This window comes from Callithrix jacchus, chromosome 3 (assembly GCF_049354715.1).
Source record: "Callithrix jacchus isolate 240 chromosome 3, calJac240_pri, whole genome shotgun sequence".
NCBI lineage: Eukaryota > Metazoa > Chordata > Mammalia > Primates > Cebidae > Callithrix > Callithrix jacchus.
In genome coordinates, this window is record NC_133504.1 from 97,317,092 (window position 1) to 97,389,180 (window position 72,089).

Sequence of the window (72,089 nt, forward strand, 5' to 3'; positions counted from 1 at the left end):
TTCTCTGATAGGGAATGGGTCTCACGAGATCTGATGGTTTTAAAAAAGGGAGTTTCTCCGCCTAAGCTCTCTCTTTGCCTGTCGCCATCCAGGTAAGATGGTGGCTCATGCCTGTAATTCCAGCACTTTGGGAAGCTGAAGCAGGTGGGTGGTTTCAGGTCAGGAGTTCGAGACCAGCCTGACCAAAATGGAGAAATCCTATCTCTACTAAAAATACAAAATTAGCCAGGCATGGTGGTGCATGCCTGTCATCTCAGCTAATCGTGAGGCTGAGGCAGGAGAATCACTTGAACTTGAGAGGTGGAGGTTGCGGTGAGTCAAGATGGCACCATGGCACTCCAACCTGGGCAACAGGAGTGAAAACTCTGTCTCAAAAAAAAAAAAAATGGAACTTCCTCCTCTTTGCCTTCTGCCATCTTTGTGAAGCTTCCCCAGCCACATGGAACTATGAGTTCTCCATTAAACCTCTTTCCTTTGTAAATCGCCCAGTCTCCAGTATGTGTTTATCAGCAGCGTGAAAACGGACCAATACAATCCCTCATTAGGCTGGTGGCCAGAGGAGAATCTGATACAGAAAAATGATTATGTTGACATATAAGGGACCCAAACCAGATGTGGAATGAGAAATAAGGGATTAAGATTATGTTTCTCCTTTTGATTTGTTTTAAAAATAGCTTTGATTTAGGATACAAAATTTCAAAAGCAATTAATATTTATTACATATATATCTGTTCTGTTGCTTCCAAACTATGTGAGTTCGGGTGCATTGACTCACTTCTCTGTGCCTGCATCACTGCTCTCCTCTATGGAGGGAGTATGAAGTATTTGTTCTTACTGGAGACAATAATAGTACAAATCTTATAGGGTTGTGAAAATTAAATGAGACAGACACATAAAGCACTTAGAACAGTGCCTGGCATATAGTAAACATAGAATAAATATCATTACAGATATTAAATAGAAGGCTATTCTGTATATTATTACATATGGACAGACCCTCTTTGAGCACCATGAAGTAAGTTGCATCATGAGTAAGAAAAAAAAGTTTGATGAAGATGAAGTTTATGGGAGAGTAGTTAAAGCAGCATCATAAAAATACAGAATAAGATATGTAACTAAAATTTCCTCAAATAGTGAACTGTTATTCTGAAAGAATGTCAAAGATTCTTTGGAAAATCAGGACCAGTAAACAAGGTCATGTTGTGTCCAGCGTGTATTAGACAGAGACTGAACATTATCCAAGAATGATGAAATATCATTTGGACATATTAAAGCCCATCCCATCCTGTACAACAGTGTCTGTTACCAGTTTAAGAGTGTCATGTTAACAGCCAAGTGGCAGGAAATTAAACATTTGAATTTTCCACACAATCAAATGCAGAAAAGAAATGTACATTAAAATAAATTCTGTGGTTAGTTTAGCATGATGTTTCGACCAGAATTTATCTAGAAGGATTCCCTACTATGGTTATCAGTGAATGATTCAGGTATGGGACATCTGGCACTTTGGGAGGTCAAGGCAGAAGAATTATTTGAGCCCTGGAGTTCAAAACCAGCCTGGGCAACATAGTAAAACCAGCCTGGGCAACATAGTGAAACCTGTCTCTACAAAATATAAAAGTCAGCCAGGTGTGGTGATGTGCGCCTGTAGTCCCAGCTACTTGGGAGGCTGAGATGGGAAAATTGCTTGGGCCTCAGAGGTCTACGTTGCAGTGAGCCATGATTGCACCATTGTACTCCAGTCTGGCTGACAGAGCAAGACTCTATCAAAAAAATTAAAAAGAGAATGAAAGAGAGAAAGAGAAAGAAAGAGAGAGGGAGGGAAGGAAGGGGGGGATGGAGGGAGGGAGGAGAAAGAAAGAAAGAAAGAAAGAAAGTAAGTAAGAAAGAAAGAAAGAAAGAGAGACAATGAAAGGAAGGAAGGGAAATAAAGAAGAAAGAGAGGGAAAGAAAAAAGAAAGAAAGAAAGAAAGAGAAAGAAAGAAAGAAAGGGAAAGAAAGAGAAAAAGAAAAAGAGAGAAGGAGGGAGGGAGGGTGGGAAAAAAGAGAGCGAGAAATGGAGGAAGGAAGGAAAGAATGAAAAAGAAAGAAGAAAGAAAGAAAGAAAATGGGGCTTTCTTTTTGGTCTGGGGAAACAGTTCTTGCTTCCAAGTTGATGATCAGCCTAAGTGCTATCAAAGACTGGAGATGTACTGTTTTCAGTGGAAAAACAGTACAGCTTTACTACTACACCTGGCCCAGGATAAATAAAGGACATTTCATGATTCCTAGATTTTCTTTCCAAACAAACAATAGAAAGTTATATTGAATGAGTTATAAGAAAAATTAAAGAAAATGCAAGTTCCGCAAGATTCCTTGAGCTGTATAACGAAATGATTTAGAAGGTGTGGGGGAAACTAAAGTACATACGCTGGGCATCCAACCTAACACTTCAATCACTCAGTCATTGGGTCCACCAGCCCACCAACCCACAGCTGAGTAACCTTAGACAAGCAGTCTCGCCACTCGAAGACTCAGGGCTTTTGTTTTTGTTTTTTGGTTTTTAATTTGTAAAATAATAATAATGGTCTCTACTCAGGATAGTTTGAAGTATGAAATAATGCATGTCAAGTGTTTAGAAAATGGCATGCCATGTAAATTAGAGCTCCACAGGATTAGCCTTCAGCATCGTAGTTATTATTTTTCAGACTTATTGTTTTCAACTATACTGGACTCTAGGCCCTAATGGTTTAGGTAGACAGCATGAACTAAACTTACCCTCATGGAACCTGTCTACTGTCAGTCTCCCAGTCACAGAGGCTATGTCAATCTCTAAACAAGGATGCTCATTGCCCACTATCTGCCCCAGCCCTGTGTGGACCCCTGCATGGACTATCTCCCCCTGCCCTGTGTGGACCTCTGCATGGACTATCTCCCCAAGCCCTATGTGGACCTCTGCATGGACTATCTCCCCAAGCCCTGTGTGGACCTCTGCGTGGACTACCTCCCCAAGCCCTGTGTGGACCCCTGCGTGGACTATAACCCCAGTCCTGTGTGGACCCTTGAGTGGACTATCTCCCCTAGCCCTGTGCGGACCTCTGCGTGGACTATCTCCCCCATCCCTGTGCGGACCTCTGTGTGTACTATCTCCCCCAGCCCTGTGCAGACGTCTGTGTGGACTATCTCCCCCTGCCCTGTGTGGACCCCTGTGTGGTTTCTCTCCCCTAGCCCTGCGTGGACCCCTGCATGGACTATCTCCCCTAGCCCTGTGTGGACCTCTGTGTGGACTACCTCCCCCAGCCCTATGTGGTCCTCTGTGTGGTCTCTCTTCCCTTGCCGTGTGTGGACCCCTGAGTGGACTATCTCCCCCTGCCCTGTGTGGACTCTCTCCCCCTGCCCCGTGTGGACCCCTGTGTGAACTATCTCCCCCTGCCCCGTGTGGACACCTGCATGGACTATCTCCCCCAGTCCTTTGTGAACCCCTGTGTGGTCTATCCCCCCAGCCCTGTGTGGACCCCTGTATGGACTATCTCCCCCAGCCCTGTGTGGACCCCTGTATGGACTATCTCCCCCAGCCCTGTATGGACCCCTGTGTGGACTATCTCCCCCAGCCCTGTGTGGACCCCTGTGTGGACTATCTCCCCCAGCCCTGTGTGGACCCCTGTGTGGACTATCTCCCCCAGCCCTGTGTGGACCCTACTTCTCCAGAGACTCTGACCTGACTTGGTCACAGCCAGGAGACACATGAGCACATTCTGTCAAGCACCCTGCCTGATCTTTCTTGTACCTTTTATCTCACCTATAAGGAAGCTGGAAATTAGTGGAAGTTTAGAAGATCAAAAGAGAGAGGACATCCAAGAAAGGAAATCCAAATCTAGGTTCCAGCAGAAAGTATCTGTGAGTATTCCAAATACAGAGAGACAAGCAAGGAAGTGTCACTGAAGCTATGATCACCCAAGCATCCACCGAAAACCCAGTGAGGAAAGAAATAAGGAGATAATTGAGGAGAGTCCTTTAGAAAAATGTTTCGTGAAATCTCAGAATTATTAATTGCATGCTACTACATTGTGGAACGTTCCAATAAAGCAAAATGCTACCAGATATGTGTGTATTGCAGTGTGCCTTTGTTAACTGAGGACTGATAAAATCTGAAACCATGAGCCATGATAAAAATAGAAAACATGGTTTTGCAAATGGATTTTTATCGAGAAAATAAATTGGCCACAGGATGGCAGTAAACAGTAAGAGATAAGGATAGCCATGTATCTTATTAATCCTTAAGAGTGCTTTAAGGTATACAAAAACTTCAAGTATTCGAACATAACCTGTATACCATTCTTCAGACTGGATACAGGAAAAAAAAAACAAACATCTTGGAGTTTTAAATACTGGAGTTATTAGACTAAAATTGGTTTCCTCAGGAAAAAAATGATGCCCAACTGATTATGACATCTAAGATGTCACCCTATAACTCTATCTTCAAGTTTGAACCAATATTTTACAGATAAATTCTAGAATTACTAGGTTATATTTTAAAGAGAATTAAAAAGCATAAGATGAGCTTTTCATCTGTTTCTCTGAGTTCTCAAGTCCTGATGCTCTTCCTCTGCTTTCATCTCTTTTCCAATTGAATTCATTAATCATCTCAAAAACATTTCAAAGTTTCTGTGCTCATTTTGAGAATGATCCTTGGGCCTTAAATTCTTGGTTGAAGTATCTACTTGGTAAATTCATTACAGTTGTACATGTAAATAAAACTCACTAATGTACATAAAATTGTAACTCTTCTAAAGTCATCACTCAGGGTTGATGGGCTTAATAGCCAGTGACAGAGCTTTAACACAAGCAAAAACTTACCAAAGGAACACCAAGGATAGCACTGATCAAGGGAGCCATGTGTTATAGGACAAGGGTTGGAGGGAGCTTATTTGTTCATTCATTCATTCTACATAAACTTGTTAGTGTATACAAGGTTACAAGGTGCCAGGCAGTAAAATACATGCTGGAAATAGTCAGATGAAGGAGTGTTTGCCCTCTAGGTGCTTACAGACTAGCTGGGATGACACAAAGGTAAATAGCAAAATACTGAGACTACGGCTAAGGTAAGAGACAAGTATGCAGTAATCACAAGAATGGGAACTCTATGAGGGTAGGAATTGGGGTCTATTTTGTACATCACTCCCCCAATGCAGGGATAGCTACATAATTTGTGAGGCTTGGTATAAAATGAAAATGTGAGAACCCTTGATAAAAAATTAAGATGTTCAAGAGAGCAATAGCAGAGCATTAAACCAAGTGTGGGAGTCCTCTGAGCACAGAGCCCCGTGAAGGCAGCCCTGCCTCCATGCTTAGAGCAGTACATGGCATACAGTAGGCTGTAGAAAAATACTTGTGAAAAAGGAAAAAAAAAAAAAAAAAGAAAGGGAGGGGGGCAGGGTGTGGAGAACAGGCAGAGAGAAGGCAATGAAAAGTCTTGGAAATAGTGCCCAAGCTGGACTTGAGAAGTCAACAAAGATTCCCTGAGATCTCCTGGTTGAGACGGAAAGTGGAGCAAGAATTCCCCAGGAAGCAGCAGAGCAGGAAGAAAATGCTTTACTCAGAAGTAAGCGCAAGTGCAAAGTCCCAGACAAAGACAGAGAACTGGCTCATGAAAGAACTACTGAGCAGAGTGGATCATGACATCAGTTTGGTAAGTGTAAACTCACATTTAAAAGAAAGAAAAGAAAAAATATGAGAATTCCTCTTTCATTCTTCCATAAAACCTTTATCTGATATACATATAATGAGATAATATACATATAATCAGAGATATGTATCTGAGATACATTTAATAGGATGGTATACATATAATCAGATACATGTGTAAATGCATACTGAATCACAGTGTAAAATGCTGAAAATTACTTACTGGGTTGAGGTAAAAAACAAAGGCATGAAAGGTTGTGGGCTGGAGCAGGGGAGGAGTGTGACGGGAGCAGCAGTAGGAAGAAAAGGGCAAGGGAGCTGGGCAGGTGGGGGAGCAATGACAATCAAACAGGAGCCTAGGAAAGCAGTAGGGATTAGTTCAAGAGGGGCCTGGTAAACCTTATAATCCCCACATGTATCACTTTTTTCTTAAATAAAGAGGCCTGGGACACAGTAGATAGACACATTAAAAAAAAAGTTTAGAAGTCATTCTGACAGCAGAAGAAGTCACTAAACATTTTTAAACAGGAGAATAACATAATCAGATTGCACTCTTAAAAAAGATTAGCTGCCTTTGGAATGAATTCCCCACTCAGCAGCCAATCTTATCACTCCCAGGTTAAAATCCTAATTACATTCTAACAGTTTTTTAGAATAAAGACCCAAATCTTTATCTTTAAGATAAAGATAAAGGTCCTTTAAGATCTGAGACTGAGAGCAGAACTCACTTGAGCTATTCCCACCCAATCCCATCCATCGCCCAAATGCTAGTTCTTCGGGGCACCCCTCAGCCTCTCCGTCTTATACTAGGAATATTCTTGTCCCACTGCTTTTCTGCTTCCCCATTGCTTGGCGGCTTCTCTCTCAACCCTCAAGCCTCAGATTAAAGACCCTCAGGGCTTCTCTGGGAGCCTTTTTCTGAGCTCCGAGACTTTCCTTTCCCTTGTAATAAGATCCTCAAGCCCTATCACACTCGTCATTTACATGATTACTCATTTCATGTCTCTGTTCTCATTTGGACAAAACCCCTGCAAAGGCTGAGATGGTGTCTGTGAGGCTCATTGCAGCATTTAACATGGTGTGCAGTCCATAGCAGCATTCAATAGATGCATTCAGTCAGTGGATTCAAACAAAAGGAGAACATACCTCCTGGCAGCACAGGTTCCAGTTAAAAATAATTTTAACAATGCAAAGATGAACCGGAATAGGGACTGAGATGAATAGGCTCCTCCAAGAGCTACCTGACATATAAAAGACAGGATGCTAATTATATTTTTTATGCTGAGCTAATTGCAGCTTACCTGGAGGCCAGGTGTCTTCTGAGGCAGGTTTCTTCCTACAGACAGCACTACCACAGAATTCCATATTGCTAATACAATGGGAGAATTGGGAGAACTTATGAATCTTGAGTTTACTGAAGACCACACATCTCCCTTTTTATCCTGGTAAGTCTCCCAGACAAAGCAAGAGAGAAATCAAATGCTAATTTTCCTATTCTATAAAATAATGCCAGCTTAGACTTTGGATTGAAACTGGGTGCTTCTTACTTGACAGAGTATTTTAAATATTTTATTTCTCAAAATGAGAATGGATGATAGCTCCCAATTTAATGTCTGTTCTTGAGAGATTTCCATGTGCTTAATTTAACTGGCCCATAATTAGAAAAATCAGCATATCAGCAGCTCATATTGATGAAAATATCCAAAGACCTGACCCTAAGGAATACTTTTTGTTTAGACAAAGTCTCACTCTATTGCTCAGGAGTGCAGTGGCACCATCACAGCTCACTGCTGCCTCAGCATTCACAGGCACACGCCAACATGCCTAATTTTTGTATTGTTTGTAGAGATGGGGTTTTGCCATGTTGCCCAAAATGGTATCTAACTCCTGAACTCAAGTGATCTGCTTGCCTCAGCCTCCCAAAGTGTTCAGATTACTGGTGTGAGCCGCTGTGCTAGGCCTCCTGTCTGTCTTTGAGCACAGTAGAGCATGTGATGGGAATGGTTCATTTACATATTTAGTTTACTTCTGTTTTTTCTCATCAGCCTGTTACGACTGGAGCAGTATTGTATTGTGCCAACAACATTATTAACAGAAATACAAAAAAAAAAGGCAAAGAAATTGAGAGGTAGTTGTCAGAAGATGATGCCGCGGATCCCAAACATGTTCATAATAATTTTTAACATTAACATCAAAATGAAAACATAATGTTTTTAAATTGTATACGTAAGTTATGATTTCTCAGAGGTCTTGAGATCGCACTCAAGAAACACATCTTCAAAACATTGCATGGTGACTACCTTCACTAACATTCAAATAACTCCTCTATTTCGACCTCCTCTGTTATCACTTCTTCAGCGGTAAAAGTAACCAGACCTTATCCAGTTGTGATATCCAGCTTTTAGGACAAACATTTATCCTAAAAATGTTTCCAAAACCTTCTAAACTTACACATGCGCTCTCACTCTCTGAAATCAAAGCATTTATTGACCTTAACACTTTGCAATTTATCACTGAAAACTTTTGTATGTATTGTATTTCCAACTGTTATTATTTAATGCTTGTATTTCTACTCAGCTCCTCATAAATTTGTGCTTGATCTCCACCAGATTTTGGTTCAATACTACTCCCAAAGACCATCATCTTGTCCTGTATTTCATTTTTGTCCCGACACTATCTAGAGACAAAATACCCATGCTGATTGACAGGAAAGTTTATCTTGGATCATTTTGTGTTATTTTACCTCACCCCCATAGTCCTCCTCAAATCTTCAGTATGGATTGCTCTAAAATTCCTCTTCATACCTGCTGATAATACTTAGCCATTTACATGTGTCAATGTGGATTTCTGAGAAGCAGATGCCAAACAAGACTAGAGGTGCAAGAGATTTATTGATGGAAATGCCGGGGAAGGAAAAGATGCAGGAGAAGCCAGGGAAGCCTTTGGACCCTTAACAGTGCCTCTTCTCTAGAGAATAAGGTCTGGGGACAGATTATTCAACCTTTTTCCACACTGATATATACTTACATGATAAATTCCGTGCCTCAACTTGACTTTGCTGCATTGTTCAAGCTGAGTCACAATGTGTTCCCAATTGAGGTAGTACTCAACAACTGAGGAAAACTCAAACATTCCATTCAAGTCAGCCTCAAGTACAAGTGGAATTTCTTTGGCACATTTATACATATGTGTGTGTGTGTGTGTGTGTGTGCGCGTGCACGTGTGTGTGTGTGTGCTAGAAATATAAATAGTAAGAGGTGTTTGGGGTTTGTTTTTGCTTTTTTTCTTTTTAGAGACAGGGTCTTGATCTGTGAACTAGGCTGGAGTGCAGTGGTGCTATCATAGCTCACTGTAGCCTTGAACTCCTGGCTCAAGCAGTCCTCCTGCCTTGGCCTCCCAAGTAGCTGGGACTACAGGCATGCACCACCACACCGCTAATTTATTTACATTTTTTAAAGATGGGGTCTCACTATGTTGCTCAGGTTAGTCACAGACTCCTGGCCTCAAGCAATCCTCCCGCTTTAGCCTCCCAAAAAGCTGGGATTACATGTGTGAGCCACCATTCCCTGTCAATAGTAAGTTTTTTAGTGAATGCTTGAAGGAAAATATGTTGAACATGCATATTTTATTTATTCCCTTTGGTGTGTTTATCTTCTGATAATATTCCAAGAGGAAAAAGGGATAGGAACAATAGAACGGAAGAGGCATAGGAAAGTCTTAATGTTCTGACAGCTCTCCTAGAGATAAAGGTAAATGCAGGCAGAGCATGAAGCAAATGCTCTGAATTGCGCAGTTACTGAGGCTACTCTGGGTTGTTGGTTTTTTTACCTACAAGGGTCTGGAGGGTTAGTAAATGAGTGAGAAAGGCCTAAAGGACTCTATCTGAAGTCAGGGTGGGAGGGGTGGAGGCTGTGACAAATTAGAGAATGTGGCTCACCTAAATAGGACAGCTGCTATTCAGCTCCAGTCCTGTGAGAATTTCGTTTTGCCACATCCCCTATTGTTTAAAGGTAATAGAGTAATGTAGGTTTTTATGTGAAGTCTCCTTATGATTAAATGTTGGTTCAAAAACTCTTCAGGACATACACAGCTACCAACCAGTTTTATTTCACAGGCCACTAAATTTCAGCTTCTCCCCTACTGCGAAGGCTTTCCAGAGATGCTTGCATTGTAAAGGCTCATAAGACTTTAAAGGAAAAAACTCTGGCAGATTGGATTTCACACTAAATAAAAGGGAAGATATTGGACATGTCCTCTGAGATTTTGCCCCCTAAATCTCAAAATATACACTTTCACCCATTCTAACTAGATTTAAGACTAATCTTGGAAAACATAGTCTAAATAAACACTTTGATTTTTCTGCAAGATTCACATTCATCTTCCATTATAGTTATATTTTGTCACCCTCAAAAAGAGTACACAGTCATTATTTTTGATAAGTACTTCAATTTTATTTAAGAAGTAAAACTGTTGACTTAAAGGAGCTTTTCCTCAGTCTGTAAGAATGACAAGCCTCCCTGGTTTGCCCTGGACCTCACATTTGGCTCGTCATGAACTGTATGTGCTGTCTGTCACCACCTGTAATTTAAAAGGTACCATATAAAGGAAAAAGTAATTATGTGTTCAAGGCCTGATTCTATTGCTTAAATGCTCGAATGCCTCAAAATTCCACTGGGAAACACAGGCACAGAAGTGCTAGAGCATCTCATCTTTTCTGTTGAAAAGTTAAAATAGGGCATCTTATCACCATGGTTACAGCGTTCTGTGGGTAGTCTTGATCCCTTACTACCCAAAAAGATCAGTTAAGCGACCAATAGGGAATCTGAACTGCAGCTCCACTGACAAGCTGAAAACAGCAGAGAAGCTCACAGGCAACTTGAGGCATCTTGGAGCTGACATATCCTTTCCAATAACAGATCTACACAAGGAGAAAACATGTAAAATATGTTTTCCAATACTCATAAAAATCAATGTGAATTTGAACTTATTTTAAAAGTTAATTCAAAGATACAACTGTTCAATATAAATATGTATAGAAAGCTGATTTCCATTAATATTCGATAAATATATTTAAGAATAATTAAATGAAAGCCAAGAGAAGTAAAATGTACGGTCTTCCTTTAAAATATATAAGTTTAGATGAATGTCACCATTCTGTTAATCTCTACCTTTTACATGATAGACATTGTACTACAAGTTTCCTGTGATAAAACAAAATAGAAGCAATGTGCCTATATTCAAATCATTCATAAGCTAATATGAAATTTATAAAAGCATTCAGGCATAATAGCTCACATTTGAAGACCCAGCACGTTGGGAGGCCAAGGCAGGAGGATTGCTTGAGCCCAAGCGTTTGAGACTGCAGTGAGCTATGAATATACCACTGAGCTCCAGGCTGGACAACAAAGTAAGACTGCATCTCTAAAATAAATAAATAAATAAAGCCATTTATAAATGAAAATGTAACTAGCCAGAATAGTAAGTGCTTTACAAAGTTACGTATAAATTGTCATGGTACCTCAAAGAAAAAAGACAATTGCTTGAGCTTGGGGGATTCCAAGGAGGCTTTAGAAAGGAAGGCCATTTGGGGTGGTTCTTGATGGTGAGCAGGCAGAGGAAAAGACCTGTGTAAAGAACCCACAATGAAAGGGCATCACCTGCAGGCAGTGCAGCGGGAGCTCCAGGAACCCACACTGCAGGGGCAGAAGATAAGGCAGGGGAGGTTATTTGGAGCCAGATTAGGCAAAGCCTTTTATCCTGGATTTAATGTTGTAGGCAATAAGGAGTCAGTGGGATTTTAGGCAGAAAGCAAGATGATCAGATTTAATCTCAAAGGTTTCCCCAACTAACATAAGGAAAAAGAATTAGAAAAAGTAGAGACTCATATCAGGAGTGAAATGAACATACTGCTCTGATGATCCAGCCTCCCTGTTGTTCAAAGCACTCTTTTTATATTACATATATATTCATAAGAAAATTTTCTGAAAATACAGATTAACTTTCTAGTTATCTTGTTATTTCTAGTTATTTAATGAATAGGAAAAGTATCTCATGTGATAACTTTGTATAGTTTTTCATGAGAAAATTGGCTTCATTAATCACTTTTTCAGAATTCTGACACTCAAAGACGTCTGTTTGACTCTCAAGTATTTTGCAATTCAAGACCTTGAAAATATGCCCCATGCATACAGCAACAAAGAGATTGGAGGTTATTTTTAAAAAGTCTGAAAGAAAAAAAAAACAGAACTCCCTTAAAAATAAATTAATTCTTGTATCTAAAATGTATTCTTAGGAAGAGAAATGTAAAAAAGAGAAATAATGCTACAAATAAAAAGGGGGAAATAAAAACAACAAAAGGGAATCCAAGAAGAGTTTAAAACTGTGTTGCACAGTGCACACAGGAAGTGCTTCTTACCTTCCTCCTCTATCATCATGACAAGCCATGAAACCTAGACAATATCTAATCACAGCTACATTCACCACAGATCATCAATAGACACAACCCCTGCAGCTCGTCAGTCAGGGGAGCCCAGAGGAACAAACGGTCCTTAAGAATGACAGGAATAGGACTTCATTCATAACCTTGCTGATTGTGCAGGAGAAGATTACTGAATTTGATTTGGAAAAAACGGCACAGTTATCAACATCTCCAGGTGATATGCTAAACATCCACATATGTTATCTACGCTAGCAATATAACACTCAGTTTCCCCATTTTACAGAAGAGGCAACAACCCTAGAGAAGATAAGTAAGTTCCTAAAGTCACACAGCTGGTAAATAGTCCAAATAGTATTGGATCCATAACTTCTTGACTCCAAAACTTGTGCTTTTTAATCAAGGATAGCTACATAAAGAGAAATGCCAAGTGCCACCTGAGTAAGACAAGCAGTGAATTCCATAGATCTTGGAGAAGGGAGCCCCCTTTCTGGAACAAGGGCCAAGAAAGTCTTCAAGTGGAGAGTGACATTTGATCTGGGTCTTGTGTACTGGATAAGTCAAAAGGATGAAGGAAGCTCATCCCAGGTTTGAATTTAATAGCAAGCATGAAGAGATATAAATGGATATGATATAAATTTATACATACCCATTTGATAAATGTATTATGCACCTATTATATGTAACATATTATGGTAGGGATATAATGACTTATAAAAAAAAAAGAAGGCAATGTGAGGAAAACAGCATTTATTAAAAAATTGTCCTAAGTACCCCTACCTTACAACGGTTACCAGATTGACCAATATGACTCTTCCAAGGGGTCGTTAGAAAGAAAAATAAGAAAGGCTGTCAACATAATTTGGATCAAAAGTTATAGAGTAACAATTTTGTAATTGTGATTACTAACTTATTGTTATGTCATACGCAATATGAAATTTATTTTGAAGTAGCTTACAAAAATACAATGGTAAACACAAAATATAAATATATAAGGAATTGAGGTAAAGAAATATAAATAAGATGTCCCAGCACTTTGGGAGGCCAAGATAGGATGATCACTTAAGGCCAGGTGTTTGTGACCAGACTAGGCAACACTACAAGATCCTATCTCTATAAAACATCTTTTGTTTTAATTGGCAGGTGTCATGGTGCCTGCCTGTAGTCCTATCTACTCCGTAGGCTGAGGTAGGAGGATCACTTGAGCCTAGGAGTCTGAGGTTACAATGAGGTATGGACACACCACTGCCCTTTAGAGTGGGAGACTGAGTGAGACTCTGTCCCTAAAGAGATAATAATAATAAGATGGACTGGGCATGGTGGTTCATGCCTGTAATCCTACCACTTTGGGAGGCTGAGGCAGGCAAATCACCTGAGTTCAGGAGTTCAAGGCCAGCCTGGCCAACATGGTGAAATCCCATTTCTACTAAAAATATAAAAATTAGCCAGGCATGGTGGCATGTGCCTGTAATCCCAGCTACTCAGAAAGCTGAGGCAAGAGAATCTTTTGAACCTGAAAGGCAGACGTTGCAGCGAGCCGAGATGGTGCCACTGCACTTGAGCCTGGGTAACAAAGTGAGACTGTGTCTCAAATAAATAAATAAATAAAAAGATGAAGTTGGAGTAAGGTCAGTTAAAAAGTCAAATACTGGCTGGAAAGAACTATAAATTTGGCTCTATGCTTCCTAGCAGTCATTACCCTGCTCTCCCCAAAACTAATCAGTTAAATTATTTGATAAGACAAAAACAATCAATGAAGAAAATAATAATTTATTGTAGTAGTAATAACAATAATAATAGCTAACTTTATTGGGTCTCATATGCAACTACTGGGGGCTTGATTAATTTATGTATATTTTGTTATTTGATGACCACAATAACCCTATAATGTAGATTCTACTATGGTCTTCATTTTACAGAGAAGAAAATTGGGAGTTACAGAAGTTAAATAGATTTCCCAAAAGCACATGGTATGGTTTGATTGTGTCCCCACACAAATCTCATCTTGAATTGCACTCCCATAATTCCCACATATTGTGGGAGGGACCAAATGTGAGATAATTTGAATCATGGAGGCAGTTTCCTCATACTATTCTTGTGGTAGTGAATAAGCCTCATGAGAGCTGATGGTTTTATCAGGGGTTTCGCTTTTGCATCTTCCTCACTTTCTCTACCACCACCATGTAAGAAGTGCTTTTGCCTCCTGCCATGATTCTAAGGCCTCTCAGCCATGTGAAATTGTAAGTCCAATTAAACCTCTTTTTCTTCCAGTCTCAGGTATGTCTTTATCAGCAGCATGAAAACAGACTAATACAGTAAATTGGTACCAGTAGAGTGGGGCGTTGCTGAAAAATAACCAAAAATGTGGAATCAACTTTGGAACTGGGTAACAGGCAGAGGTTGGAACAGTTCAGGGGGCTCAGAAGATAGGAAAATGTGGGAAAGTTTGGAACTTCCTAGAGACTTAATGAGTGGCTTTGACCAAAAGCCTGATAGCAATAAGAACAATAAGGTCCAGGCTGAGGTGGTCTCAGAGATGAGGATTGGGAACTGGAGCAAAGATGACTCTTATTATCTTTTAGCAAAGAGACTGGTGGCATTTAGCCCCTGCCCTAGAGGTTTGTGGAACTTTGACCTTGAGAGAAATGATTTAGGGTATTGGCAGAAGAAATTTCTAAGCAGCAAAGCATTCAAGAGGTGACTTGGGTACTATTAAAGGCATTCCATTTTATAAAGGAAGCAGAGCAAAAAAGTTTGGAAAATTTACAGACTGACAATGTGATAGAAAAGGAAAATCCATTTTCTAAGGAGAAATTCAAGCCAGCTACAGAAATTTGCATAAGTAACAAGGAGCCAAACATTAATCTCCAAGACAACTGGGAAAATGTCTCCAGAGCATGTCAGAGGTGTTCACAGCAGTCCCTCTTGTCACAGGTCTAAAGGCCTAGGAGAACATGATTTTGTAGGCTGGGCCCAGGGTCCTCATGCTATGTGCAGATTGGTACTTTGTGCTCTGCATCCCAGATGCTCCAGCCGTGGCTGAAAGGGGGTCAATGTAGAGTTTGGGCCATGGCTTCAGAGGGTGCAAGCCCTAAGCCTTGGCAGCTTCCATGTGGTGTTGAGCCTAGATTTCAGATGTATGGAAATGCCTGGATGCCCAGGCAGAAGTTTGCTGCAGACGTAGAGGACTTATGGAGAACCTTTGCTAGGGCAATGTGGAATTTTGATCCAAATGTTGGATCAAAGCCCCTAGACAGAAACCCTACTGGGACACTGCCCAGTGGAGCTATGAGGAGAGGGCCACCATCTTCCAGACCCCAAAATGGTAGATCCACCAACAGCTTACACTGCGTGCCTGGAAAAGCTGCAGGTACTCAATGCCAGCCCATGAAAACAGCTGGGAAGGAGATTGTACCCTGCAAAGCCACAGGGGTGGAGCTGCCCAAGACCATGGGAACTCACCTCTTGCTTCAGCATGACCTGGATATGAGACCTGGAGTTGAAGGAGATCATTCTGGAGCTTTAAAATTTGATTGCCCTGCTCACTTTTGGACTTTGGCTGATTTCTCCCATTTGAAATGGCTGTATTTACCTAGTACCTGTACCCCCATTGTATCTAGGAAGTAAATAGCTTGCTTTTGATTTTACAGGCTCATAGTGGAAGGGACTTTCTTTGTCTCTGATGAGACTTTGGCGTATGGACTTTTGGGTTAATGCTGAAATGAGTTAAGATTTTGGGAGAACGTTGGGGAGGCATGATTGGTTTTGAAATATGAGGACATGAGATTTGGAGGGGCCAGGGACTGAATGATATAGTTTGGCTGTGTTCCCACTCAAATCTCAACTTGAATTGTATCTCCCAGAATTCCTATGCATTGTGGGAGGGACCCAACAGGAGAGCATTTGAATCATGGGGGCAGTTTCCCCCATACTGTTCTCATGGAAGTAAATAAGTCTCATAAGATGTGACGCTTTTATCAGGAGTTTTCGCTTTGGTATCTTCCTCATTTTCTCTTACCACCGTAAGAGGTGCTTTTCACCAACCACAATGATCCTTAGGCCTCCCCAGCCATGCGGAACTGTAAGTTCAATTTAACCTCTTTTACTTCCCAGTCTCGGGTATGTCTTTATCAGTAGCATGAAAACAAATGAATGCAACACAAAATCAGTAAGTGGGGCAAGCAACCTCCAAATAAAGCAAACTTTCTGCCCACCTCAAGCCGAGAAACTTAACCACTAGGTTATTTCTGAAGTAAATTATCCTGTAAGTTCTCAAGAAAATACACCAAGCAATGTAGAACAGTGCATCTCAAACTCCATTGCACATATAAACCACCTGGGATCTTACAGTGCAGATTCTGATTGATTCTGCATTTCTAATCAGCTTTCAGGGGACCCCAAAACTTCTGGCCTGAACCACACTGTGATTAGCAAAGCTAGAACAAACACTATTCTTACAGTTTAAAGGAGCTCTATTTCATAGCATCCCTCAAAGGAAGTAGATGACACAAAACCACAGTATTTCTGTAAAAGCATCTCTTTTTAAAAGAAAAGCTATACAAGGAATGTAGCACTGGGATGATTTGAACTAACCAAGGAATTTAAAGTATCAAGACAAAAAAATGGATGTTCTATTAATAATATACCTTATGTTCATACTAGACTGCACTTAATTGCAACTAAATTATGTCTAATCCCTTCAATTAGAGACAGGTACTGATGATTAGATCTCAATGAGGTGGGTGTTAAGTGCTGATTATGCACGTGACTCTGATTTACTCTAAGAAAGTAAAAAAGGCCAAAGCAGAGGGAGATTCAGAGGAAAAGGGAATGGCCTCCTGTTTTCCTGCCCAGAAAATAGATTTTTCTAAAATAACTGCTACATGGCAGTATCCAAGAATAAAACTTCTCTTTTCAATTAACAAAGAGTGAGGAGTTTCTGAGGCTGCTGCTTCAGAGTGCACAATTTTTTTAACAAAGCTGCATATGTTCAATCACTATTTTGCTTTTAATTTAGAATCTGTTGCCAAGGAAACATCAATATCTAAGTACATTCAAGATGAATCTTCCAACTTCCCTGTTTTTGAAGTGAATCACTTAGCATGGCAGCAGCAGGTTGTAGAACTGAGTTAATCCAGTAGTTGGACTTCCAATCACTGTGTCTTTGATAAATCATCTGGGCCTCAATTTCTTTACCTAGAAAGTAACTATGATTATATGGTTGTTGTCTCTAGCATTTGCTTCTAGGGCATAGTTTCTCTATCTGATGTATAGTTTGTCGTCTCATTATGCCTGGTCAGAAATCTATAGACAGCTTCTTTTGTGTAACAAAAGGGGACAAAGACCCCCTCCTCTCAGTTTCTCCTTCAGTAATGCAAAGCCAATACATACTTGACTTGCCTAAAGGAAGCAAAGCAATGTGGAATCAGAATGGAATTTTTAAAAAAGCCTGTCACAGCAAATATTATGTAATTCAGTTTTCTCAGTTTCATGGTACATCAGCAATCACAGCCAAAGATAACCACAAACTGAAAGGTGTGTCTACAAGGTCCTTCTGGGTCACTGGCAACAGGGTACGTGATCACAAACAAGGGTGGATTCAGGTAGTGTGTGGTCAGAGGTTTTACAATTTGAAGATTCCCTTGAGAAAAAAAATGCAAACTCGTGAATCCAAACTGACTACAAAAGTATCCAGGATAAAAAAAAATCACAGAAAATAAATTAAAAACTGAGAAATACTACAATCATCCAAAAGGCCAGAAAAATAATATAATTTTATTAATTCTTTGGGAGGCCGAGGCAGGTGGATCATGAGGTCAAGAGATCGAGACCATGGTGAAACCCCATCTCTACTAAAAAATTAGCTGGGCGTGGTGGCGCACACCTGTGGTTCCAGCTACTCAGGAGGCTGAGGCAGGAGAATTGATTAAACCCGGGAGGCAGAGGTTGCAGTGAGCTGAGATCATGCCACTGCACTCCAGCCTGGTGCCTGGCAACAGAGCAAGACTCTGTCTCAAAAAAAAAAAAGTATCAGGGATAAGAAAAAACAATCATAGAAAATAAATTAAAAACTGACAAATACTACAATCATCTAAAAGGCCAGAAATATAATATAATTTTATTAATTAACTTCCTGATACACGTCTACTAGTCTCTTTTTCCTATGTTTGGGACTTTCTGCTCTTTGAACACTTTTACGTATGATAATTGTTTCATAAAATCTATTATAGAATAGGACTTCAGTGCCTCTGAGCAGGGTTGGTTAAAATTTATCTTATCAATAGTTTAAAGTACGCTTTGGTTTCACAACGAATTATTGGTAACTTCACATAAAGGTTTAGGATTGTGGTCAATATTAGAAAGACTCTATCCAAGTTTCTTTTACACGTGAGCTCTAAGGTTCAGAAGAATTTTCTACTAGGTGCATCTAAGGAGCATATCAAAGCATTTCCTCCTCTACCACCCACATTCTTCTGAAGCTGGACACTGTGCACACATCTGACCACTTGACCACACCTCTGGCCCTTGCATCTGCACATAGCACAGTGGGCAGTCAGAGGTTTTCTAGAAGCCATTCCTACACCAAGACAGCTAGAAGTAACCCAACTATGTGTGGAAATGTGAGTCGATTATATCTCATAAGCCTAAACTAAACATATTCCCAACTCAGATTTCCCACAACTGAAAGCCAAGAATATCTGCAGTGCTCCTATACCAGTTGAAACAAGGGCAAATGTGATGGAGACAAAGTCAAAATGAGAAGAGTTCTCCTAGCCAACTGCAGTTAAAATATCTCATTTTGAGTATCCTACTTGCAAGGGGCCCTTAAACTTCATTAAAATTTAAACTGCATTTGCTTGACTGTAGGTCTACCTCTGACAGAAAGTGATTATTTTCTTGTTTTCTTATGCCTGACAACTCTAACATAACTACCTTCAGTTTGATTGCATCATATGAAGGATTGAGCTACGTGTTTTTTAAACGTTAGCTAATCCATCCTTAAACAAACGCTATGAGGTAGTTGTTATTGCACAGCCGGGGAAGCTGGAGCTCTGAAAGGTTAAGCCACTTGTTCAAGGTCAGTACGCTGGTACAGTAGTTCCAATGCTGGCACATGCAAGTGTGCTCTCCTGCTTCCTTGTGAAAATTGGGGTGGGGACAGAGCATGAGAAGGACTTTCTAAGCTTTTTTAGGAACAGGAAGAACATGACTAGATACCAAGTCTCATTAAGAATATAAAATGTAGGCCGGGCACGGTGGCTCAAGCCTGTAATCCCAGCACTTTGGCAGGCCGAGGCGGATGGATCACGAGGTCAAGAGATCGAGACCATCCTGGTCAACATGGTGAAATCCCGTCTCTACTAAAAATACAAAAAAATAGCTGGGCATGGTGGCGTGTCTCTGTAATCCCAGCTACTCAGGAGGCTGAGGCAGGAGAATTGCCTGAACCCAGGAGGCAGAGGTTGCGGTGAGCCGAGATTGCGCCATTGCACTCCAGCCTGGGCAACAAGAGCGAAACTCTGTCTCAAAAAAAAAAAGAATATAAAATGTGTTATATGTACCGCGGGTCCAGTAGTGACCATAGCTCACATAGGGCCTGAGCCATGTCAGCACCTCTCTCAGGAGACTATTCCAGTTGGCCAGCCTCTGCTCCACAGCAACCACGTGAAGTTGAAAGGCTGTGATCAAAAATGCAGTCATGCTGGAAGAGATGCCGCAGGGCTTAGTGATGTGAGCTACGCAGGCACTGGAGAACGTAAAAAACAATATTGCGGCCCATATCAAGAAGCAGTTTGACAAGAAGTACAATCCCACCTCATATTGCATCATGGGGAGGACCTTTGGTTAGTTGCCTGACACATGAAACCAAATACTTCATCTACTTCTACCTGGGCCAAACCGCCATTCTTCTGTTCAACTCTGGTTAAAAGGTTAAAGACACAGACTGTGTCACACACACATCAAGTCTCTGAAACTTTATTATGTTTTGTAAGGGCATTCTCTGTACTAGTTTATTGCAGTGGTAAGATAATTAGCAACACACTTACATTTGTATCCCATGCTTCATGTTTCTTTCTCTCAAAATCCATTGCTTTAAAAAAAACAAATCTGTTACAGATATGAAAGAAAAAAATGTAAAACATTGCATCAGTACTTTCTTGTAGTAAGTTTGGGCCCTGGGCTAAGAATCCAAAAAGTTAATTCAGGTAATATGCTGTCATTGGTAACTTGTGCAAGCCATTCACCAACAGTTTAACATCGTTTTATCAAATGCTAAATAACAGCTTCTAGTAACAATAAAATTATTACGATATTTGAATCAGAATTCAAACGGATTTTAACAATAACATATATGTGGCCCAATTTAATATTGCTTACTAGGGCAAGGTTGTATAGACTGTAGCCTAGAAGACTCTTTGTAATAAAGCATAATTATAAGAAAATTAGCCTATTTAAATTCAAAGAACTACGAGTTCCTGGCTAAGTTTATGTCTCTTATACAAGAAAATCACAGGGTGACAACCTATAATTAAAACCCCAGATCTGTTCAGATCATTAAAATTCATCTATTTACAATTTAGGTTTGCACATGGGTCTATGTCCAGTTCCTGAGAATGTGGCTACACCAGAAAGTTTACTTCCAAGAAATCAGACAGCCTCCTTTTAGAGGTTGCTGTTTGTTTGTTTGTTTGTTTGTTTGTTTGTTTGTTTGTTTGTGACAGAGTCTTGCTCTGTCTTGCTCACCCAGGCTGGAGTGTAGTGGCACAATCTTAGCTCACTGCAACCTCCACTCCCTGGGTTCAAGCAATTGCCCTGCCTCAGCCTCCCAAGTAGCTGGGATTACAAGCACCTGCCACCACACCTGGCTAATTTTTGTACTTTTAGTAGAGATGGGGTTTCACCATCTTGGCCAGGCCGGTCTTGAACTCCTAACCTCATGACTCACCCGCCTTAGCCTCCCAAAGTGCTGGGATTACAGGCATGAGCCACCACATCTAGCCCTTTTAGGGGTCTTAAGTGCAGTACATGCTGCACTATGTACCCAACTCCCTTTCTCAAATACCTCCAAACAGATGTGCTTTCCATTTTTACTTGCCAGAGAAATTCAAATTAAAACTGTGATAAGATACCACTCTACACTGACGAGAATAGCTTAAATTTAAAGACCAACAAACCCAAGTGTGGCAAGAACAGGGAGCACCTGGAACTCTCATAAATTGATGGTGGGAGTGTAAAATGACACAAGCAGTTTGGAAAAATGTTTGGCAGACATAACCAAAGGTAAACATATGAATACCCTATAATCCAGCATTTCCATTCTTGGGTATATATTCAAAAGATATGAATATCTATATCCGTCAAAATACGTGTACAAGAATGTTCATAGGTACTTTTTTTCCTAGTAGCCGGAAACTAGAAGTAATGTAAATGCCCATCAAAAGTAGAAAGATAAATTGTGGTGTAATCATACAACCGAATACTATATAGAAATGAGAATAAACTCATTCCAGCAGCAGGCTGGAATAATCAAGGATAAATCTCACGAATGACCATGAGTGAAGCAATCGAATACGGAGGAATGCACAGTATAATATTTACAACCAAATTTATAAATAAATATGATAGTTTTCTAATCTGTAGGAATAGATATCAGGATAGTAGTTACCTGGGGGTGTTGACTTGGAAGGAGTGTTTTAAATCTGCATATTCAGCTGAGTAGTAGTTAGATGGGTAATATATAGTAAAATTCATTTAGTTGTAGATTTAAGATTTGTGTACTGTAAATGTATGTCATATTTAATGTAAAATATTTTTATATGAATATCAATGCAGACCTTGAGAAAAAGGATCAAGACATCAGAACATCTAAATAGAAAAACTGGGGCATCTAGAAGAGCACAGAGGATCTCAACCTCTGTGACCCAGAAGGAACACAAAGGAAGGAAGAAGGAAGCAGAACCTGGGGTATCTGAACAACCAAACACAAGCGAATCCATCCTCATTCTCTCATGCTGTCACTCTCTTTATGATCCAATTTCTTTCTTATGTCTTGCTTTTCCCCTGCATTTTTTGCCCAGCTACAGCAAAGGAAGTAGAAGCAGAGCTTCGGATTCAGGGAAATCTTCATCCATCACATTCTCTGCTTTTGCATAAAGTGTTCCACTTCAACCCTAATGGACTTGTAGGTGATTTCTGATCTTACACCCAAGTATTACCAAAGTTAAAAGTGAAGGTGTTTTATATGTGAGGCTTTACATAGTCTTTCCCAATTGTTGTTATGCTTTTTCAACTACTTTATTACTTTATTTCAACAATAGAGAACTGTCAGAACACATTAGTGCCCTAAAACAACCTAAATCAATGTTAGATGGAGATGTTTATAGAAGACACATAAAGGAATTTTTTAAAATAAAAAAGTTAACACTATTTAGTGTTGATATTCCTATAGTATATTTTCATACTTGTAAGTTTGGGTTGTCACTGTAAACAAGCATTTGAATTGCAAGGTAGTAAAGTGGATATTACTGTGAAGGTTAAAAAATGCACAGTTCAAGGATTGAAACTATTGTCTTAGTATTATGTAAGTGTTTGTGGCACAGAACAAAATTTCCAGAGTTGTATCTTGAACAACATAACTGAAATGAAGACTGAATTCTCTGGAAAAAATGTAAGAAAAGTGAAGTGCATTTAGAGAAGACAAAAATACGATTGTGAAAGGTTCAAGTGAAGAAATTAAGAATTTCAGATTTTCTACATTGAAGAATTTAAAATTGCATGTGACCATTTCATTTACAGTATTTGGTTGTAAATATTATACTGTACATTCCTCTGCATACGATTTCTGTCCTTAAAAGTTTATGTGTTCACATTGGACAAAGAGAAGATTGCTGAAGGTGCACAGTCATCTTCCATCTGTATGCAGTGTAAACAAGGCACTCAAAGGGGAAACGGATGTTTTAAACTCAGCTTAATCACTGAATTCTAGTTTGACACTTCTGTCAACTGGAATGTATATTCCAAGTGGAGAATGTATATTCCAAGGAGAGAATTGTGGTATAATCTAAATGTAATAAATACAGCTAATTATATTTAAGGCAAAAACCACTTTTGAAGACTAGGACTATGTGGTTTGTCCTTACAAAAATCATAGTCAGAAAATAAGGTTGAGTTATTGGCTACGGTAAGTGCTCACCATATGTAGTAATAACTCAGTTATCTGTTCTTAGAACATTTTTGTTGTTAGGAAAGAGATGTTAATGACTTGGGAGAGTAATGTTGGTGGAACTGGTTAAGAATCTCGACTCTAGAATCAGACTGCCAACTCTAAAAACCCCACTCTATGACTCACTCTGTGACTTTGCACATATCACATAACTTCTCTACACATGTTTTCACTCTGTAAAATGGGAGTTATGATAAGATCCACCTCATAAGATTTTATAACCAGTGAATGTTAAAACAGTTGTTAAACAGGCTGGGTGTGGTGGCTCATGCCTATAATCCCAGCACTTTGGGAGGCTGCAGCAGGTGGATCACCTGAGGTCAGGAATTCGAGACCAGCCTGACCAACATGGTGAAACCCTGTCTCTACTAAAAATGCAAAAATTAGCCGGGCATGGTGGTGCATGCCTTTAATCCCAGCTACTTGGAAGGCTGAGGCAGGAGAATATCCTGAATCTAGGAGGTGGAGGTTGCAGCGAGCCGAGATCATGCCATTGTACTCCAGCCTGGGCAACAAAAGCAAAACTCTGCCTTGAAAAAAAATATGTATATGTATGTATACGTATGTATATATATATATATATTTGTTAAACAGGAAAATACCTTTCATGTTTGCATGTGGCAGATGGTCAATAAATGTTAAGTCTTATACTTTAACCATTTCCCTTTCATTGACTACAATAACAGCCTTTTTTCTCCCCATAAAGGACATTTTGTAATACAAAAAGTGAATATAATAAAACACCATAGAAACCTAATAGAGCAGAAAATTGAAATGGAGAGAAATGAAAATAGGATTATTTTCAGCAGTACATCATTTGTCATAGATTAGGCTAATGATGAGTTTAGCTCTTTCAGTGGATCTGTGAGTGCCAACTAACACATCCAAGAAGCCAGTCTCTGGTGTGACAGGTTTCTGCATTATTTTCCATTTACCACTTTATAGAATGCTCACTGGCTCAAATGAAACTAGCTTAAGTGAGCAGTAATGAAACACAAAGAAAATACTCCTCTATCCAGAAGAGGTCACACTCAGATCCGAGAAAAACATATAAGCAATACATTGTTTAAAGGATTTTAACAGCAAATTAATGATGCAACAGCATATGAGACTATAACTAAAAGCAGCTTCCATTGAAAGTGCCACAAAGCATTGCAAGTCCACAGTGGACAAGTGAGAGCAAAACATCCCATGTTCCGGGAAGAGCATGCAGGACACAGATTATGGTTTGTAAAATCTCCCAGTTCTTTCAGTTGGCAAGACCTTGTTTTTAGTCCAAATAACATTATCCAGAAGTTCTTGGGGTTCTTGGATCCCCTGTTTTGCAACAACATTAAGGAGCATTTCTAAATCCCTGGAAGAAAGTTACTTAGTAGTGCTAAGAAAGAGTAAGCCAAAAGCACCTGCACATTCAGGAGTTTGAGCTTAAGGGCAAGAGTGACACCTGTTTAAACTCATTGTAAGGTAATGAGGGAAACACATGCCGTTTCACCTGGGTTTCATCATGAGTACCCATATAGTTTGGCTGTGTTCACACCAAAATCTCATCTTGAATTGTAGTTCCCATAATCCCATGTGTCATGGGGAGGGACCCAGTGGGAGGTGTTTGAATCATGGGGGCAGTTTCCCCTATGCTATTCTCATGATGCCAAGTTCTCATGAGATCTGATGGTTTTATAAGGGGCTTCTACCTTTGCTCAGCTTTCATTCTTCTCTCTCCAGCTGCCTTGTGAAGAAGAATGTGTTTGCTTCCACTTTTGCCATGATTGTAAGTTTCCTGTAGCCCTCCCAGCCATGCGGAACTATGAGTTGATTAAGCCTCTTTCCTTTATAAATTGCCCAGTCTCAAGTATTTCTTCAGAGCAGCATATTAACAGACGAATACAGTAAATTGGTAGCAGGAGTGTGGCAGTGCTGTGAAGATACCTGAAAATGTAGAAGCAACTTTGGGATTAGGTGACAGGCAGAGGCTAAAATAGTTTGAAGGGCTCAGAAGAAGACAGGAAAGTGTAGGAAAGTTTGAAACTTCTTAGAGATTTGTTGAAAGGCTTCGACCAAAATGCTAGTACTGATATGAACAATAAATTCTAGGCTAAGGTAGTCTCAGATGGAGATGAGAAACCTGTTGGGAATTGGAATAAAGGTCATTTTTGCCATGCAAAGACTGGAGGCATTTTGCTCCTGCGCTAGAGATCTGTGGAACTTTGAACTTGAGAGAGATGATTTAGGGTATCTAGTGGAAGGCATTTCTAAGTGGCAAAATGTTCAAGAGGACACAGTGCATAAACGTTTGGAAAATTTGCAGCCAGACAATGTGATAGAAAAGAAAAATGCATCTTCTGGAGAGAAACTCAAGCCCACTGCAGAAATTTGCATATGTAACAAGGAGCTCAATGTTAATCACCGAGACAATGGGAAACCTGTATACAGGGCATGTCAGAGACCTTCGCTAAAGCCCCTCCTATCACAAGCCCAGAGGCCTAGGATTAAAAAATGGTTTCCTGGGCTGGGTCCAGACACCCCCCTGCTGTGTGCATCCTAGGAACTTGGTGCCCTGTGTCCCTGCCACTCCAGGTATGGCTAAAAGGGGCCCAGGTACACCTCGGGCCATGGCTTTGGAGGGTACAACCCCAGACCTTGGCAGCTTCCATGTGGTGTTGAACCTGAGGGTACACAGAAGTCAAGAACTGAGGAGTTTGGAAACCTCCACCTAGATTTCAGAGGATATATGGAAATGCCTGGATGCCCAGGCAGAAGTTTGCTACATGGCCAGCGTTCTCATGGAGAACCTCTACTGGGCTGTGCAGAAGGGAAATGTGGGGTCAAAGCCACCGCAGAGTCCTCACTGGGGCTCTGCCTAGTGGAGCTGTGAGAAGAGGACCACTATTTTCTAGACCCCAAAATGGTAGATCCACTGGCAGCTTGCACTGTGAATCTGGAGAAGCCAGACATTCAATGCCAGCCCATAAAAGCAGCCTTGAGGGGGGCTGTACCCTACAAAACCATAGGGGCAGAGATGCCCAAGGCTGTGGGAGCCCACCTCTGCCATCGGCATGACCTGGATATGAGACATGGAGTCAGTGGAGATCATTTTGGAACTTTAAGGTTTAATGGGTGTCTTATCAGATTTTAGACTTGCATGGGGCCGGTAGCCCCTTTGTTTTGGCCAATTTTTCCATTTTGTAATGGGTGTATTTTCCCAATGCCTGTACCCCCATTGTATGTAGTAAGTAACTAACTTGCTTTTGATTTTACAGGCAGAAAAGACATGCCTTGTCTCAGATGAGGCTTTGGACTTGGACTTTTGAGTTAATGCTGGAATGAGTTAAGACTTTGGGAGACTGTTGGAAGGGCATAATCTGAAATGTGAGGATATGAGATTTGGGAGGGGCTGGGGCAGAATGATATGATTTGGCTGCATCTCTACCTAAATCTCATCTTTAATTGTAGTTCCCATATTCCCCATGTGTCATAGGAGAGACCCACTGGGAGGTAATCGAATCATGTGGGTGGTTTCCCCCATGCTATTCTTGTAATAGTAAGTTCTCACAAGATCTGATGGTTTTATAAGGGGATTCCCCCTTTGCTCAGCTCTCATTCTTTCTCCTACCACCTTGTAAAGAAGGATGTGTTTGCTTTCCCTTCTGCCATAATTGTAAGCTTCCTGAGGCTTTCCCAGCCATGCAGAACTGTGAGTTGATTAAACCTCTTTCCTTTATAAATTACCCATTCTCATGTATTTTTTCATACCATCATGAGAAGAGACTAATACAAATATCTTTATAGTAAAATCAGAGCCACCCAAAGAAATATTCTTAAAACATCCGAGCCCAGCTAGATTCTTTTGCCCTAATTAGAGAAGTTTTTCTAGCCAAGAACCTTATGTAATGTCTGAGGCACCCCTCTCTTGCAGGCAAATTCTATATTTTGGTTTGGAAGTGCTAACTGGAGAGGGATTCCATACAACCTCCCATCTGGTAACCGTCAGTTGTAAAATAGAACATATTGGCTTCACCATTTTGACTTGGCTGCCTCAAAATGGTCCTTTCAAAATTTTATCACCAATTGTGTAGCCAACATCCCTGACTATGATGCAACTTCCCAAATTTACCCCATCCTCAGCCCTTTACTGAACCTTATTTTCTAAACCTGGTCTACCTCTTAGCCTGAGGTAGAAGATTAAATGGTGGAGTTGAAGGAATCGGTTGTACACATTAATTGAAAATGAAGTAGATGTCACTCGCATTACTTAAAAAAAAAGAAAACAAGCTGAAAGTTTAATGGTTTATTTTTGGAACCGTATCAAAATGTCTCTGACTCAAAATAGCTGCATAAAAATGTCAGACTATGAACTATTTAAAAACATTAAGAAAATCTTCTCCAAAGAAAGTAGTGGTATATATTTTATGATAACTGTGAGTAATCAAGAGGATTAGTTCAATAGACACTAAAGATATTTGTGTCCAAAGAGAGTTCTTTACCTTATAGTCTTATCTGTTCTATTGTTTTTTAGATAATGCTGTAAGGATGTAAAGATGCTACTTAAGGGGGCCATAATAATTCACAGGAGAGTGTAAGTACCCAATCTTTCATCTCAGGCCCATAGAATGACTGAAGAATTTAGTCGGTGGGATATATGCACATATATGAATATTGTATTCCCTTGCTTTGTGACTTTTATTGAACTCAGCAATGTAAGAACATAGAAAGGCAAGAGTAGGAGGTGAGCTATATAGAAAATGCTTTTACCTGTTAATTGCAGGTAGTATTTAAGGGGCATGTTTGGAAAGAATGGCATGTCAGCTAGAAGGGAAAAGACAGTAAATTTTATTACCCTGCTTCCATGGAGCCAGTCATGTTTTTCAGTGTTCCTACTGCAAGGTTAAAGGCAGGACCAGGATAGTCCTGCTGGGAGGCTTGTCTGAAGAGGAAAAGAGAAGAAAGGGGACTGGTGATGGGGAGAAGCATGCTATAAAAAGCAAACAACCAACCTTGTAAAAAAAAGCATCCTCTTCCTAAAACCAAGGACAGCACCAATAAAGACTATTACTAGAAATCATTACTTCTATCTTACCATATATCTAGCCAAACAATAATAAACCTCCTTCATTAAAAATGTTTTTCTTCGCCGGGCATGGTGGCTTATGCCCATAATCCCAGAACTTTAGGAGGTCTAGGTGGATGTACATTGGAGGTCAGGAGTTCAAGACCAGCCTGGCCAACATGGTGAAACCCTGTGTGATAGTTAATATTGAGTGTCAGATTGATTGACAAAGTATTGATCCTGGGTGTGTCTGTGAGGGTGTTGCCAAAGGAGATTAACATTTGAGTCAGTGGGCTGGGAAAGGTAGACCCACCCTTAATCTGGGTGGGCACAATCTAATCAGCTGTCAGTGCAGCTAGGATAAAAGCAGGCAGAAGAACGTGAAAAGGCTACCTGGCTTAGCTTCCCAACCTACATCTTTTTTCCATGCTGGATGCTTCCTGCCCTCAAACGTCGAACTCCAAGTTCTTCAGCTTTGGTACTGAGACTGCTTTCCTTGCTGCTCAGCTTACAGATGGCCCACAATAGTGGGACCTTGTGATTCGGTGAGTTAATATTACTTAACAACTTATCATGTTTGATGATGGATCATCAAGTCATCATGTGACCTGAACTGCCTATCATGAACTGGGTGCCCTCTGACCCATTTAGCTATAAAGTAGGTCATGCACAGCAGCATTCCATTATTAAATGGAAGTGGTATATATGTGATTGGGCTCCAGCAGGTCCTGAATGCACAATTAAGTTACATGAGGAAGTGGCTCAAATGCTCATGATCTCTACTCCGGCTGCCTTACCTTCTCTCCCACAGCCTGCACTGATGGCCTCATGGGAAGTTCCCTATAATCAGTTGACAGAGGAAGAGAAGACTAGGGCCTGGTTCACAGATGGTTTAGTACGATATGCAAGCATCACCGAAAAACGGACAGCTGCAGCACTACAGCCCCTTTCCAGAACATCCCTGAAGGATGGTGGAGAAGGGAAATCTTCCCAGTGGGCAGAACTTCGAGCTGTGCACCTAGTTGTTTACTTTGCATGGAAGGAGAAATGGCCAGATGTGTGATTATATACTGATTCATGGAGCATAACCAGTGGTTTGGCTAGATGGTAAGGGACTTAGAAGAAGCATGATTGGAAAATTGGTGACAAATTTGGGGAAGAGGCATGTGGATAGAAGAGGTATGTGGATAGAGGTAAGTGGTCAAAAACTGTGAAGATATTTGTATCCCATGAGTGCTTACCTACAGGTAACCTCAGCAGAGGAGGAGTTTAATAATTAAGTGGATAAGATGACCCACTCTGCGGACACCACTCAGCCTCTTTCCCTAGCCACCCCTGTCATTGCCCAATAGGCCCATGAACAAAGTGGCCATGGTGGCAGGGATGGAGGTTAGACATGGGCACAGCAACATAGACCTTCGCTCACTAAGGCTGACCTGGCTATGGCCACTGCTGAGTGCCTAAATTGCCAGCAGCAGAGGCTGACACTGAGCCCCGATATGGCACTATTTCTCAGGGTGATCGGTCAGCTACCTGGTAGCAGGTTGATTATATTGGAAACTTCCATCATGGAAAGGGAAAAGGTTTGTCCTCACTGGAATAGACACTTACTCCAGACATGGGTTTTCTATCCTGCATGCAGTGCTTCTGCCAAGACACCATTCATGGACTCTCAGAATGCCTTACCCACTGTTACGATATTCCACACAGCATTGCCTCCGGTCAAGGCACTTGCTTTATGACTGAAGAAGTGCAGCAGTGGGCTTATGCTCATAGAATTCACTGGTCTTACCATGTTCCCCATCATCCTGAAGCAACTGGATTGACAGAACGGTGGAATGACCTTTCAAAGTCACAATTACAATGCCAACTAGGTGACAATACTTTTCAGGGCTGAGGAAAAGTTCTCCAAAAGGCCGTGTATGCTCCGAATCAGCATCCAATACATGGTACTGTTTCTCCCATAGCCAGGATTAATGGGTCTAGGAATTAAGAGGGGGGAAGTGGCAGCACTTGCCATTAGCCCTAGTGATCCACTAGCAAAATTTTTGCTTAGTTTCCATGACATTACGTTCTGCTGACCTAGAGGTCTTAATTCCAGAAGGAGGAATGGTGCCACCAGGAGGCACAACAACGATTCCATTAAACTAGAAGTTAAGACTGCCACCTGGACACTTTGGGTTCCTCCTACCTTTAAGTCACCAGGCTAAGAAGGGAGTTACAGTGTTGGCTGGGGTGATTGACCCGGACTATCAAGATGAAATCAGTCTACTAGTCCACAACAGAAGTAAGGAAGAGTATGCAAGGAATTCAGGAGATCCCTTAGGGTGTCTTTTAGTATTACCACGCCCTGTGATTAAGGTCAATGGGAAACTACAACAGCCCAATCCAGGCAGTTGGCCCAGACCATGCTGAATGAAGGTCTGGGTCACTCCACCAGAAAAAAAGCACGGCCTGCCAAGGTGCTTGCTGAAGGCAAAGGGTAAACAGAAACGTAGAAGAAGGTTATCATTGATGCCAGCTATGACTATGCAACCAGTTGCAGAAATGGTGACTAGAATTGTCATGAGTGTTTTCTCCTTCTTTTGTTAAAAACATCATGTGTGTGTATATATACACTTGTACTAAGAAAATAACTTCATTTTATTTCCTTTTTCCTTTATCATGTGACATAAGATTTATTTACTTCATATCCGCATTTAAATATTATTAACTTGATTTTGGGGATTGCTGCATTTCCAGTTGTACCAAGGATAGTTGCATTATGTTAGGTGTAATCATGACCTTATTATTGCTTTTATTTGAGGATTATGTATGATCTCAGGAGATGTATATGGGTTCAAGTTGACAAGGGGTCAACTTGAGTGTCAAGGAGTCATACTGAGTGTCAACTTGATTGGATTAAGGGATGCAGAGAATTGATCCTGGGTATGTCAGTGAGGGTGCTGCCAGAGGAGATTAACATTTGGTCAGTGGGCTGGGAAAGGGAGAACGACCCTTAATCTTAGTGGGCACAATCTAATCAGATGCCAGTATAGGCAGGATAAAGCAGAAAGAAGAACATGAAAAGGCTAGATTGGCTTGGCGTCCCAGGGTACATCCTTCTCCCAGGCTGGATGCTTCCTGCCCTTGAACATCAGACTCCAAGTTCTTCAGCTTGAGGACTCAGACTGCTTCCTTTCTTCTCAGCTTACAGTGGCCTATTGTGCGACCTTGTGATTGTTTGAGTTAATATTACTTAATAACTCCTCCCCTTTATATATAAATATCTATCTTATTAGATCTGTCCCTCTGGAGAACCTTGAGTAACCACCCCTTCCCGCCCCCTGCAGTCTCTACTAAAAATACAAAAAACATTAGCCCAGCATGGTGGTGCATGTCTATAATCCCAGCTACTTGGGGGGCTGAGGATCACTTGAACCCAGGAGGACGAGGTTGTAGTGAGCTGACATCATGCCAGTGCACTCCACCCTGGGTGACAGAGGAAGACTGTCTTAAAAACAAAAACAACAAAAAAAGTTTTTCTTACTTGAAACAAGTACAGTACTTTAAAAAAACTAATTGCATATTTATTCCAAATCCATTCATCAGCTTTTCTAAATATTGATGTAATTATGCTCTTTTCTTCAAAATATACGGGCAATCAAAGTGCTGAAAAGGACTATCTGAGAATGTTAGAAATTCAATAACATGTAACTTGACCCTTAAGCATGATTTCCAGTTGCTGAAATATAAATATAAATTGCCAGTACTTTTCAATAGAATTTATGCCAAAGATAGAATCGATCTATATTTGCACTGTCCAATAGAGTAGCCACTACTGGTTATTGAATACTTGAAATGTACACAGTGTAACTATGAACTAAAAGTTTAACTTTATTGAATTTTAATTCATTTACATTTATATGGCCATATTGTGGCTGTTGGCTACAATATTAGACAGCACATACCTGTCACCCCAGGATATGAAGATGCTATTCAGTGGGTCTGCGCTAGGGCCTCAGAGGCTGCATTTCTACCAAGTGCCCACCTGGTGATGCCAATGCTGTTGATGTATGGACTACACTCCCAGTGGCAAGAGTATCAGCCAACTGTAGTTAATTACCAACAACACTTTGCCACTTTGGAACCACGTCACTTCCTTCCTGATTCTCAAAGGTGTTTCTTCTGTTGTCAGGTGAACTTTATCAGAATATTGATTTTAAGCTTTAGAATATGTTCCTGAAATGCCTACTTCTGCTGGTTCATGTTTACTTCCTTAACCAATATAGACTTCTGGAGTAGTTTGACCTGGCAGCATATTACACTCACCTGGGGATCTTTTTCTGCTCATTTAAATCAATCTGGAACCAGGCATCAGTATTTTTCAGAAGCTCCCCAGGTGATTCTAATACATAGCCCAGTTTGTAAATTTCAAATATGTGTATGTTTTATAGTCAAGAGCTCAAAACCAAAGTAATGCTAACACAGAGCATTGTTAATAAAATTGCTGACATTCTGAATCTTGACCTAGATTGGTCCACGTTCCCCAGTTTCGCTTCTTTGAATTGAATCTGCTGTTTGCTTACACTGTATAGACTGTGGTAAAATGCATTGGCCCCACCCTCTCCACAGCGCCACCACTACTCCTACCTCATCACCAAGTGGAAAAAATAAAGAAGGTACCAAGACTTTAATATATTTTGTTGTTGTTGTTGTTTCGTTTTGGTTTTTTGAGACGGAGTTTCGCTCTTGTTACCCAGGCTGGAGTGCAATGGCGCCATCTCGGCTCACTGCAACCTCCGCCTCCTGGGTTCAGGCAATTCTCCTGCCTCAGTCTCCTGAGTAGCTGGGATTACAGGCACGCGCCACCATACCCAGCTATTTTTTTGTATCTTTAGTAGAGATGGGGTTTCGCCATGTTGACCAGGATGGTCTCGATCTCTTGACCTCGTGATCTACCCGCCTCAGCCTCCCAAAGTACTGGGATTACAGGCGTGAGCCACCCCGCGGCCAGCAAGACTTTAATAGTAAGAGAATTTAGGTCTCTAGCTTATTTTTGCTCTAGGGAAAAAGCACCAAAATCATAACATTTTCTATTTCAGCATAGGTTGAGCATGCTTAATCAGAAAATCTGAAATTTGAAATGCTCCAAAAACTGAAACTTTTGGAGCACCAACATGACACTCAAAGAAAAATCTCACTGGAGCATTTCAGATTCTAGATTTTCAGGTTAGGGATGCTCAACCAGTTAGTATAATACAAATATTTCAAATTTTTTAAAAATCCAAGATCCAAAACACTTCTGGTCTCAAGCATCTCAGATAAGGGATACTCAACCTGTACTTTCTGAACAGGTGACTCTGGAGTTTTGCTTTTTGGCAGATGTCATTGTCTGACCTAAACCAATGCATTGCCTTCTCTTCATCCTTCACTGCACCAGTTCCTAGGTAAACAAAAGATAATATATATTTTTTTAAATGACTCAGTTAACTGCTTAATGCTAAAACCTATAAGCCTACAGATAAATGAGTTTGGTGAAGAGTTAATTGTGGTTTTTGCCATTACTCTTAGAACTCTAACCAGCAAACCTCTCCCTACCTCTTTTCCCCAAGTAAATGGCACTTGAGAAACAAAGTTACTTTACCTTTGAGGTATCTTTGTCCAACAACATACTGAGCACTGGGTACCCAAAATGAGCATAAAAATGTGCCACCTGGAAATGAAAGCTCTGGGAATACAGCCAGATGTAAAGGAGAGAGATCATGGCTCCCACTGTGGCCAGGAGCTGCAAAAAAGAAAAAGGAGACAGGAAGAAAAGCATGGGAATCTACCACTTTAGCTATGGTTTAGATATGAAAGAAATGAGTATTTTCTATGAGAAAAGCATTCCAGGATGAATTGCATATGATTTAAAGAGGAAATGTATCCATCAATTGGCCTCTGTTGGGCAAACAATATTTATTGTCACTAGTCTTTTATTTTTAGACAGTCTTATATGTACTTTTCCTAGGTGATACAACAGAACTGAATTGCATAATTAAGTAAACTGGATGCTGACCAATAGGATCTTGGAAGTTTATAAAAGAAAAACAATTGAGGCAGAAGCAATAGCAGAAGTGAAAAAAAGAATTTATGCATTTGTTATTTGGGCAGGGACCTGTGAGGGGCTAAGATTTGGAGCAGAGGAAGATTCATGTCTTGCTTTGTCGCTGTCTGGAGAAGCCACAGTCCTGGCCCATTTTCCCAATATCTCCAGCTGCTTCTATAGAAATGACAGACCTCAGACTCTACTTGCAGCTTTCTTCCTAAAAAGTCCTGGAAAGTCAGTGAACCTGCAGAAGAAAAAGGAAGATGAAGTCTCACGGCCCAAACCATAGCCTAAGCCGACAATATGAGGAAACTTTCTAAAAGAACCTGGGGTTTAGCAGGAGTTTTGACATCACTGTTCTTAGCAGTTTGAGCATGCTATCTAATTCTCTTCAGGAAGCCCCCTTTTCCATCATGAGAAGCTTGTACCTCAATGGACTGATGCCCAAAACAAGTTCACATTGTCCAACCTAATCAGCATGGCCATTAGCATTTCCAGAGACTTGGCAGATACCCTCTGGGATGTCAATTCATACAGATATCCATGACTGACAGGGAAATAAATTCTGTGAGGCAACTATGAAATACAGCAAGACCACAAACTGCACTAGCAGCATGGAAAGCTCAGCAGCCTCTAGCCCATCGCCTGAGCATGCTTGACTGGCTTCTAAGGAGGAGCTCATAATCTGGAAAAAACAAAGTGGGGTTGACCATTTTCCCTTTCGGGTGCAATCTATTTCTAAGAGAAGAAAGGAATGCTGCATCTACCCTGAAAACCCAGGTCTCTAGGGCTGGCATGAAGGGTACAGATCTATTATTGACTTCAAGACCAAGAACTGAACTTGGAAAGTGGTGGTTATTGGTGGTTACAGATAATTGTATATGACAAAGTCTGTATGACAGTCTTTGTGTTTATGTATATATACATATATTTAATACTAATACTATTCTCTGTGCATTGTTGAATTTTTGTTTGTTTGCTGTATGTTTGGTCAGACTGTTCTAATTTTTTTCCTCCTATACAGTAATCTCTGGATTCTGTTTCATGAATACACTACAGCCTTCTACAGTAACTCTGTATGTTACAGGGTTTCATAGCAGATGGATATCTGGTTTTAAGACTCCTCAAATCTTTTCTGAAGTTATTTCATTTATTCAGTTTTGTTTTGAATGTGTTTAACACTGTTCTGATCGCCATAGATAAAATAGTGGGTAAAACAAGGTAAATGTCCTGCTCTATTATAGCTTATGCTGTAATAAGGATAGAGAAATGAGGACACAGACAGTGAGTAAAACACACAAGATATTGGATACAAATAAATGCCATAGAAAAACATGAAGACTCTGGCCGGGCGCGGTGGCTCAAGCCTGTAATCCCAGCACTTTGGGAGGCTGAGGCGGGTGGATCACGAGGTCAAGAGATCGAGACTATCTTGGTCAACATGGTGAAACCCCGTCTCTACTAAAAGTACAAAAAATTAGCTAGGCATGGTGGCGTGTGCCTGTAATCCCAACTACGCAGGAGACTGAGGCGGGAGAATTGCTTGAACCCAGGAGGCAGAGGTAGCAGTGAGCCGAGATCACGCCATTGCACTCCAGCCTGGGTAACAAGAGCAAAACTCCATCTCGGAAAAAAAAAAAAAGAAAAAAGAAAGAAAAACTTTATAAAGACTCAAAGGACATTAGGGAATATCTGTCTTTCTCTCCCTCACACACACACAGCCCTCACTCTGGCGGAAGCAAGCTACCATGTTGTAAATAGCCTTGTAGATTGGGCCGCATGACAAAGAACTGATGTCGCCAGCCAGTAATCAGCAGGGCAACGTAGCTTGAAATCAGAACCTCCCTCAGTCAGGCCTTTCAACGACTACAGCCCCAGCTGATAAATTGATTGCTGCCTCACGAGAGAGTCTGCGCCCAGATGCCTGACCCACAGAAACTATGAGACAATAAATGTATGTTTTACACAACTAAGTTTTGAGTACTTCGTTACATAGCAACAGATAATGAATACAGGGCCTGCTGGCCATTTAAAGCACTTTGGCTTTTACCCAGAGTAGAACGAAAAGCCACTGAAGGGTTTTAAGAGAGAAGTGATGTGATCTGGCATGTTTTAACAGAATTATTCTGGCCTCTGTGAGAATAAAGTGAAGGGAGGCAAGGGCAGAAACTGGAATAACAGTTAGGGAGCTATTGTGAAAATATAAGCAATACCGAAGATCGAATGGGAGCATGATCCGTGGTAGGAACAGAGCAACAGTGAAGTAATCAGATTCTGAAAACACTAATATTAGATCTAAGAGCATCTACTGTTTCAATGTGGGTGTGACAGAGATGGAAGTGTGTGTACCTTTACTTTCTTCATTTTTAATTTGTTTTGAAATTCTAATTTATTCTTGCAATCATTGAATATTTATTTAAAGTCTACTATGCTGCTATGTCCCCTCCAAAATTCAGGTTGAAGCTTAATCCCCAATGCAACAGTATTAAGAGATGTGGCATTTGGGAAGTGACTAAGTCATAAGGGTCCTGTCATTCTAAACAGCATTAGAACCATTATTAAAAAGGGCTCTAGGTTGAAGAGAGCTTTGCCTTTCCACCTTCTGCCACGTGAGGACATAGCAACAAGGTGCCCTCTTGGAAACAGGGAGCAGGTCTTATCATGCACCAATCTTGTACCTTGATCTTGGACTTAGCCTCCAGAACTGTCAGAAATAAATTTCTGTTGTTTATAGATTGCTCAGTCTGTGGTATTTTGTCATAGCAGCACAAACAGATTAAGACATGTGCCTGTTATATAGTCTGTTTGCTTTTAAGACAGTTAATCTTTAGTTTCAGAGATTTTTTTCTAACTTTAGTGGGAAGCCATTGGCACACTTTTAGCAGAGAATAAACATATGATTTACGTTTTAGAAAAATCTCTCTAGCTTTATATAGGGAATTGACCATATGGGAGCAAGTGAAGAAGCAGGGAGACCAATTAGAAGACTATTGCAGCTGGGCGCAGTAGCACGTGTTTGTAATGCCAGCTATCCTGGAGGCTAAGGAGGAGAGAGGATGTGAATCCAGAAGTTCAAGTCCAGTCTGGGCAACATAGCCAGACCCTATGTCTTGGAAGGAAGAAAGAAAGGAAGAAAGAGAGGAAGAAAAAAAGGAAGAAAAGAAAAAAGAGGGAAGAAAGGAAAGAGTGGAAAATATTAAAAACTACATTTCTTAATATCTGAGAAGGAATTTGTACCATGTAAAGGAAGCAGACTAAAATGAATCTTGACTGGGCACAGTGGCTCATGCCTATAATTCCAGCATTCTGGGAGGCAGGGGTGGGAAGATCACTTGAGGCCAGGAGTTTGACACCAGCCTGCGCAACATAGTGACGCCCCATCTATATAAAATAAAAAACATTAGCTGGGCGTGGTGGCACATGTCTGCAGTCCCAGCTACTTGGGCAGCTGAGGCAGGAGGATCACTTGAATCCAGGAGTTCGAGACTGCAGTAAGCCATGACTGCACCACTGCACTCCAAGCTGGGCAACAGAGTAAGACCCTGTCTCTAAAACCAAAAATATATAATAAATAAAAAGAACTCCAAGGTACAGGATTAGAATTAAAAGCATCAGCATCAAGTCAGGTATAAAACGGACACATATGCATACATACACACATAAATAAATAAAAATAGTTACAATCATATGCTTGTATACATACCTATATACGTGCATACATACATATATTTCCTAGCTCTTTCTACCAAAAACTCCCAATGCAATGACACCTCAGTAATGATGAACATGAGAACCCAGATCATTGTTTCATTCTTTTAATAAGTGGTATCCTTCATTAAAAGAAATCAAGGGTCAGACAGGCATGGTGGCTCATGCCAATAACCCCAATACTTGGGGAGGCCAAGGCAGGTGGATCACTTCAGGTCAAGAGTTCAAGACCAGGCTAGCCAACAAAGTAAAACCCCATCTCTACTAAAAATACAAAAATTAGCCAAGTGTGGTATACGCTTATAACCCCAGCTACTTGGGAGGCTGAGGCAGGAGAATCACTTGAACTCATGAGGCAGAGGTTGCAGTGAGTGGAAATCGTACCACTGAACTCTAGCCTGGGTGACAGAGTAAGGCTCTTATCTCAAAAAAAAAAAAAAAAGAAAAGAAAAGAAGGAAAAAGAAATCAAGGGTCCTTAAAGAAATGGCTAACTCCGGGGGACCCAGAACACTGTTTCATTATTTTAATAAATATAATCCTTTATTATAAGAAATCAAGGGGCCAAGCACGGTGGCTTACGCCTGTAATCCCAGCACTTTGGGAGGCCGAGGTAGAAGAATAACAAGGTCAGGAGTTCGAGACCAGCCTGGCCAACATAATGAAACCCCATCTCTACTAAAAATACAAAATTTAGCAGGGCATGGTGGTGCACGTCTGTAGTCCCAGCTACTTGGAAGGCTGAATCAGGAGACTCACTTGAACACAGGAGGTGGAGGTTGTGGTGAGCTGAGATCACACCACTGCACTCCAGCCTGGGCAACAGAGCAAGACTCTGTCTCCCCCTACCCAATAAATAAATAAATAAATAAATAAATAAATAAATAAATAAATAAAAGAGAAATAAAGGATTCTTTAGGAAATGGCTAATTGTACTTGGAGCATCTCATTATCTCTAAAAAACATACACAGTAAGTGATGAAGCTATGTCAAAAGGACAGAGAAGTCAGTTTAACAGGGCCAAAACTGGTCAAATCTGGGATAATATCCACATCACAATAAATAATAATATCATCAAATGAAAACTCAGTAACTAAAATTGGAATCCATGAATCCATACTGATATAAATAATAAAGAAACGTGAGAAGAGAAATTTATTATAGTAGAGTGCCAACTAATAACTGCAGAAAAAAGCAAATAAGGAAGCAGCCATTTGGCAACCCTCATTATGATAGTCAATTCAGGTGGAAATTCTCAATGAATGCTAATACTGATGTGGAACACTCAATGAGAAACGGGATATTAGCGTAAAATCTTAGAAGTGTTGCTTTCAAATGTTAATTGGTCTTAAAGAAATATTGAGCCTTTGGAAATCTAGTAAACACTAACATAAACATGTGCCCAAGATCAAGCAGTGGAGCAGATCAACATTGTGTGGTGCCTCCTGATATGATGCACTAGGAAGAGTACAGCTTCACTTCTGCAATAGTCCTACCACAAATGCATGACTTGTGTCTGATCATGAAGAAACATCTGACAGATCTGTGTTTAGGATTGTCCCAAATTAGAGGAATCTAAAGAGACATGGCCACTAAATGTGATGCTAGTTCCTGGATAGGACACTGGACCAAAGAGAGGCTGGAAGCATTGTTGGGACAGTTGGCAAAATATGAACAAAGTTTGTGGATTCAATTGTAGTTGTTCCATCAATGTTGATTTTTTTATTGGCAGCCAAGTATATTCTTACTATGGCAGAGTGTCCCAGTTTAGGGCATGTATATACTGAAGTATTTAGGGAGTAATGAGACATCAGATAAGAAGAGAGAGAGAGAAGTGATAAATATATATGCATAGTAAAATGTTAAGTAATCATCCAGATAAAAAGGATTGTTTTGTTCAGGCCAGGCAAGGTGGCTCACGCCTGTAATCCCAGCACTTTGCGAAGCAAAGGCAGGAATATTGCTGGAGGCGAGAAGTTTGAGAACAACCTTAGCAACAAAGTAAGACCCCATCTCTATAAAATATTAAAAATTTAGTTGGGCATGATGGTACCAATTACTTGAAAGGATGAGAGGGGAGGATAGCTTGAGCTTAGCATCACTTCTGCGATAGTCCTGCAACAAATGCATGTCTTGTGTCTGGTCACAAAGAAACATCAGATAGACCTGTGTTTAGGATTGTCCCAAATTGAAGGAATCTAAGGAGACATGGCCACCAAACATAATGCAAGTTCCTGGATGGGACAAGGTTGCAGTGACCCATGATCACCCCACTTCACTTCAGCCTGGGTGACAGAGCAAAACCCTGTCTGAAAATAAATAATAGTTTATTTTTTATTCTGGCAAAATTTCTAGATGTTTGAAACTGGTTTAATTTTTTAATTTAAAAAGCAAATTGCAGTTCTTTAAACACACACACACATTATATATATATATATATATATATATATATATATATATATATAAAATTGATTTATAAAATCAATTTTTTCTGTTATAATTCATCTTGGCCAAAAAAATATATAAGCCAATATATAAAGAACAGCTAGGCAATATTTCACAATGACCAAATCCAAATGGCAATAATGACAAAGAAATAAACACAGAGTAGTTTTGTTTTGTCACTGCCATCTATAATTTTATACCATCAGCTCAAAGCAGTGGGTCTGAAACTTTCTCCAAAATAAAGTTACGGCCATTTTTTAATTATATTTACTAATTTTAAAAAGCCTGAAAAAAGTGGAAATAAGATGTATTTGAAAAGTCTCTATTTTCTTCTTATAAACACAAATGTTACTTTTTAATATTTTCCCATCATTGTTTGACCACTTGGTGTTTTTACACATGATCTTATATCTGGGTCCATTGGCAAATGCCTTGTGAAAATACCAATCTTTTGAGAAATTGCTTTATCTTCTTTCTCTTTTTGATTGTTTACATTTTTAAATAACTTATATAGCTTGTGTTATAGGAGGTAGATACTAGATGAACAATAAAATACGTGAGTAAAGTTACAACTGTGATAAGTGCTAGGATCTAACCATCGAGAGGTTAATTTCTCCATTTCTTTGTATTAAAGGGCAAGGGTTAGCTTTTGGTAAGATGAGGCTGAAGAAGGAGATAGAAGATAAATTATGAAAAGCTTTGACCAAACGCCATGCTAAAGATTTTGGTCTTCATATTCAGAGCAAATAGGAAGTCTCTGGAAAGTTAATGTACATAGGATAGGAAGGAAAGAGAAACATAATCATTTTGAGTTTCAAAAATAGTATAGACCACTACATAGATTTGTAGTCTCCAATGTGGAGTATATACAAGATGTTCCACTGGACAGCAAGGAAAAAATGTTTGAACTTCTACAAACACATATTAAAAACTTAAGCTCTACTAATATTTATCCTAGGGATTCACATGTCAGGCGCCATGAGTCATTTAAAGCAGGTGACGTAATATAAGGAAAGGATGAGAGTTTCACAGTGTTGATTTTCACATATTGGCTGTGACCCTGTTTATGTATGCCAGGTTAAGTGGATTTATGGATATAATGCTAGTTTAACTGAAATAATCTTCAAACCATAGACATAATCTTAAAAAGACTGCTATAAAAACCCATGGAATGAAATAATATTAACCTTGTAAGGCATGGTGATCAAGAAATTTCCCTGGGTTTCTGACTTGCATGACTCCAGTCACTGGAATAAGAGAAGCAGGTGTAGGCATATTACAGGAGAGACAGGGCAAGGGCTCATGACTTTGGTTGAATCATATGTAAAACAACCTGTTGGGTGTGAGTGTCTGGAATTTATAGATGTCCATATTAAACATTGAATTGTCTATGTAAAGGTTGTGTTTTAGGATACATAGACCTTAATGAAATCTTTAAAGATCAAAATTTCAATTTCTGAGATCCTCAAATCTCTCTTGATCTGTCTTTCCTTATTGTCTGTAATTAGAATTCTATATTTATTCTGATATTTTTTAAGTTTTTCTAAAGGTAAGGGCAAATGTTTTCAATCTTAGGAGGTTTTTACTTTTCTAAAATAAGTAGATGTATTAATGCCATTTTACATGAGTGCTAGTTTAAAAGAGGCACTTGAGAAAGGCAACAACAACCAAAAACACATTTTCACTTCCATGAAGAGCATTGAAGTTCCTTACACCAGAGGACCCTCTCTAGTCTGAATCCCAGAGAAATATTGAACACAAGGCCACAGGACTAGAACCAGGAGAAGATCCAAGATGGCCCTTTAAGAGCAGCTCAGGATCGTAGCTCCCAGTGAAAGTGCAGAGGGTGAGTGGATGCAGTATTTCCAGATGGATCTTTATTGCCCACAGACCAGGAGATTCCCAGGCAAAGGAGCCCCGCTGGTCACCAGCGTGGCTGTTTTGCCAGCACCACAGCACAGTGGCTCTCCATACAAAATACACTGGTCTGGTTGCCCTTTTAAGCTGGCAGTTGAAGCTCCAAAAAGGCAGATCCCCCCATTCATCTGTTTCAGGTCTGAAACAGGGAGCCAGGCCAGGAGATTCCCAGGCAGCACTGTTGTTTCAGCCGGCGCAGTGGGTCGCCACATGGGAAATCACACAGATCCCGGTGCCCTTTCAGTAGGTGACTGGAACACCTGGGAGAGAGTCAACCATTCAACTTAAAAAAAAAAAAGGCTCTGAGGCAGGGAGCCAGGTGATCAGGCTTGGTGGGTCCCACTCCCACAAAAACAAAAACACAAACACAAACAACAGCAATTGGAAATGCTCGGGGTTGAGAGTTTCACGGCAAGTAAAGCTGAACCCAGGATGGTTCAGCCCGGTGGGGGAGGGGCGTCTGCCATTACTGAGGCACTCAACCCCTACATAGGTAGTCCGCCATTGCTGAGGCAGCCTGTCATTGCTGAGGCAACCTGCCATAACAGAGAGAGTCCACCATTACAGAGGTGGGCCACAATTGCTGAGGCAGTTCTAACAACACCCATATAAACAGGACTGCAGGGAAGTTCACAAGGCAGCAGGGCGGAGCCCACAGCAGCTCAGCAAATCCTCTGCAGGCAGACAGTGACTAGGCTGCCTCCTTGCTGGGCAGGGTGGCCCTGAAACAAAAAAGGCAGCAGCACAACGGATACTCATAAATAAAGCCCCAACTCCCCAGGACAGAGCACCTGGGGAAAAAAACAGAGGTTTATGAGTTCTGCTGCAACAGACTTAAACGTACCTGCCTAACAGCTCTGAATGAACAATGGAGCTCACAGCTCAGCACTTGAGCTCCTATAAAGAACAGACTGTCTCCTCAAGCAGCTCCCTGACCCCCGAATATCCAAAGAGTCACCTCACAAAGGACTGATCAGACTGACATTTGGCCGGCATCATTCTGGGACAAAGATAGCAGAAGAAGAAACTGTTCTTACTATTCTGCAGGTGCTGCAGGTGATCCCCAGGCAAGCAGGGCCTGGAGTGGACCTCAGCAGTCCTACAGCAGAGGGGCCAGACTGTTAGAAGGAAAACTAAGAAACAAATAACTTCATCACCAACAATCTGGATGTACACTCAGAGACCCAATCTGAAAATCAGCAACTACACAGACGAAAGGTAGATAAATCAACAAAGATGGGAAGAAACTGGTGCAAAAAGGAGGAAAACACCTGAAACCAGAACACCTCTCCCCCTACAAGGGATCACAACTCCTCACCAACAAGGGAACAAAGCTGGATGGAGAATGAGTGTGAGGAAATGACAGAATCAGACTTCAGAAGGTGGGTAATGAGAAACTTCCGTGAGCTAAAAGAACATGTTCTAACTCAATGAAAAGAAACTAAGAACCTTGAAAAAAGATTTGATGAAATGATAACAAGAATGGACAACTTAGAGAGGAATATGAGTGAATTGATGGAGCTGAAAAACACAACACAAGAACTTCACGAAGCATGCACAAGTTTCAACAGCCGAATTCACCAAGTAGACAAAAGGATATCAGAGGTTGAAAATCAACTCAGTGAAATAAAACGAGAAGGCAAACTTAGAGAAAAAAGTGCAAAAAGGAATGAACAAAGTCTCCAAGAAATGTGGGACTATGTGAAGAGACCTAATCTACATTTGATAGTTGTACCTTAATGTGACAAAGAGAATGAATCCAAGCTGGAAAATACTCTTCAGGATATTATCCAGGAAAACGTCCCCAACCTAGAAAGGTAGGCCAATATTTAAGTCCAGGAAATACAGAGAACACCACAAAGATAGTCTTCAAGAAGAGCCAGAGAGAAAGGTTGGGTTACCCACAAAGGGAAGCCCATCAGACTCACAGCAGATCTCTCGGCAGAAACCCTACAAGCCAGCAGAGAGTGGGGGCAAATATTCAACATCCTTAAAGAAAAGAACTTTCAACCCAGAATTTCATATCCAGCCAAACTGAGCTTCATAAGTGAAGGAAAAATAAAATGCTTTGTGAACAAGGAAGTACTCAGAGATTTTGTCACCACCAGGCCTGCTTTACAAGAGCTCCTGAAAGAGGCACTACACATAGAAAGAAACAACCAGTACCAGCCACTCCAAAAAATACCAAATGCTAAAGAGCATCAACAAAATTAAGAATCTGCATCAACTAACAGGCAAAAGAGCCAGCTAGCATCAAAATGGCAGGATCAAATTTACACATAACAATATTAACCCTAAATGTAAATGGGCTAAATACACCAATCAAAAGACACAGACTGGCAAATTGAATAAAAAGCCAAAACCCATCAGTGTGCTGTATCCAGGAAACCCATCTCACATGCAAGGATACACAAAGGCTCAAAATATAGGGATGGAGGAAGATTTACCAAGCAAATGGAGAGCAAAAAAAAGCAGGAGTTGCAATTATCATCTCTGATAAAATAGAATTTAAAGCAACAAAGATCAAAAGAGACAAAGAAGGACATTACATAATGGTAAAAGGATCGATACGACAAGAAGAGTTAACGATCCTAAATATATACGGACCCAATACAGGAGCACCCAGATACATAAGGCAAGTTCTTAATGACTTACAAAGAGACTCAGACTCCCACACAATAATAGTGGGAGACTTTAACACTCCACTGTAAATATTAGACAGATCAACCAGACAGAAAATTAACAAGGATATCCAGGACTTGAACTCATACCTGGAACAAACAAACCTGATAGACATTTACAGAACTCCCCAACCCAAATCCACAGAATATACATTCTTCTCAGCACCACATCACACCTACTCTAAAATTGACCACATAATTGGAAGTAAATCACTCCTCAGCAAATGCAAAAGAACAGAAATCATAACAGTCTCTCAGACCACAGTGCAATCAATTTAGAACTCAGAATTCAGAAACTAACTCAGAACCGCACAGCTTCATGGAAACTGAACAACTGGCCCTTGAATGTTGACTGGGTAAACAATGAAATGAAGGCAGAAATAAAGAAGTTCTTTGAAACCAATAAGAACAAAGACACAACATACTGGAATCTCTGGGACACATTTAAAGCAGTCTCTAGAGGGAAATGTATAGCAATAAGTGCCCATATGAGAAGAGTGGAGAAATCCAAAATTGACACCTATTGTCAAAATTGAAAGAGCAAGATCAAAAAAACTCAAAACCTAGCAGATGACAAGAAATAACTATGATCAGAGCAGAACTGAAGGAGATAGAGACACAAAAAACCCTTCAAAAAAATCAATAAATCAAAGAGTTGGTTTTTTGAGAAGATCAACAAAATAGACAGACCACTAGCCAGATTAATAAAAAAGAAAAGAGAGAATAACCAAATAGATGCAATAAAAAATGATAAAGTGGAAATCACCACAGATCCAACAGAAATTCAAACCATCATCAGAGAATATTACAAACAACTATATGCACATAAACTAGTAAACCTGGAAGAAATGAATAAATTCCTGAACATTTGCATCCTCCCAAGACTAAACCAGGAAGAGGTCAAAACCATGAATAGACCAATAACAAGATCTGAAGTTGAGGCAGAAATTAAGAGCCTACCACACACAAAAAAAGCCCAGGTCCAGATGGGTTCACAGCCGAATTCTACCAGACACACAAAGAGGAACTGTTACCATTCCTTCTGAAACTATTCCAAATAATCCAAATAGAGGGAATCCTTCCCAAATCATTTTATGAGACCAGCATCATCCTGATACCAAAACCCAGCAGAGACTCAACAAGAAAAGAAAACTTCAGGCCAATATCCAGGATGAACATAGATGCAAAAATCTTCAAGAAAATACTGGCAAACCAATTGCAACAGCACATCAAAGAGCTTATCCACCATGATCAAGTAGGATTCATCCCAGGAATGCAAGGCTGGTTCAACATATGCAAGTCTATAAACGTAATTCACCACATAAACAGAACCAAAAACAAAAACCACATGATTGTCTCAATTGATGCAGAGAAGGCCTTGACAAAATTCAACAGCCCTTTATGCTAAAAAAAAAAACCCTCAATAAACTCGGTATTGACGGAACGTATCTCAAAATAATAAAAGCTATTTACGACAAACCAACAGCCAATATCATACTGAATGGACAAAAACTGGAAGCATTTCCTTTGAAATCTGGCACTAGACAAGGATGCCCTCTCTCACCACTCCTATTCAATATAGTACTGGAAGTTCTAGCCAGAGCAATCAGTCAAGAAAAAGAAAAAAGGGTATAAAAATAGGAAAAGAGGAAGCCAAATTGTCTCTATTTGCACACGACATGATAGTATACCTAGAAGACCCCATTGCTTTAGCCCAAAATCTCCTGAAACTGATAAGCAACTTCAGCAAAGTCTCAGGATACAAAATCAATGTGCAAAAATCACAAGCATTTCTATACACTGATAACAGACTTAAAGAGAGCCAAATCAAGAACAAACTGCCATTCACAATTGCTACAAAGAGAATAAAATACCTAGGAATACATCTAACAAGGAACATAAAGGACCTCTTCAAAGAGAACTACAAACCACTGCTTAACAAAATAAGAGGACACAAACAGATGGAGAAACATTCCATGTTCATGGTTAGGAAGAATTAATATCATGAAAATGGCCATACTGCCCAAAGTAATTTACAGATTCAACACTATCCCCATCAAGCTACCAATGACCTTCTTCACAGAACTGGAAAAAACCACCATAAACTTCATATGGAACCAAAAGAGAGCCCGCATAGCCAAGTCAATTCTAAGCAAAAAGAACACAGCTAGTGGCACTACACTACTGGACTTCAAACTACACTACAAGGCTACAGTAATCAAAACAGCATGGTACTGGTACCAAAACAGAGATATAGACCAATAGAACAGAACAGAGGCATCGGAGGCAACACAACATATCTACAAGCATACAGTATTTCATAAACCTGATAAAAACAAGCAATGGAGAAAGGATTTCCTGTTTATTAAATGGTGTTGGGAAAACTGGCAAGCTATGTGCAGAAAGCAGAAACTGGACCCCTTCTTGACACCTTACACTAAAATTAACTTGAGATGGATTAAAGACTTAAACATAAGACCTAACACTGTAAACACCCTAGATTAAAATCTAGGCAAAACCATTCAGGACATAGGAGTAGGCAAGGACTTTATGACCAAAACACCAAAATCATTGGCAACAAAAGCCAAAATAGACAAATGGGACCTAATCAAACTTCACAGCTTCTGCACGGCAAAAGAAATAGTCACTAGAGTGAATCGGCAACCAACCGAATGGGAAAAAAATTTTGCAGTTTACCCATCTGACAAAGGGCCGATACCCAGTATTTACAAAGAACTCAAATAGATTTACAAGAAAAAAACAAACAAGCCCATTCAAAAGTGGGCAAAGGATACGAACAGACACTTTACAAAAGAAGACATACATGAGGCCAACAAACATGAAAAAATGCTCATCATCACTGGTCATTAGAGAAATGCAAATCAAAACCACATTGAGATACCATCTCACACCAGTTAGAATGGCAGTCATTAAAAAATCTGGAGACAACAGATGCTGGAGAGGATGTGGAGAAATAGGAACACTTCTACACTGCTGGTGGAAGTGTAAATTAGTTCAACCATTGTGGAAGACAGTGTGGCGATTCCTCAAGGACCTAAAAATAGAAATTCCATTTGACCCAGCAATCCCATTACTGGGTATATATCCAAAGGTTTATAAATCGTTCTACTATAAGGACACATGCACACAAATGTTCATTGCAGCACTGTTTACAATAGCAAAGGCCTGGAATCAACCCAAATGCCCATCAATGATAGACTGGACAGGGAAAATGTGGCACATATATACCATGGAATATTATGCAGCAATCAAAAATGATGAGTTTGTGTCCTTTGTAGGGACGTGGATGAACCTGGAGAACATCATTCTCAGCAAACTGACACAAGAACAAAAAATGAAATGCCGCATGTTCTTACTCATAGGTAGGTGTTGAACAATGAGAACACATGGACACAGGGAGGGGAGCACTACACGCTGGGGTCTGTTGGGGGGAATAAGGGAGGGACAGCGGGGGTGGGGAGTTGGGGAGAGAGAGCATGGGGAGAAATGCCAGATATAGGTGAAGGGGAGGAAGGCAGCAAATCACACTGCCACGTGTGTACCTATGCAACTATCTTTCATGTTCTTCACATGTACCCCAAAACCTAAAATGCAATAAAAAAATTTATTAGAACCCAGTAAATGATGATTTTAAAAGCAGAGTTTCTATCAAATTACCACTTAATTCGGGGTAAAAATACATTTTAAAACCTAAATCTTAAGGCAGAAGTAAAACGTTATAAAAGCAGTATGTCTACTACAGACTGTAAAATGGTAGAATTTTAAGAGATTCACATAGCATTTTATAGCACTAAAATATTAATACAGTCAGAAATATTATCAGTTGGTCCAAGATTTCTGTTTACAAAATGTCTAGGCTGCTAATTGAAGAAATGTTGCCGTATAAGTAACAGCTACAATACAACCAACGAAGTGATTGTTTTTATGACAAAAGAACAAAGGCAGGTAATTCCATGGTTTCCATTTGTAAAGCTTTTGCAGTATTACATATAAAGTATTAATAGTGATATTTTTAGATTCATCTCCCTACCCTGATGCCTCCAAAAGTTACATCACTTCCCTTTAACTCTATTTTTAAAATTCTGCGAACCACCATGCCTATTCATTGTAGGCCTGACCTTATAAATGCATGAATTGTTTACTTTGATATGGTGGAAAAACCATTTTAGTAAATGACTGCATCTTTTCCTAGTCATTAAGCAATTTTAAACAGAAGTCTTAAGAATTTTTGCACCTCAACAAGTGAACAACAACCTGTTTCTCTACCACTGTAAATTTGAATTTTGACTAGAATCTGTTAGTATACAGGGGAAAACACATTTCATGTTTATGTGCAATTAACAGTAGCCCTTCTGAAAAACAGGGTTAACAATCTTAAATTTCCCCTTATGATCAAAACCTTTTGTTTTTTGGGAGCAGGATAAGATTTAAAAGTGCTTTAAATCAGAAAACAAGAATTAGATTGCTTACACATTCCATTGAATAGTGTCAAAAAAGATAGACATTTAAAATAATTTGTATGTCCAGCAAATATAAGCTTGACGGGTTCTTAACTTACATATTAAGTAATTACCAAGATTCGTTATTTTACAAACTTTTAAGCTACTTTAATAAAATGGCTATAGACCTCACTGTACTTCTATTAACTGTGCATTAATAAAAACCTGTTAAAATTCCTTAAAAAAAAGAGGCATTTGAAATCCGCTGTTTCACTTTTTAAAGTATGAAATTTTCAAATACACAGAAAATGAATTAGATAGCTATGTACCTACCAGCCCATTTAACAGGTTTATATTTTGCCATATTTGCTTCAGATTTTTTCTTTTTCTTTTTCTTTTGAGACGGAGTTTCGCTCTTGTTACCCAGGCTGGAGTGCAATGGCGCGATCTCGGCTCACCGCAACCTCCGCCTCCTGGGTTCAGGCAATTCTCCTGCCTCAGCCTCCTGAGTAGCTGGGATTACAGGCACGCGCCACCATGCCCAGCTAATGTTTTGTATTTTTAGTAGAGACGGGGTTTCACCATGTTGACCAGGATGGTCTCGATCTGTTGACCTCATGATCCGCCCTCCTCGGCCTCCCAAAGTGCTGGGATTACAGGCTTGAGCCACCGCACCTGCCCCAGATTTTTTCTTAAAGAAATAAAGCATTACAGAAATAGAAACATATCTACCCTCATCACTTCCTTCCTCTCTTCCCAGGGGTAACCACTAAACTTGTATTAGAGGTTTGACATTCTAATGCATGTTTTTTGAGGAAGAATGGGCTTAAGTTTAGCTATATCAATATGGATATATATTTAAAACAATTGTTACTTATTTTAAATGAAGTCGAATTATATTTTAGTAATTCACGTGGTTGGATGAGAACAATACGTTATTAAGGCTAACCAAAACATCACATTTCTTTATTCTTGGGAGGAATTTTTCAACCAGTATTGTATTTGTGTGAATCAACAATTAAGAGAAGTCAGAGATTATTTTTAAAATTGTAGTTTGCTCTATTAAAACATAAAATTCATTAACAGTAAAGTTTGTAAAGGATGCTAAGGGGGTAGATGTGGTGGCTCACACCTGTAATTCTAGCACTTTGAGAGGCTGAGGCAGCAGGATCACTTGAGTCCAGAAGTTGGAAACTAGTCTGGGCAACATACCAAGATCCTGTCTCTACGAAAATATATAAAAATTAGCTGGGAATGGTGCATGCCTGTAGTCCTAGCTACTTAAGAGGCTGAGGTAGGAGGATCGCTTGAGCCTAGAAGGTTGAGGCTGCAGTGAGCCATGATGGTGCCACTGCACTCCACCGTGAGTGACAAGAGCAAGACTCTATATCAAAAAAAAAAAAAAAAGAATCCTATGTGATCTTAAGTAAAGTGATGAAAACACTGGGACAATTTCTGGTTTAGGGTAATGCCTGGCTACACAAAATTTGAGTCTTTGACTATGGTTAAATCTCTAAACTTGTGGACATAATTTGTGCTAAACTCTGTGTTTACAAAGATAAACCTATGACCTAAACCTTCCTCTGAAGCATTTCAAAGTTGTAGAGCAGACGCATAAACAAATTGTGAAACAGCATGATAAGCATTTTAGTAAAAATTCGGAATGTATAAAGTTCCAAGGGAAAGGGTGCAGTATCTACCTAATTCTGCCTTGTGAGTTTCTTTCAGGTTTTGCCACCCATACAAGCAACATTTCTGGCCTAGAGAACAGTTAACACAGAATATTGCAATTTTTTTTTCAGTTGGCCTTTGAGGCACAGAGAAAAGCTCTGCCTTGGACACAGGGCACTGCTGTCCTTCAAAATAGAGCTTCGGGCCAGGTGTGGTGGCTCACGCTAGTAATCCCAGCACTTTGGGAGGCCAAGGCGGGTGGATCACCTGAGGTCAGGAGTTCAAGACCAGTCTAGTCAACATGATGAAACCCTGTCTGTACTAAAAATACAAAAATTAGCCAGTTGTGGTGATGAACACCTGTAATCCCAGCTAATTGGGAGGCTGAGGCAGGGGAACCACTTGAACTCAAGAGGCAGAGGTTGCAATGAGCTGAGATCATACCACTGTACTCCAGGCTGAGCAACAAGAACAAAACCCCATCTCAAAAAAAAAAAAGAAGAAAGAAAGTAGAGTTGGTTTTTTTTTTTTTTTTTTGAGACGGAGTTTTGCTCTTGTTACCCAGGCTGGAGTACAATAGTGCCATCCCAGCTCACCGTAACCTCCGCCTCCTGGGTTCAAGCAATTCTCCTGCCTCAGCCTCCCGAGTAGTTGGGACTACAGGCGCGCGCCACCATGCCCAGCTAATTTTTGTATTTTTAGTAGAGATGGGGTTTCACCATGTTGACCAGGATGGTCTCGATCTCTTAACCTCATGATCCACCCTCCTTGGCCTCCCAAAGTGCTGGGATTATAGGTGTGAGCCACCGCGCCCGGCCCAGAAAGTAGAGTTTCAACGTAAGTAACTTCAGTTTTCTGTCATAAATAAGCAAGTAGATGAGCGCACTGGTTTTGTGTATGGGAAGCAAATAATTTTCATATAAAAATGAAACAAATCATTAATAACCACTAAGGTCTATTATTCTTTATGTCTAAGATATACTTTTTTGCTACTTAATTATACATCAATTTTATTCTCAATCATTAATCTCAAATTGCAAACTGATATAAACGGTTAAATATATTTCAAATTAAACATTTTGAAACCTTACTTCTCAATCACACAAGCCTCTATTTGGGTATATGAGGGCACTAGAGAGTCTGGTGAACATTTTCACTGAGTTCCAAACATTATAATTACATTAGCCAAGTGCTTACCCCTTGTCTCTTCTGAACTCCATTGCCTTGACCTATATTCCACACCTAAAAGCCTCACTCTCTAAATTCACTTATTGTCACCTGGGAAGCAGTAGGCCAAATGAAAGAGAAGGATAGAGGAGATGAGGACGGAGGGTTGTCTAGGTGAGGAAAGGAAGAAAGAAAGAAGAGAAGAAAAGGAAATGGATTTGGAACTAAACCCATTTGAGCTAGAATACCAACTCTGTCTTAATTGCTTTTTTTAAATTAAAAAAAATTGATACGTAATATTTGTACATATTTATAGGGTCCATGTGATTTTTTTTATTTTTTAAGGGTACAAGTGATATTTTGAAACATGCCTACAATGTGTAATGTTACTTAACCTCTGGGGGATCAGTTTTCTCATCTATAAAATGGGGGTAATAATACTTTCCCATTCAGGTTTATAAAGAGTGAAAAAAAGACTACACACAAATTATTTAGTTGAGCATTTCACCACATTGTAGGCCCTTCAAAATAACTATTGTTAATTGAGATTTTTGTCTTTATGCAGCCCAAAAGCATTAGTAGGAAAAAAAAAAGGTCAGGAAAGCCTTCGGATGAAAGAAATTCATATGCAGTGATGAAATTGTTAACGTATGTGTCATACAGCAAATGGACTTGAATCCCTCTGCTTCTACCATTTACTGGTTGTGTGACTTTGGGCAGGTTGCTTAACCTCTGAGCTTCCTCTACCTCATTCCTTAAATGGGGATGATAACATTAACAAGTTTACAGTGTAAGATTTGAAAATTACATGAGACAATGTGTACAAAGCACTCAGCACAGTGCCTGCCACACACTGAGTGCTCAGGAATTAAGTGCTCCACTTCACAGTCTGGGCACACCATTCTGTACCTCAGGAGCTCCAGAAATCTGTTCAACACCCGAGTCTTTTTTTTACAACTTCTGTAATCTTGAACAAATTGCTATATTCCTGGGTCTCCTTTTTCTATCTAAACGTTTTTAGGAAAAAAATGTAAAAGATAGATGACCCATAAAGCCACTACAGGGATTGAGATAATATATGCAAAATCACACATATCATAAATCCTTGTACAAATGTATGGTGGGATTTGATGATGCCAAGTATTCATTTCTTGAGCCCTCTCTTATCTTGATATATACGAGCTATTCTTCTCTTTCTAGCCCTTAAACCTCGTGTTCCCTTAGGTTTCAGCATCAAACTTTCTCCAACCTTGTTGAGTTGACACACTTTCCTCCTGTGCTCTCAATTCACATGGCTCCAGACAGTACCATATGTGAATGACACCCAAGAATATACTTCCAGGGCTTCTGTCCCTTCTGAGCTTCTCATTCAAATCCCCACTTGCGCATCCCACATAAAATTAAACTTTTCCAAAATTAAATTCACTATCTTCTGCCTTAGAGCTCACCCCTTTTCCACTTTCTCTAATTCAATGAAATCCAAGTCCTGTCTAATTAGACTCCTAGTGTCTCAAAATTCACTTTTCTCCTTCTTGTCACAGACCTAATTCAGACCACCACCATCCTCACCTAAATCATTCACTGGTGTTTTAGTTCGTCTCTAGGACTGTCCTGAGCCCTCCAACCCATTCTATAGCCCACAGCTAGCGTGAATGAACTATCCCAAGCCAGGGTTAGATGAGCTTCCTTTTCTTCAGTAGCAACATGTATTCATCCCTGTTGCCGTAGCAATGATACTCCCCTGTCCGCCTATCCCCATACACATACATCCACATTTTATAAATCCCACAAAGGAAAAGGCATTTTTGTTTATTTTCATTTATTTTTGTGTACCTACTGCCCAGCTGACTGCTTCATACACTGTAGTTCTTTTGATGTTTGAATGAATAAGGAGAATGAGTTTTAGTGCAGCAGAACTCGAACTCAATTTACTGAATTTACTGATGATCTGTAGTTTGTACTAGTATCCATTCTTCAGGAAAAACTAATGTAGGGCACTCAAATACTTACTGAGGATATAAAAACATAAGATACATTGATAATTGACAAAACTGAAATCGCTAAAACACATTTTTTAAAAACACTAAAAATAACCAGAGATAACAATTTTGAATTTGCCTTTGCACTGCCACAGTGGTTTTTACTGATCAAGTTGACGATTAGGTTCACAAGCCACATGAGCGCAAGACCAGGACAACAAAAAGCTAAAAGAGAATTAGGACATTTTTTCCCAGGATATCTGACTTCCAAATAATAGGAGTTCCATAAACAAATCAGGAAAAATTAAGAAGAGGAAGAAGGTACTCAACAAATGATTCAAGAAAATTTTCCAGAACTAAAAAACATGAATTTCCAAACTGAAAGGTGACACCGTGATACAAGGTGTCCAGCACAACGGGAAGAAAGACAGTCCCATAAATGCGTATGACTGAGAAACTTCAGAACATCACATATAGAAAAGAAGATGCTAAAAAGCTTCCGGGGAGGTGGATAGTAAAAAGCAAGTCACATACCAACAAGCATGACTCTGAAGGCACCAGATGCGTCAGTACCAAAACTGGTAGCTGCAACGTAGTAGGACAATCCCTTCGAATTTTAAGAATGAAGTATTGCAAACCTAGAATTCTACACCCAGTCTAACTATAAATTATATGTGATAGTAGAATCAGGACTTTGTCAGATGGGGGAGGTCTCAAAGTTCACCTCCTAGGCAATCTCTCGGGAAGCTACTGGAACAAATGCCCCACCCGAAACAGGAGAGTAAATCAATAAAGAGGAAGTCTCGGGATCCAGGAATAAAGATCCCAGACAGGACGAAGGTGAAGGAAATGTCCCAGATGATTTGAAAGGAAATCCCAGGAAGAGAGCTGAGGGGCTGATGGGGAAGACAAGCAGCCCAGATAGGAGCAGCAGGGTGGAAAATGTATCTTCAAGACAATAAGGAAACAAGTTTCCTGACTGTGTTAGATTATATTAAGAGGAAGTCAACACTTTGTGAAGCAACACAGGATGACTCTGGTAGCCATGGGCACACAGAAAACTAAGCATTTTTTTTTAAAGGTACAATTGTAAGTACCCAAAAAACAAAGTTGTAGAAGAAAATAATTATAATCCTGATATACGACATGCATCAGCTATTAATGATATCTAATTGGTCATAATGAAAACTGAGCATTGGTTTAGCCAAATGAAGCTGTTGCTATATTGAGAAGAGAAAGAGAAGGTAATTGTGATTGAGGGGGTAGGAGGCCAGGGGTTAAAAATAAGAAATTAATCAATAGTATCAAAATTTGAAAAATAGCATTAACAGCATTAAATGAGCATTCTTAGACATACAGCGGTAGACACCAGGAGAAAGAGCTGAGAGAATTAATACTGTTTTTCTCTGAGGAGCAATAATCAGGGGAAGACACAGAAGAACGCTGTTTTTAAATTATGAGTCTTGTGAAATACTTAACTTTTTAAGCTATGTGTGTGGATAGCTTTGAAAATAAAAATGTAGTTTAAATAGTAGAAAAATTGACAGCTTTATATTCAAAAATTTGAATGTAATTTATAAATAATGGCAAATAACATCTTACATGGTTGACCTAGGAAAACAAGTATTGAACATGATTAGATCTGTGTAATTTCCTGCTGGCACATACTAAAGGTAATAATTCATAGCTACCATTACTATTAGCAAGCATCCTGAGACGTGACACTTCCACCTTTAATACTTTGGTTGTATGCTATAACTATTTGTTCTGCCAAAATTAAAAGGAGCTTTCAGCTGTAGAGTCCTATTTCACACCCAGTAATCCACCTCTTGGTTTGACACCTGGAACAATTTTGATGTCAGCAGGGAATGAAAGTAATGTTTTCGTCATTCATCGCCATCATGGTATGTTTGACACAATTGTTTCCATTTACTCCCACACTTACAGCAATGAGCACTAACACAGCACTAGCATTTAGTTAACTGCTGTAAATGCCAAAACAAAACAGATTTTTTACTCTGTAAGAGCCATAGATATTTTCATGAGGTCTTTCTGCTGTACTGTAAATAGTTGCAAATTATAGATGTTTTACAGGGATCATCAGTTTTAAAGCTCTTAGACTCAAACGATCTGCTAGTATTAATAATTGATACTTTGTATGACTAATTAGCCCTATAAATTTATCAACATTGCACAGGACGGAGATGTGTGTCTTCTCCCTGTCTTTTTTTTTTTTTTTTAATCAGTGTGTTTAGGTGGCTAGTGACAATTCACCCAAAGCAGATGGGAAACCTTGGCTACAACAACAAAAGCCGAAGAGCAACCTGTTTCCTTTCACAATCCGGGGCTACCCATATCATTCAACCTATAAAAGGAAATCACATTCATTCTACATTTTTATTTGCAAGCAGCTGTAATTACCAGGCAATGAACTAATGAAATAGGGCCTATTAAGAAAGGACAGCTTCCTAGAAGTCAGCTATTTATATTGTTGCTGGAGAAAAGAACTCTATTCTAAGGAGAAATCCTGAACCATTAGTGATAAATCCAGTAAATTCTCAATTTTCTGGACTGATAAATGGAAGTTGTTTTCAGATCTGGATCCAAGACTAGAGTTCCACTGTGTTGTTCTTAAGTCAGTGGAAAACTAAACCTTTTAAATTTCAACTGAGAGACTAAAAGGAGATTAAAATCTTTCATGTTGTATCTCTGAAAAAATATTCAAGATATTGCCAATGGTGGTTGCGTCTAGGAGGAGGATTGGGTGGGTGAAGGTTAGGATAGAGGGATTTCTGATTACTTCGTAACTTTTCTGTTTTGTACCACATGCATATATTACTATGAACATTTTTTTCACAAATGCTATATGTAGCCAGGTATGGTGGTTCACACCTATAATCCCAGTACTTTGGGAGGCTAAGGCAGAAGGATCTCTCGAGGCCAGGAGTTTGAGATCAGCCTAAGCAACATAGGAGACCTCATCTAAGAAAATAAGCTAGGTGTGGTAGCATGCACCTGTAGTCCCCGCTACTTGGGAGGCTGAGGAGGGGGGATTGCTTGAGCCCAGGAAGTCAATGCAGTGAGCGCTAATGTTGTCACTGCACTCCAGCCTGGGCAAGATAGTGAGACCTTGTCTCAAAAAAGAAAAGAAAAGCCATATATAAGGATTTGTCTATAGTTTTATAATCTTCATATAATTACTCTCACTCAGACATCAGTGTTTTCTGTTAGCACAATTACGGTAGTTTAGCAGTTTCTGTTCAAGAATATTCTGTAGAAACTGAGGTTCTACATTTATACATTCCCTGGCTTTTGTTGTTATTGTTATTATAAGCTTCTCTCTAACTTCGTAAGAGTGTGTGTGTGTGTGTGTGTGTGTGTGTGTGCGTGTGCGCATGTGTGTTTACACAGCTGGGAGCTGAATTTTTATGCTCCTTAAAAATTCTTCTACTTTTATTTCCTTGAGAGACATCAGGGAAGGGCAATGCCCATTAGCCATCAAGTAGAAAAAAAGGGGGGGTCCAAAGTGGCACCCGCCGGAGGTCATGGCGCTCGCGAAGGCGAGGTCATCAGTTCAAGGCTAACCTGAGCAACCTTATAAGCTCAAACTGATTGGCAAAAAAAAAAAAAAAAAGAAAAAGAAAAAGAAAAAAAGGAATCCAGAGAACTTCTAGCTGTTGCAGAGGTCTAAAATAAGAATTAATCTGCACATTTTCATCTGTTGATAAATACATTGTTTTTATTTGGCCATCACAAAATTGCTAGCATTCCCTCCTTTCACCACCTCTGACATTTATATCACGTTTTTTTTACCTGTATTTAAATAATCCACTCTCTAATACTTTAGTGTAAGAGTATGTTACAATACAAGTGAGCTGGTTGAGAACACTGCTAGCATTATAACATTATTTTTATTCCTTCCATGCAGCATTGTAATTTTTAAAAAGCTTTATATTCTCAATATCAAATTTAAGGTAATTTTTAAAAAGAAACATTAACTGAAACTGATAATAGTCATTCAGTTTTTTCAGGCAAATTTGTAAAAATAAGACTGTGTTTATGTGATTTCTAGCAACTGGCTAAAAGATTGGAAAATGTAAAGCTAGCTATGTGGTGTCAAGTAATAATTTTTACTGAATTTTGATGAGTTATTTACCTCAGGCTAATGTGTGTATTTTAAAATATATTAACTGGTTAATTCAGGAAGTCCAAATTTGTGTGTACATATAAAACTTCGAGAGTTGTTTTGTAGAGGCAGAGATCCTCAATGTTTCCCATGCTGGTCTCAAACTCCTGGCTTCCAGCAATCTTCTCACCTCACTCTCCCAAATCTACTGGGGTTACAGGGGTTGAGTTTTTTCGGTTTTTAAAAATAAGTGATAACCTTGAATAAATTGATCTTCAATACATTTTCCAAGAAAACTAAAGTACTTCATCTATAAACACTTAAATCTAGAGTAGGGGTCCCTACCCCCGGCCCACGGGACTGGTACCATTCTATGGCCTGCTAGGAACCCTGCTACACAGCAGGTGATCAGCAGGGCTGTGAAGCAATAATGCCCAAGCTCTGCCTCCTGACAGATCAGTGGCAGCATTAGAGTCTCACAGGAGGAGTGCAAGTTATATTGTGAACTATGCACTCTAGGGGTCCAGGTTCACACTCCTTGTAAGAATCTAATGCCTGATAATCTGATACTGTCTCCCATCACCCCCAGATGGGACCCTCTAGTTGCAGGAAAACAAGCTCAGGGCTCCCACTGATTCTACATTATGGTGAGTTCTATAATTTGTATGATTATTTCATTATATATTACAATGTAATAATAACATAAATAGTGCGTAATAAATGTAATGTGCTTGAATCATCCTAAAATCATCTCCAGCACCCCAGGCAATGGAAAACTTGTCTTTCACGAAACTTGTCCCTGGTGCCAAAAAGATTGGGGACCACAGATCTGGAGCATTATGGAAAAAAACAATGTGGTTGCTGTTTTTAGGTAACTATCACTTAAAGTAGTAGCAGTTCTCTCTCTTGCCCAATTCTGTCCTGTGTCTTGGAATTGAACACTCACCTTCCATTTATTCCATGAATTTGAAGTGTGTGGCTTGTACTTCTGGAGCAGATTTGTTCCAAGCATGTGCACATCATTTGCCTGGAATCTTCCTTGCCGTTTTTGAGGCATCAAGAGCAGCAGCATCGTTTTCTTCCCCTGATGGCTTCTGTGTTCTGACTTTCCCAGTAGCAGAGGACTGTTGTTTATTATGTCTGGCTTAGTAGGGACTCTCCAGGGGTCCCTTATTCTTCCCTTCCACTTTCCTCATTTCCTATTCCCTTTCATCCTCCCTCCAGGTGCAGAAGCCAGTTTTCCTATTCTGATTTATGCAGCTGTCTTTTAAAGATAGAGCCAGAAAATAGAGATATCAAAGAGACTCAAAGAATAACATAGGAAAGACAAGAAGTCTCTTTCCCTAAAAATAGCTTTGTCATTAGCTCTTTTTATGCTGAACACCCAGGTTTATTTCCCATTGTCCTTTTGCTTGAAAGAATCAAGTCAGTCAAACTACCTCACCTGATGAGAAAGAAAACAGTGAAAAGGAAATTCTCTAAGCCAGGCTGATTTAACCATAGTAATATAATATGAAAAGTGGCTAACTTGAATTTCCTTTTTAGTAAATGTTAAAATTATAGCATAACCACAAAGGAATTGTTTGGGGACACAAACAAAGAACAGGATAAAAAAGACTTACCTGAAGAAAATGAACTGTGAATACTAAGTAAAATGAGAAGCAAAGGAAGCTCATACACACTAAATAATATATATATATTTTTAAATAAACATATATAAGAAAGCATGAAGCATGGTTAGATTTTATATACTGCATATATTAATATTTGTACATGAATTTTACATATATTCAACATCTATAAATATGGATTTCATATATAGTTATATATTACATATATATATATATATTTTTTTTTTTTTTAATGGGAGGATTGAGGAGGAGGAGAAGTCAGAGGTGAATGGCTGCATTCACTGAGCAGGAGAAACCCTGAGATTCCAAAGAATAATGTAAATGCCAAAATGCCACCTCTCTCTCCTCTTGGGAGCTGTGGTCCCAGAAAAGACAGATGTAGAAGAGACCCTCTGGGATGAGAATAATGGTCCTATAGTGCTTTGTTTATCTGGATATTCCTCAAGGGTAAAATTGTATCATGAATGTAGGTTCATCAAGAACTAGGGTCACTGTTCCATCTGTAGGATGTAAATTACAACATAGTAAAGAGAAAGGTCAATGCATACTCTGCATAGGGGTTAAGTGCATGGGTTTCAGTGTCAGACGGGCAGTGTTAAGACCCTACGACACATGATCTAGAACCTTGTTACTCAATGTGTGATCCACAAGCCAACAGTGTTGGCCTTGACCTGGGAGCTAATTAAAAATGCAGAATTTCAGGATTCACCCCCGACCTACCAAATCAGAATTTGCAAATTATCAAGACCCTAGGGTAATTATTTTGCACAAAAAGTTTGAGAAACACTGGTCTAGGGTAAGTTTCTTAATCTCTTCATGTCTCAGCTTCCTCATTTACAAAATGAGCATACTAGTACCTACTTCCTAGAGTTGTGGAGATTAAATAAGGAATACAAATAGAGAGAAAGGAAATGTCCAATAACTGTTAATGAAGACAAGTCACAAAATATGGTTCAGGATTTCGAAATTGAATTCTATGCTCTGCTGCACACACAATTAAATTTAACTAAAGCTGAGTTTTAATTATAAATGCTAACTGACTTTTATGGCCATTTCTCCAAATGAAATAGACATTTAAAAATGAGTGGATTCTAAAAGGGTTGTCAATACTAATTGCTTAGCTGTGCAAGTCACTTTATTTTTTGAGAAATTGATTTCCTTATCTGAGCATGGGGCAGTTCAGCTAAGATCCTTTTCAATTCTAAGTTTTAAGTTTTAGTTATTTGCTGTGAAAACTAATACTCTTATTCACTGATTAATTTGGAAGATCACAAATTAGATATAATGATGGTATAATTCTTAATCTTTCTAATTGATGACTATTTCAACTTAGAAAGAAGAGAAAAGAACAAGAAAGGAAGGGTGACCAGAATAAGATTTAAAACCTGAGAAATCTCTTGTGGACCTCTGTTTTCATTTCTATATGTTCTTTAAAGCTGCAGGTAAATAAGTTGTTGAAGGTTCTTAAACATCACTGTGTAAAAATCGCCTGAGCCTCTTGTTAAAAAACACAAATTCCTGGGCCCCCATCTGTAGATATTCTGATTGGTGGCTGAAGCCTTGAAATTCATAACAAACAACCTGGGAAACTGTAATGTAAGCAGAACACAATTTAAGAAACACCATGCTAGGTGATTTTTTTTCTCACGTCAAACATAGCTTGATTTTTGCATATTAGATCATATAATATAAACATATTTTCTACTCACCCACATATAAATATTCATCAATCTTCCATACTGTCATATACAAGTAGAACTACTGTCATTTGGGAAATATGAATATAAGTTTCAACTTTGATGTAAGCTCTATATTGGGCATGATGAGCATCAGGTAAGCAAATCATTTAATGTCTGTGTTTCTCTTTGACTTTAACTACAAAGTAGAACTGACCTAAAATATTCTTGAAAGGATCACATGAAATAAATATTTCAAAACCCTAAAGCAACTTTAAACATATTGTTTTTGATAATATTTATTCAGTTCATGATTCTTTTCAAGTTTATAAACTTACTGAAGGCAAGGATTGCATCTTTTCCATTTCTTTTACTGGATAGCTATTGTTTCTGCCTGCCTGGCATTACTTTCCTCTTGTTTTGGTAACAGCATCCTTGTTTTCCTCTGAGAAACCTCTGTTCTTCCATTATCAGTTCATGATGGGGAAGTGGAGGAGTGGTTTAAGTCTGAGTCTGACAATGAGCCAGTGATTTGCCCAGCAGATCAGAGCACTCTACTCTTCCCACCACTGAAACTGGTTCAGGAATTTGTAAGTGACACAAGCCTAGCCAATAGGAGCCAGCCCCAGAACTTTTGCTGAAACCTTTGAGAAGAGAACTCTGTTTTTGAAGCAGCTAAACCAATAGCCTAACGTCATGTTTGCTATCACAAAAGAAGGCGTGGTTGGGAATAAAGCCAATGCAAAAGAAAACAGATAGTATAAAAATGGCAGATAAGTCTATGACATTGCTTAGGGCCTTGAATTAATCCCATCTAGACTTTTCCAGTACAAAACCTTTCCCTCACTTTCTCTTTCCTGACTAGGCAATTATCATGTAATTGGAGATTTTCAACAAATGTTGACTTACTTGTTTGCTAATGAAAAAAAAAAATCCTTAATCACAGATGACGAGGCAAAGATGTTCAAATTAATCATTGCAAGGTTTTGGTGACTCATTAAAAAACATATTACACACACATGTAGATAACTGAGAGGTTTTTGGTTTTATTTTTTTTTTCAGTAATCTGTGAAGCAACCAAAAACATCTTGTGTAACTACCAGACATTAATTTTAGCCACTATTCATAAGTTATCATTCTGCTTTTTATAGTTCACCCAATAGTCCCCATACTGGATACCAAAAACTCCTCAGCTTAAAGAATGAGTCAGTCTGTCTGCTTCTAGCTTAAAATCTAAGAACTCAGATCTCACTGTCCTCTTGTTCCTTATTGTTTTTGAGATTTGAAAACCGGGCGCTTAGCTTCATCTCCTGCATCTGTAAGAGTTGACTGAAATATGGGATTCACAAAGCAGACAGGTATAACTTTTTCTTCTTTGTTCCTACCCTTTTTTAAAAATTAAAAGGATGGTTTCAAGTACATAAATTCTTTATTCTTTTAACATGCTGCCATCATGTGGTTGCTTTGCTCATTCACATTCAAATGCCTCAAAGTTAACATTTGTAGTGACTCTTACTCAGCAAGGTATTGAGAAAGCTCCCACAGAAAATGAAGGGAACAGAATACATTCTTCCCATAATCCTAGTGCAGAGGATGGTAGAAATATGTGTTATTTGTCAAAATGCAAGGTAGAATGTGGTAGGAACCTAAAGAGACAGGGTGCAAAGGGAGACTCAGAAGGGAGAGTCAATTCTCTTATTAAATAGTCAGTCTATTAAAAAAATAAGTTTAAGTCTATAATTTTAACAAAAGTGTTTCATAAAATGTGATGATACAGTAGTCCCTTGGTTCCAGAACCCTAGCTTATACCAAAGTCCATGCATACTTAAGTCGGCCCTGAAGTTGGCCCTCCCTATATATGGGTTTTGCATCCTGTGAATGCTATCTTTACATTGTGTTTGGTTGAAAACGATCTACCTATTAGTGAACTGTGAAGTTCAAACTTCTGTTGGTCAAGGATCAACTGTATCTGCATATATTATTAATTCCTTGCAACATCTCAGCAAAATTCTCTGTTTTAATGCTGAAGTGTTTGAGAACAACAGAGAATATGCCAAATGTCTGTGTAAATTAAAAGTGAGAGTCTTTGCTCATATTTTGGACTCATAGAGCTTTATATAGTTTACCTTATTGTTTTTGAGTCCTGAATGGTGGATAAGGCAGGAAGATTTGAGAAGATTTCATCAAAATTTTCCAACTGAAAAACATTTTTTTACTGCATCTTGCTTTGTATGTAAGTGCTCAGAAAAAATGTGGTTTAATTTGATTGGATAAAGTCATGTAAAAATACTCAAACATTTTGAGATTTTGTATATAATTTTCTACAATCAAAGAAAAAGTTAGTAAAAGGAGTTGGATTAAGTTCTATTATAATATTAATTGCCAAATTGTTTTCAGAATGAGTTTTAGCACCTAGAAAGAGAATTAGAGAAGTTATACATTTTTACATTATAAAAAAGATAAAAATTGTTTAGTGATTCATACAGGACACATAGTTACCAAATTCTGCTTATATTTAATTGCTTAGATCTTATCCTCAAATTATTCTTTAAAAATATTGCAGCCTTCAATTCTCAACTAAGAGCATCTTCCTGGTCCTGCCCACATTTGGGAATGCTATCATCTCAGACCGCTGGCCCTCAGCACTACTTTTTTCCCAAATCACGAGTGAAAACACCCAATCCAGTCTTTTGCAGTCTCCTTGCCTTCTCGCTTAAACACAAATTTTTATTTCGATCACCAAAAAGATTCGTGTTATGGGTTGATTGTGTCCCACTGCCCCATAATTCATATGTTAAAGTCCTAATCCCCAGTACCTCCAAATGTTACCTTATTTGGAAGTAGAATCTTTACAGAAGTAATCAAGTTAAAATGAGATCATTAGGATGGGCCCAAATCCAGCCGGACTGGTATCCTTATAAAAAGAATAAATGTGAACACAGAAACATTTACAGACAGAAAATGATGTGTAGACACTGGGAGAAGATTGCTGTCTACAAGCCAAGGAGAGAGGCCTGGAACAAATCATTCCCTCAGAAAGAAGGAACCAACTCTATTGAGACCTTGATCTTGGACATGTAGTTCCAGAACTGTGAGACAATAAATTTCTGTTGTTTAATGCACGAAGTCTGTGGTATTTTGTTACAGCAACCCTAGCAAACTAATACAATTAGATTGGTAAAATGGCTTATATTAACTTCCTTTAAGGCGTGTATATCTTTGTGGCTAACCCTATCTTACTGTTCCGATTCTAGAAAATACAAAAACAATACATTGCTTTTTTTATCCAGAAATTGTTAGTGTGTTAAATCATTTTTGAGAAAAACTAAGATCCTGGAAAGAGATTGTATACTTTAATAATCAAAGTAGAAGATTAAAAATTGGTACTTACAGGCATAAATATTGGCATTGAGAGTTATTTCTCTAACCGCATCCTCCCTATTTCCCTGTTCCAGCCAAAATTCTATCAGGCTCTGTGAAGAGAAGACCAATTATTTTCCTTCTTAATCCTCAATATTTCAGGCCAAAAGAAGAAAAAAGAATATTAGTTTTGTGATTCTCAAGTAGCAATCTTTTAAAGACCACCACCTGGAGGAGAGAAAGTTGAGAATTATTGATAATAATCATCAATCTTTTTTACCAACCTTCAATGATAGGGTGTCCTCACCTAGAGAGGGAAAGATGAGCCTGCATCTAGCTATGAAGATGAAAATGCCTAAAATCAGTTTCCATAACCTCCTTTAAAGACACAGCATGGACACCGGACCAAGGCCACAGACCAGACATGGCTTACACTGACCAAACCAGATGTCATAAGTCTAAAGAAGCAGGGACTGCTCCAGTTCCATTTTGGAGAAGCCAGTAGCAACCACGTCCATTTTCAGAGGTAACAGGAATAGTGGTGCCAGCACACCCAGGGTCTCTAATCAGGAATAATCAAGCCACAGAGGATAGGGCACAGCAATGGTAATTGTTGTGTGATTCTGCGGCATGATTCTGAACACTGTTCATGGCTGATGAGCCTGCTTACCTGCAGTTAGAACTAGCACATTTGCGCTTCAATTAACCATAGTTTCTGTTGCTTCCAACCAAAAACTGACTGACCTAAAGAATATGGTTTTTTTAATTTATCTTTTGAGAAATATAGAATTCTCTCATTATTTTACTTTTTACAATAGAGAAAGGAATCAAAAAAATTTACTCAGTACATAGAAATATAAAATATAGGTTTAAATTTTTCATGAATCATTAACAGAAGAGATAGAGGTAAATAGGAAAGGAAAATAGAGAATAAGAGGCAGAAAGAATGACAACTTCTTAGACATCCCAAAGTTTGTTTTTTAAGAATTTTAAGATTGAAATCTTCTTGATTTCTCACCATTATTTGGCCCGTATATTACTTAACCTGAAAAATCTGTATCAAATATTTATTTAAGATACCTAAATATAAACTGTAATAGATAAAATATAGAATGAATTTAAAAGTATAGTGATATAATGGTTTTCACCTGACTGTGCCTAGCTGAAGGCCTCTTTTTAAAAAAAAAAAAAAAAAAAACCTGCTAATACAAGTAGAGATTACTTGTGAATAGGAAAATTGAGTGTCCAGGGAATAAGGCAGATGGGTAGACTATGCCCTTTTCTATCTTTTGAATGTTATAATACGCTTCTGTAATATTGATTTTAAAATCACATAAAGTAGAAACACATACATATGGATACAGTTAATCATTGTTATTCAACTATAAAAAAATAGAAGTATATAAAGATCCTATCAAACCCAAAATTCCAAAAATAAGTAATGTATTAGAAATTAGATTCATGCAGAAAATATCCATAAATTTGTTTCTAGTTAAATAACCCATGTCTGTTATTTTTGCTGATAGAATGTGGCAGATAAAACTCCTTCCCTCTGACCCTAGATTTTACCATAGGCCTGGGACAATTTGGCAAAGTAAGAATGGACTTGTTCAAAGTCTAGGAACAAAGAGGAAGAAGGTTTGTATGTGTTCAGGGAAGAAAAAGAGATACAAATGAGAGAGAAAAAAGAGGGGTCTTGAATCCATAGAGCATGGTTACACACCTTGACCGTCCTGACTGTCTCCAAGACTTGGGAAGAAATGTCTTTTTAACACAGAAATGATGAAAATGGCTCCTACAGCAGATGGCAAAGTAGTGTTTTGTATGCACTTAGAGGCATGCTTAAAGCTAACATTTCAAGCAGAAAGAGACTTTAGACATTGTATATAATCCTCCTCTTGAATTTTTACATTAAAGAAAGTGAAACTTAGGAAATTTGTAACTTGCCTGAATTTACACTGCCTGAACCCAGGAGAATTAGGATAAATGTTCCCCTAACCAACATTTCCTCAAATCCAAGTTCAGCACTTTTTGTTCCACTACACATACATGAATTGCTTGCTCCCCATAAGTAACCTTCCACATGTGGAAGGAAGTGCTTCTTCCATGTTCAGTATAAAAGGGATGAAACAAAATGAAGGAGGCATTTTTTCCCCCTTCTCTTGTAACCCCAAAGCCAGAGCAACGAAATTTCTATATATTCAGTACAACTCTTTAGCTGGACTTCAGTTCTACAGACGAAGGATCTGTAACACAAGGTCAAGTTGGGTTAATGTTGTGTTCCAGCCAAGGCTGTTCTGAGTGCAAATATCAGAAGCCAACTCAAATTAGTTCGAGTAAAAGGAGTGCTAATACTGGGGATGCAGAAGTACTGTTCCTGAGTTTTGCATAATTCAAGGAGAGTAAAGAAATAAGGACAGGTTTTATATGAAATGGAAAACTGGGGCCAGGCGCAGTGGCTCACACCTGCAATCTCACCACTTTGGGAGGCGAAGGTGGGTGGATCACCTGAGGTCAGGAGTTTGAGACCAGCCTGGCCAACATGGTGAAACCCCATGTCTGCTAAAAAAAAAAAAAAAAAAAAAAAAAAAAAATACGAAAATTAGCTGGACGTGGTGGCAAGCACCTGTAATCCCAGCTATTCGGGAGGTGGAGGTTGCAGTAAGCAGAGATCGCATCACTGGACTCCAGCCTGGGCAACAGCGAAACTGTCTCAAAAAAAAAAAACAAAAAACAACAACTGGGAATCAAAAGTGTTTTCTATATACTATTTCACTTTTGCATCTGACAGGACAAAATCTACAAAGAATAGACAAGATGAAACTCTTGCAGCAGAACCTTAAAACGCCATTATAGGAAAAAGGAATGAGTAAATATGGCTCAACTATCAGTTCTTGTTTTTAAAAAAGCTGTGGTTTTAGCTTAAAACTTTAATATGAGCCTAGAACATATTAATAGAAGTATAAGGCTCAACATAAGGAAAGTGATTTCTTTTTCCTGTATTATTCATACCACATCTAGAGTGGACTCCACTCTAGACACTATGAGAGAAATAGAGAAACTAAAAAATTAAAATATCCAATGGGTAAAATTTTGAAAACCTAGTTTTTCCAGAGGAAAGACCATAGCCATAGGACTTGATAACCTTTTTTAAATATTTGAGAAGCATTTAATTAGGGATATTCTGTGTACCTATAGGGGCAGAACTAGGATGAGTTAGAAGCTGTGGATATGGAATAGTGTGTGGTAGGAGGCCTTCTGTGTCACGAGGGTTCATGTGTGATCAGTGAAAGGGAGCCAAGTGCCTCACTGCATGAAGGAGAAAAAACTTTTCAGCACATGGCCCAATTCAGGGGAAAAAAATTGTAGGGCACATTTTTTAAAACTCAAAATAGCTTTCCTGAATTCCACTGGGGAAAGCTTTTTACAACTTAGATTAAATTCTTTAACAAACAGCAGGATGTTGAGATATTTTTGGCATTTCTTTGTAGCCATTGGAATTTAATATCTGGGCATATTAGCAAAATAGCAATTTTTTAAAACCCTTACATTGGTGTAGAGTTTGAGTCACAAAATGCCCTCACAGGAGTTATTTTGTTATTGAAACACCTCTGCAAAGTAGGTACAGTATTTACTATCCTGGGAAACAGAATTAGAGAGGCAAAATGACTTGCCAGAGATCCTAGCAAAGGAGGATAATATTCAAGCAAGATTTAGTTCTCTCCTTTTAATGCAAACTTTAATGATCAAGGTGGTTGCCCTGGAGAATTTTTTCTTCTTTCCTATCACTCTTCTTAGTATAAAGTCAAAAAGCAACCAATCACTTCCTCACAGGTTAGATGTGTGTGTTCCTTCCACGTCCAAGAGACTTTTTAGATGAAAGTGTTTTGTTAAAACAAAGGAAACATGCTTTGTATAAAAGAAGGTGCTGCTTTAAAAAAGTGCATAATCGCTTAAATGTTAAAATTCTGCAATATGATGATTTTTAATAGTTTATGAGAAAATACTTTCTGTATATTTCACTTTTAATCCCCAAATACATTAATATTGGCATTTTGTAGTTGGACTGCTGAATAGCTATGTCATGGTAACTGCTGATTAGTTTTTTTTATTAACCTGGGTTCCAATGATATGGGCCCTGTATATCCAAGAAATAAAAAGGCATGATAATGAGCTCTAAAATCAACAGAGTGTACCCAGCACCTAGCACAGTATCGAGTAAGTATTAGGCAATCTATAAATATTCGTTAAGTAAGAGAACTTTTTTTTTTTTTTTTTTGAGACGGAGTTTCGCTCTTGTTACCCAGGCTGGAATGCGATGGCGCGATCTTGGCTCACCGCAACCTCCGCCTCCTGGGTTCAAGCAATTCTCCTGCCTCAGCCTCCCGAGTAGCTGGGACTACAGGCACGCGCCACCATGCCCAGCTAATTTTTTGTATTTTTAGTAGAGACGGGGTTTCACCATATTGACCAGGATGGTCTCGATCTCTTGACCTCGTGATCCACTCTCCTTGGCCTCCCAAAGTGCTGGGATTATAGGCGTGAGCCACGCCCGGCCGAGGACTTTTAAAATAGCAACAAAAACAAGAAACCCATCAGACTTAACAGATATCTATACGCCAATGTTCACAGCAGCATCATTCACAAAAGACAAAAGGTAGAAGCAACTCAAATGTCCAACACAGATGAATGGATAAACAAAATGTGGTATATATGTAAAATGCAATATTATTTAGCCTTAAAAAGGAATGACATTCTGACACATGTTCCAACATGGATAAATTGAGAGTGTTATGCTAAGTGAAATAAATCAGGCACAAAAAGACAAGTATTCTCCTTCTATGATGTATCTAAAGTAGTCAAATTTTTAGAGACAGAAAGTAGAATGGTGGTTGCCAGGGGCTGGGGAAGGAGGAATGGGGAGATGTTTTTAGCAGATAATGGAGTTTCAGTTTGGAAAGAAGAAAAAGTTCCGAAGATGGATAGTACTGGTGGTTGCAGAGCAATGTGAATGTGCTTAATGCCACTGAACTATACACATAGAAAATGGTTAAAATGCTAAATTTTGTATTATGTAGATTTTACCACAATTTTTTTTTTTTTTTTTTTTTTTGAGATTGAGTCTTCCTCTGGCGCCAGGCTGGAGTGTAGTGGCATGATCTCAGCTCCTTGCAACCTCCAACTTCCTGGTTTAAAAGATTCTCCTACCTCAGCCTCCCGAGTAGCTGGGATTACAGGCATGTGCCACCCGCCCTGCTAATTTTTGTATTTCTAGTAGAGACAGGGTTTTAACATGTTGGCCAAGATGGTCTGGATCTCCAGACCTCATGATCCACCCGCCTTGGCCTACCAAAGTGCTGGGATTACAGGCCTGAGCCACTAGGCCCAGCCCATAATTGTTTTTAAAGGCTAAAAAGAAATCAATCATTTACCTCAGTATCATGAAGTTAGAAATCATGTCCCAAGTCCATAATAGCATCTTTAAGCTTTAATGTAGCTTAAGTTTTTAAATAATTTTTTTCTTAACAAAATCACTTAAATTTGAATAATTTATTACTAAAATAAGTAGAGAGATGGGTGTCAAGTGTAGAGGAAATGATCATCTTTCTGCATAACTAAAAAGTAAATTCTCAAAAAGCATAAATGCCTAAATTATTAAAATTTGTAAAATTATGAAGTAATATTTTAATGTATATTTATGGAGGAGGAGAAGGACAGTAAAAGCTTTTTACCAGGACTCATGAAGAAATTAAAAAGGATACTTTATTTTTAAAAACTGTTATTCAGTAACATTTGAAGAGTTCTCTCAGTTTAACAAATGGACCATATTTATTTACATGGGAAGTAATCTTTCCTTGAAACTATTCTGTAGAATAAAAGAGCTGGGCGTGGTGGCTGGTGCCTATGACCCAGGGCTTAGGGAGGCTGAGGCAAAAGGATCATATTATCCCAGGAGTTCAAGGTTACAGTGAGCTATGATCACATCACTGTACTCTGGCCTGGGCAACAGAGTGAGACCCTATCTCATTAAAAAAAAAAAGAAGGAAAGAAAGTTATGTAGAGGGGTGGGATCAAGTGTAGGTTTAGCCTTAACACATAATAAAGAAACACTGTTTCTTATAATAATGTGAATGGTGAAAGCATGTGGCTTTGTTCATAGCCTTAAATAGATGGTGTAGGTGGGAAAATATTACCTACAGACAAACAAGGAGGTCACAGACCAGTGCTTCTCAGCTGGTGCCATTCAACAGAATGCACAAGTACTCTCCATGCAATACAGTGCTTTCCTAATAGTCAGAAATTGCCCTTCCTTAGCATTCATTCTCACCACAAATAGGGAGCTATTTCCTGCAGACCCTAACAGCCTTGATTGTCAATCTGCATGATGTTTGGGCCTGCTTGCAGTAACAGTAGGCACTAGGTTGTTGTCCTGATTGTGATCCTCAGCTTTCTCTGTTCAGTAGGTGTCTCTGATGTGTCCTCTCAGCTAAAGCTTCCTGCTAGAAGCTGCCTTTTGCTATTTAACCCTCACCTTTAGCTTGCCTTATTCGATTGCATAATACTTGTATAATATTATATTATTTGGTTCTTATGAGCTATCATTGCCATGACACTAAAATATTTTTATCATTTTCATCTTTTAGTAGAATTTCTAAATTGATCTGAAAGGGATAGCAAGAAAATACTCATTCAACTTGCCATTGTAATCTTAATGTCCTCCAAACTTACCGTAAATAATAAATAATTTCAAAAAAAACAACGTGCTTTCTCCATCATGCCAGTTCAGGTTTTTCAATGGGTGAGAAGTGAGATATGCTATAAACTAGGAGTT

The 72,089-nt window shown here is 39.2% G+C and overlaps 1 long non-coding RNA gene and 1 pseudogene across 1 annotated transcript; one reads left to right on the forward strand and one right to left on the reverse strand.

The window, feature by feature from the left end:
• The first annotated feature begins 11,306 nt into the window (after positions 1 to 11,306).
• Positions 11,307 to 20,028, forward strand: LOC108590746 (dynein light chain 1, cytoplasmic pseudogene; annotated as a pseudogene).
• Positions 20,029 to 31,049: 11,021 nt separating this feature from the next.
• On the reverse strand, positions 31,050 to 59,693 carry LOC108590942 (uncharacterized). The gene is made up of 3 exons (XR_001910682.4): positions 59,537 to 59,693; positions 33,995 to 34,682; positions 31,050 to 33,793 (listed from the first exon to the last, which is right to left on the reverse strand). It is a non-coding gene; the product is annotated as an uncharacterized LOC108590942 (long non-coding RNA).
• Positions 59,694 to 72,089: the final 12,396 nt, after the last annotated feature.